Source organism: Natrix helvetica (genome assembly GCF_964273705.1).
Source record: "Natrix helvetica genome assembly, chromosome: 10".
Taxonomy (NCBI): domain Eukaryota; kingdom Metazoa; phylum Chordata; class Lepidosauria; order Squamata; family Natricidae; genus Natrix; species Natrix helvetica.
In genome coordinates this window covers 7853692-7925780 of record NC_138561.1, presented here as the reverse complement: position 1 = coordinate 7925780, position 72089 = coordinate 7853692, and the positions used below count along the sequence as shown (strand labels likewise).

At 42.5% G+C, this 72089-nt stretch overlaps 1 protein-coding gene across 1 annotated transcript; it reads left to right on the top strand.

Moving 5' to 3' along the window:
* The first annotated feature begins 23307 nt into the window (after positions 1 to 23307).
* On the top strand, positions 23308 to 68946 carry GAN (gigaxonin). The gene is made up of 11 exons (XM_081963064.1): positions 23308 to 23580; positions 36423 to 36537; positions 37897 to 38247; positions 39073 to 39290; positions 39691 to 39812; positions 41444 to 41556; positions 41684 to 41833; positions 47457 to 47593; positions 49024 to 49152; positions 54221 to 54330; positions 58073 to 68946. Exons 1-11 carry the CDS (start codon positions 23405 to 23407, stop codon positions 58261 to 58263), a joined length of 1812 nt encoding a protein of 603 aa, XP_081819190.1. The 5' UTR covers positions 23308 to 23404; the 3' UTR covers positions 58264 to 68946.
* The last annotated feature ends 3143 nt before the right edge of the window (positions 68947 to 72089 follow it).

Here is a 72089-nt window from a genome sequence, read left to right as displayed (position 1 = left end):
GTTCTTAATTGCAAATGCGTTGATGGCATCTTGAGATCTTCCACAACCTTAGCGTTATTTTAACATGTCGGAAGATCTCTAGATGCCATCTGCATAGTTAGAACAAATATGGCACCCATGTGAAGTTTCTATTAATGTGAAAACTATTTTAAAATCAGGGAGAAAAAACCCCAAAAGGTGACAAGATGTCGTTTTTTTTTTAATGGCTGTTTTCACGATGGCTCTCAGGAGTTGGAAAATAAGATGCCCTAGTCCTAGCAATGTTAATATACAAAAGCCTGATTTTTAGATGCCTTAGATGTTGCAAAATGAGAACAAATTGTTAGATGAATTATCATTCCTTGCAGGAAGAAAGTTTTGAAAGTTCTTTGTATCTCAGCTTGGAGAAAAGGTGTTTTTTTTCTTGCTCATTGTAAACTACAAAATATTTCAGGTCAGGCCATCTGGCAGTTCTTAGAATATTATCGCAGGATCACAACAGAAGTTTAAAACCCCCAAGGAAATCAAAAATATCATTTCATTTTTCTCATTTTCAGCAAAATGTCCATTAAGAGTTTCCAGGTTTTTTTTTTTAAAAAAAGATCTTATTCTTTTGTCCTTAAGTACCACTTTAAAATGTACTGCTTTATAATGCATTAGTAAAGCCACACTCGGAATATGCCTCCCAGTTTTGCCGTGATATAAAAAAAATATGACTCTAAAAAGAATGCAGAGAAGAAAAACAAAGATGATTAGAGGACCGGAGGTGAAAAAAACAGTTGCTGGAATTGGGTATAGGTAGTCTAATGAAAAGGAAGACTAGGGATGACATGATAGTAGTCTTTCAATATTTGAGGAGCTGCCACAAAGAAGATAGGATCAACCTTTTCTCCAAAGCACCTGAGGGCAGAACAAGAAGCAATGAATGGAAACTAATCAAGGAGAGAAGCAACCTAGAACCCAGGAGAAGTTTTCTGACAGTGTGAACAATTAACCAGTGGAACAGCTTGTGTCCAGAAGTTTTCAGTGCTCCATCACTGGAGATTTTTAAGGAGAGATTGGACAGCTATTTTTCTGAGGGTCTTCTGCCTGAGCAGAAGGAGGTTGGACTGGAAGAACTTCCAAATCCCCTTCCAACTTCGTTATTCTGTTAAGTAGCTAATTGGAACTCCCAGTTCCTAACCACCATTGATAAGATGTCATAGAGCATCTATACAGCAAGGCATATAGAGGGACAACTCCATTTTAATAGCAAAACAACTATGGAATATAACCTGCCTTCACAGATGAAGTACAGGTGACATCACAAGGACTCAACAATAGATGCCGTGGCATTTTTGTGCTGTTGACATGTGGGGAAAGTCCTGAATCTGTTTATAGACCAGGCCACATTCTTAGTTCAGGATGTGCATAATCTTTGCACACCTGTGACTGTTCCTCCTGTTGGTAGTGTGGGCTGGAGGTGTTGCCATCTTTACATTTTATCTTTAGACGCGTGTGTCACTTTCTTTTGTCATGGAGTCCAGTTGCATCAATTTACCACAACTGTGTCCTAATTTCCTTCTGAAACAAAAGAAGAAGAAGAAGAAGAAGAAGAAGAAGAAGAAGAAGAAGAAGAAGAAAGAAAAGGAAATTTGGGTGGTGTTCCTGATGTCTTCTGCTTTATCTCAGCTATAAAAATTATCTGGGTGATGTAAGTTAGACTAGGAAGAGTAAGAATGTCTAAGATTTAGGCAAGAGAAGGTAGGCGGTTATCACAATTATAGCTGACGCAGCATAGCATAGGACTTTTTAAATAATCCTTTGTAATGACTTTCTCAAAAAAGGAAGAGCAGGTGCATAAAATTAAGCACCAACCATTAGCGCCATCTTTGCATAGGAGCCCTTTAGGCATTTTTTAGAAAATGCAAAAAGGTATTTGCTCAGAAGTCGGTCTGTTGTTTAGAAGTGCGCAAACTTGCTTCCGGCGAAAAATACAAAAGTGAAATGGAAACTATAAGGGATATCTTGAGGAGGAGGAGGTGGTGTGCCAGTCTCACCTTGACATCTTATTTGCTGAATAATCAGGATCCCCCAAACTATTTTGAATAAAGGTAAAGGTTTCCCTCGCACATATGTGCTAGTGGTTCCCGACTCTAGGAGGCACTGCTCATCTCCGTTTCAAAGCTGAAGAGCTAGCGCTGTCCGAGGTCATGTGGCCGGCATGACTAAAGCCCCAAGGAGCACGGAACGCTGTTACCTTCCCACCAAAAGTGGTCCCTATTTTTCTACTTGCATTTTTACGTGCTTTCGAACTGCTAGGTTGCAGAAAATCAGGAGACTCGGACTGCGAGATCAAGAAAAGCTTTATTTGGCCACATTTGACGTCTGAGCAAAGTTTTTAGGGAGAAGCGTGTTCTTATAACTTCCTCAAAACAGCTAACACAGAAATGTGCTGAATCATTTCTATTGGCTAAATTCCTTATTTCTAAGCAAAGAAGCAGATTGTAGCGTATTGCCCTTCCATGTCTAGGCTGCAGTTGGCATGCAGGGAGCACTAGTTACACACTGGCTTTTGTGGTTAAGTCCTATGCCTGACTCGCAAGCGAGACCTCCAACTGACTTGGCCGACTTTCAACAGGTGTTGTGGTTTGACATTTGAATTTCCTGAGTTCAAGTTTCCTGCTTTACTTCAAGACACAGCAAATGTATAACAAGATAGAAGGGATAGACAGCCCACCCCCAGGAGATCTTATAGTCTGACCTCGTTTCATGTTATTTCCAAATCTTGCTTTATGTCCTGCCTTAGCTAGGTTGGCAGAAGCTGGGACAAGTAATGGGAGCTCACTCTGTTAACGGCGCTAGGGATTCGAACTGCTGAATGCAGGGGTGGGTTCTGGCAGAGACTACTGCCTGTTTGCTCAGCGCCGCGTGGTACATGCATGTGCAGTACAACTAAAATTGCTGTGCGCATGCCAGGAGAATCAGTTCGGTGGCTTGGCAGGTCTGCATTGCTGCTGGTTCCGGCGATCCAGGCCACCAAACTACTACTGGTTCAGTCCAAACCAGTAGGAACCCACCACTAGTTGAATGAGAGTCCAAATCCCCTCCTATACCACTCACACACTTGATTTTTAATCTGTGTTTCATTGTTCACTTTAATGCTTTTAATGTTTCTACATGTTTTGCTTTTATGCCATTGTAAGTTACCCAGAATCTCTCTGGATAGAGAGACGGTTGACACATAAATTTAATAAATAAACAAACAGGGTTTCCTCTTCCATAAACAACAATAGCTGGGTCAAATTACATTATGATTGAGGGTAACCTATGAAGTGGCGTGTAAGTGTTATTGCCCTATTTAGTTGCTTTCATCTTGTGTCTGAATGATCTGCAACTGACGTTTAGTTAATTAGAATGCTTAGGACTGAGCTCTTAACCAGTCAAATATTGTACTCCAAGATATAATTGCTATCTATTAGTGCAGTGTGTTTGTAAAAAAAAAAAGTAGTAAGCAATGGAGTCAAAATATCACCCCATGTGAAAGATACAAACCGACATGGGTGTATGAAATAATACAAGCATACTTACCTCAATTGTGTTGAGATAAGGGCAAATATAATTTACCAACAGAACATTCTGTGTATTAGAAAAGTGGTCAGTCCAGAGAAATCAAGATTTGTTTCCATAGAAAGCTACCGACCGAGAATAAAAATAGGTGCGCCAATTTTGCAACATGATATAGGCCAGCAAAAGAGATCATGGTACTACCCTAACCAATAACCCTTTGCATCATTGGAATTTAGTAAATCTGTGCTGACATATAATTAAAGCTAAACTCAAGCCATTTATATTATGGCTTATCACAAACCATGAAATTTTTTTTCTTTAGTTCTAAGTTGGATCTCACTTTAATTATCTTCTACGCATTACTTCTAATTCTGCCATTAGGTGCTTTGGACTCTGTCTCCTCTCTCCCCTCCCCTCAAATATTGGAAAATATTGTACCACTCCTAGTCCTTCTGTCCACTAGACTAGGGATACCTAGTACCCACAACCATTCATTGTATGGGTTAGCCTCAGTGGTGGGATTCAAAAATGTTTCCTACCGCTTCTGTGGGCGTGGCTTGGTGGGTGTGGCAGGGGAAGGATACTGTAAAATCCTCATTCCCTCCCCACTCCAGGGGCAAAGATAATGCAAAATTCCCATTCCCTCCCAATCAGCTGGGACTCAGGAGGCAGAGAATAGATGCGGAAGGGACCAAATATCACTATTTACTGGTTCCCCAAACTACTCCAAATTTCCACTACCAGTTCTCCAGAACTGGTCAGAGGTGGGTGCTGAATACCCACCTCTGGTGTGTGTGTAGATGCTCCGGAGCACTGAAAAACCAAAGACCAGTTGGTCAGCGCATGCATTCCTGTTTCTTTGGGCATTTTCAGACCGTTTTTGTCCCGAGAAACAGCCCCCAAATGGCCTGGAAAACGGCCTGAAAAATGGACTGTTTGGGGGCATTTTGGGGTCGTTTTCAAGTTGTTTTCTGGCACTCCGGCACCCACGAAGACCAGTGCCAGAAATCAATAGAGCAGCTGGAGACAGCACACGTGCCCACAGAGAGAGCTCTGCATGCCACCTCTGGCACACATGCCATAGGATCGCCATCACAGGACTAGACATATCTATCACCCACAACCATTCATCGTATGGTTTAGCCTCCACGCCAAGGAAGAAACTTTTTTTAAAATTCCATTTTAGTTTAGTTCAGATGTGTATTCTGTTTTTCCTCCAAAACTCTTAAGAAAGCTGTAAGTTCTTCCATGGTTCTAGAACAATGTTTCCACTTCTAAACTGCACTGAGGGGAAGAGTTAAAATAAAAAGCGTATAATGGCATCCTGTTGTTGAAGTCAAATGCCCCATGAACAGTCCCCAATCAGAAGCGCTTAAAAACCCAACGGTAGTTTGATGAAGGATCTTTTCAAAAGTGAGTTGCTTGTGGCTAGAAGTCAACAACTACAGTCAACAACAGACTTAAGTACAGACTTAATAGGTAATCTTGAGCAAGTGTGTTCACCCAGCCTTTGCACAACACTTTATGTAATCAACACAAATGATCACAGAACTGTGTGCAATCAGCCAAACAACCCATATCTTTATAGGATCTTTTAGAATTGCAGTTGGCGTTATCTGTTTATTATTTTGGGGCTTAACTTCCTAAATCTGATAACCAAAGTAAAACATTAAAAATATTGAAATACTTTTAATGCATGTGTACACATATTTATCAACAGATTTTTTTTAATTGTGTTTCATTAAGTGACCTCACATTCCCCCAAGTCTGTTTTCTTTCTAAACAGAATTGTTAACTCTCATTTCAAACTCAGCAGCGTTTTACATTGGTTCCAATGATATTTTCTTCTGATTTCCAACAAATTTGTTTTCTTTCAACTGCATGTTCAGGAATGTCAAATATCAGTTCAATGGGATTACAGTCTCAAGAATACATAATTCTTGAAGTTGTGAATGCTCCAACACTGGAAGCCTTTAAGAAGATGTTCGATAGTCATTTGTCTGAAACGGTATAGGGTTTCCTGCCAAGGCAGGGGGTTGGACTAGAAGACCTCCAAGGTCCCTTCCAACTCTGCTATTGTATTGTATTGTATAATATTTGGCTGATTTAACAGAAGTGAAATGGATCAGTTGTCTCCATTTTTAATAAACAACCTGTTCAAGTAAAATTCTCACTTAAATACAAGCTTTTTATCCAGCAAAACCTGACAATTAACGGTGGCCAACCAATTTGATTCGACCCAAAATAAACTAAAAAGTTTCTCACATGATATTCCTTAAGGCATGTAAGGCAAAACCTTTCAATGAAACCATTCACTCAAACAGGTATGTTATAGACCAGCGATGGAGAACCTTTTCAGCATTGAGTGCCCAAACCGAAACGCCCATGTTTGGAGCCCTGGAAACTCAGACACCAGCTGGCCAGCGGGTCTGTGGGTTTCCCACATGTGCATGAGCTGGTCTTCAGGTTTCTGTGGCTCCAGCACATGCAAAGATCAGCTGGCCAGTGTGCATGCATGCGCCAGAAATCAGAAAAGTAGCTGGAGTCAGCACGCATGCCCACAGAGAGCGCTCTGCATGCCACCTCTGGCATATGTGCCATAGGTTCACCATCACGGTTATATATCTTGACTTATGACCACAACTGGGCCAGAATTTCCATCATAAGTCAGTGCAGTCATCATGTGCCTGGACTTTATTTTATGACCATTTTATGACGGTGATGAGTTGAGACACTGTGTTAACCTGAATGCAATCAGTTGAATGAGGGGGCTATTACAATCGTTGGAAGTGTGAATTTAGATTATAAGTGAATATTTTTTGGGGGAGGCCACCTTAGCTTTGCACCATAGTTAAATGAAGTCATAAGTCAAGGACTATTTGCATTTTAAGATGTACAGTATAATCCAGTGAAGCCGTTGAAAATACAATATGTGGTAAGACTGGAATGCCAAATTTAAGATCAAAGATACTCGTGGGATAATTTTTTGCAACAGCATGGTAAAGTTCAGAAGGAAAGTTATCAAGTTATGTTCAAAAGGAGTGATGTCAGCTTTGCTCCTTCTTGTCAGGCCTGTCTCAGCTTGGATGTTAGGAAAGAAAGACCCTCGACTCCATTGGTAGTGAAAGAGAGTATAACTTTTACTGAAGCCAAGTGGTTACAGGGTAGCAAAGCCGGATCTGAAAATCCCCGCGTAAACCCCGTGATTTTTCCTTCTCCCAGGCCCTTCCCCCAGTATGTATATTGTTAGGAGATGGTGAATTCCTTTAGAGTGATGTTTCACAACCTTAACAAGGTTGTGTGGACTTTTAACTCCCAGAATTCCCCAGCCAGCATGCCAACGTTAATAAACACTGCTTTAGAGCAGGTCAACTTCCCGTATTTTAAAAAACATTGGATGGGTTAGAATAGCATGCTGTATTCGCAAGTATGATCGTTGCTTATCTCTTACCAATGAATAGACCCACTGAAATTTATTGCATTTCTATTGCAAGTAAATTGGTTTTTTTTAAATAAAAAAATCAGTGCATTTATCTTAAGATTTGATTCACAGGAACTAAACCACAATGTAGGTTGTCCTATATCGGTTGCATCAGAGATGGGTTGCTCACGGTTCGGCCTGGATTGGGCGAACTGGTAATAGTGGCAGCGGGAGTCTCCGCCCACCCTCCCATTGCGCAAGCACGCACAGGAGTGCATCTGAACCGGTAGTAAAAAAATTGGCACCCCACCACTATGTTAAATGGATCTGTTTACAGTGGTTCCAGTTTAGAAGTGTTTGCTAATGTAATCTAAGGGTGACTGATTCATATTAAATGTTTGCTTAGTTTGAATGTTGCTTGCCCCCATGCTTTATAAATGCTGTTTTTACAGCTCATTGTGATATAAAATCCTCTTTTACGACTGCCTGAATTCAGCTAGTATTTTGATATCATCCTATCCTACCCTACAGAGATAAATCCCTCGACAAGGAACTCGATATAATGCAAAGCAATTATAATCAGCGTGTCATAGCTTAATCCTTCCTTTTGATTTTCATTTTGCTTTGTGTTCTGCTTCATCTAGAACGCCATGAATGGTTTTTGACTCAACGCTTGAAGAGAAAGGGTTTTGAAAACTGCTGTCATGTTTATCAATTTAGATTTGCCTCTTCAATTATTTTGATGAATTTGAAAACATCTAATATATATATATCTGTTACAGAGACTCCCAGGGGGTGGGGTGGAATAAAAACCCATCTAGGTTTATCAAAAGCCTTCCTGTTTCTTTTAGATCAGCCTCCTCAACTTGATCATCTCCAGATGTTTGGGAGTAGAAGTCCTTCAACTAGTTTGGTCAGGCTGGTTGGGGTTACAGGAGCTGAATACACCAGATTTGCCTTTGAGATGATCAGCCAACCTAGAATCAACTCAGTCCCTGGTCAACACATGCTGAGTTGTGTTTTAAAAAGGGTGTTTAAATGGTATTATTGGTGAAAAGATATCCATCCTCAAATGCCATGTCCATTAAACATGAAGGTTATCAATGGCAGCATATTGGCTAAGCTTCCTCATTGCCTAAGCTCTACTTCGTTTAGACATTGGTTTGAATTTTAGAAAATTAGATTTGTATAACCCTAATAAAAGTAAAGCAATACAATACAATACAATACAATACAATAGTAGAGTTGGAAGGGACCTTGGAGGTCTTCTAGTCCAACCCCCTGCCTAGGCAGGAAACCCTATACCATTTCAGACAAATGGCTATCCAACATCTTCTTAAAGATTTCCAGTGTTGGGGCATTCACAACTTCTGGAGGCAAGCTGTTCCACTGATGAATTGTTCTCACTGTCAGGAAGTTTCTCCTCAGTCCTAAGTTGCTTCTCTCCTTGATTAGTTTCCACCCATTGCTTCTTGTTCTGCCCTCAGGTGCCTTGGAGAATAGTTTGACTCCCTCTTCTTTGTGGCAACCCTTGAGATATTGGAACACTGCTATCATGTCTCCCCTAGTCCTTCTTTTCATTAAACTAGACATACCCAGTTCCTGCAACCGTTCTTCATGTGTTTTAGTCTCCAGTCCCCTAATCATCTGTTGCTCTTCTCTGCACTCTTTCTAGAGTCTCCACATCTTTTTTACATCGTGGCGACCAGAACTGAATGCAGTATTCCAAGTGTGGCCTTACCAAGGCATTATAAAGTGATATTAACACTTCACAACAAATCATAAACACAGAATATATAACTTTTTTTTTTCAAGTCCACCATCTTTGGCCTTTGAGAAGGGAAATGGTTAATGTACTTCCCAAAGCAGATGGGGCTAATAAAAAAAAAGTAAGCAAGCTCAGGAATAAATATACATTTGATTTAACATTAATTAAGAGGGCATTAATTTTACAGAAGATGCTTTCCCGTGTGTTTAATCATTTCCCTCATTCATCATTAGAATCAGTTTGCTGGGAACTTCTGCAGCATTTCTCAGACTTGGCCACTTTTAAGATGTGTGGTGAATCCTGGAATTTGAAGTCCACACAACTTAAAGTGGCCATGTGTGAGAAATACTGTTCAACAAAGTTAATGCTCAAATATGCTATATAGCAGTGTACTGTGGGAAATTACAATGTCAGCTCAAAACCTAACCTTATTAACATAAACTGATTCAATGCAAGATGCTGTCCTAGGATTATGATTATCCTGAAGAAATTCCCAGCAACAATCTGAGTCACGTCAAAAAGCCTTTCTTTCAGGAACACCCTGTTGCCCCTGGACTTTTATGTCTGACCATCTTGATTCGGATCAGTTTTGGCACATTGTTTCCCATTTCCATTGCCCCCTCCTAAGTTTCAGGGCCAAGGGCTTAAGTTTCAAAAGCCAGGATGTGGCCTGAATTCAAATCAATGAAACCACTCCAGAAGTCGTACCAGACACCAATATCCTGGAAGAAATTGACTGCAGATTACAATCAGGGTGAAGTTGGCAACGCACTGTCACTTGTATGAAAAGGGTGTAGGTGTGTTTGTGAAGCAAGGCCTCTCTAATTTCCCTGTTGGGTTAATCTGCTTAACCCCACATCTGTGCTATTGTAATGACTGAGCCAGGCAGTAACCCACAGCCATTAACCTGCATGAATAAAACAGGAAGGTTTGATTCTCCTCCTGACCCAAATACCAGGCTGCCTTTCTATTAGGAGTAATTTTATGTGTGATGTTTTTCAGCTCTGCGAAAACAACAACACAACCATCAACCTTTGCCACGTGCGATGCCTGTGCTTATAATGGACATTGGCTCTGTTTTGTGGGTAATGATAAATTGGAATTCTTGGCCCTGCTAGCTAAAACTTTGCAAAATGATAACGTCTTGGTAATCCTTCCAAAATTTTCTCCCCATTTTCTTTGATCAGAAATTTGGGGTCACGGCACATGGCAAAGAAGGCATGGAAAAGCAAAGTGTACTGCCAACACTGTCTTGTTGGTGCAGAAAACATACCAGTTATTTCCCACTGTATCCAGCAATGGAATCTGAACAGAGAGACCACTGGGGGGAAAAAAGGGGGTGGGGGGCAAGAAACATTGCTATGAAGTGTGAAAGACTCACAAACTTAGGAGTTCGATCCTATGTAGAGGCAGATATTTCTCCCTCTAGGCACACTAAGAATATATCTGCTGAACAAAACTCCGCATTGGCGACAGGCAGAGCATCTGGCCAGTAAATATGATGATGATGATGATGGTTGCTCCAAAGATACTTTTTCCAAAAGACAACCAGACTTTATTGGGGTTTTTTTCCCTTTGAAAACATTTTGCTTCTCATCTAACATGCTTCTTCTTTTCATCATTTCATTCAATTCTTCAATCTGTAAGTAGCCAGGATCCTTCTTAAAGGCAAGTGATCCTTTATGTATAGAAAAAAATAAGAGCAAACTGAGACTTACATAGTTTGGAAGGTGAATCATGGCAACTGGACTTCTTTTAATAATAATAATAATAATAATAATAATAATAATAATAATAATAATAATAATAATAATAATAATAATAATAATAATAATATATTTATTTCTTAGCCGCACCCTCTCCCGAAGGACTCGGGGCGGCGTACAACGAAACATACGAAATAAATATGTAAACAAAACAAACATATAGCAAAGACATACACTGAAACATACACAAGGAGGAGGTCGATTGATAAAAACAATTAAAATACAGTATATAAAACCCCTAGAAATTAAATATAATTAAAATACCCAGTTAAAAACCCGCCAGGAGCGATATGGTTAGATCAAAGTTGAGCCAGGCCAGCTGCTTGGAATAGGTGGGTTTTCCTTTTGGCTTGAGACGTATGGATGCTCAACCAAAGAGGTCAAGTTGCCAAGACTCAATTTCCAGACAGCTCTACCTAGATGACTGCGAAGTTCTAAGCATACCTATCTGGTAGGAAGAGTAGGGTTTATGACATTAGAAGCATCCCTAGAGTCTAACCCAGCAAAAACATTTTTGTAAAATACTCCTGTTTTGCAAACAGCTTAATGTCCAAAGTGTCTCCTCACAGGTTCCAGTATGACTTATGTGGGATTAAACTGGACAAACCAAGAAAGCTGCTGTTTATACATTCTGTCTAGAAGTAAAAGCCATTGAACTCAATGGGCCATACTTCAGAGGAGGCATCCCCATCTTGAGCTGGGTCGGGGCTAGATTTCCCTGGAGTCTGTTTGTGTCCTTGTGTGTGAACGACGGGTTTGTGTGTGTACCTATGCAAATGGAGGAGGAATTAATTTTGCAAATGGGGTGCTAATTTAGAGAGTCAATTTGAGTCAGTTGTCATTAAAGCAATTAATATTAATTTATGTGTTTCTTGTGGCACTGCCCTTTAGTGGAATGTAGCCTCTGGCCAGTACATCGACACAAACAGAGAGAATGCATTTGTGCAATTTTGCTTGTCACATGCACACCATTTTAGGAAAACAAAACAAAAATCTCCAGTATTGTTTTCAGTGGGAATTAGCCAATGTAGTTAGCAGAAAGGTTAATATATATATATAATTAGTCTAATATTGTAGGGGGGGGGTTGTTTTCAATTCACCTCTCTTTGGGATAAATAGAAATTTGGCAACAAAGATGGATTCTCTATTGCAGTGTTTTTCACATTTGACACATTGAAGCTCAGCTGGCTGGGTGAATCCTGGAAATTGAAGTCAGTAAACAGTAACAGAGTTGGAAGGGACCTTGGAAGTCATCTAGTCCAACCCGCTGCTCACACAGGAGGGATTTGAACCGTCGAACTGCTGACCTTTCTGATCGACAAGCTCACCCACTGTCTTGCCCACTGAGCCACCTAGTTAGTCCACACATCCCATCAAGTTATCAAGTCTGAAAAACAGCACTCTGTTGTGTTTCAAATTGGGGATAAGATTGGAAAAGGTTAAGGAAGATGGGCTTGCTATTCTGTTTTTCCCCGTTGGGACGAGAGCCAGAAGACAGATGGGAAAAGAGAGATGGTGCCATTTCTGTTTTAGCTTCAGCAGCTGGCTTTCAACTTTTCTGTGTTCCAGCCTGCCCTTCCTGGTTTTGTCTGTTACATCATCTCCTCCTGCTTCTGTTGACTTGAATAGGCTGTTGGCGGAAACGGAGTCATTGTTTTGCAAGGCCAAACCAAAATGATATTTCTCCTCCTCTGCACCGTGTCCATGCGCAGATGGCAGCAAAGGCAAGCCAATTACTCCTCTGGAAATAATTGAGTCACTTAATTATTGGTTTTCACGTGATTTCTAGAGTTAAAGAGCATTTCCCTTGGCTACGAAGCCGCTGCAAGGACAGGCAAAGTGCTTTCTTGCTGCACGTTCTCAGCAACCAAAGAGCTTTGACTGTAAAATTATTATTTTTTCACTCCTTCGGATCAGCTGGAAATAGACTATCCTGAAAGTCTGTGTCGGCACAAAGGCACTCAATCTGATGACTGAATGAACCCATTTTTTGGGGTTATGTTACACAACAGTGACCTCTAACCAAACTTCTTAGATTCTAGACTGACTGGTCATTGGATGTATAAAAGATCGTAACAGCTGGAATCTGCCCAATCCGGGGCAATAGAATTTTCCTTGTGTATGATTAGCAGGCTTCACCAATTGGAGCTGACCTTGAGAGCCGTATACCTGTCCTTTTTTCAGAGGTTCAGAATGTGTAAAAACACCTAGAAATAGTCCTTCCTTTTGTGGTGGACTCATTTTTTCTCCCACCTTGTTCATCGTCCCAACTCCCAGTTCTGCTCAGCTAACCTCTTGACCTCCAAGCCAGGGAGAACTTCCCAAGCGACCAATGGAGTTTGGAATAGTCTAAACGTGGGTGGGATTCCAAAAGGCCAATACAAATGGTGTTAAAGGGGTGGGCCAGATGTTTGGGGATTGCACCCAAGGTGCTATTGCTATTAGTACTGTCTTTGCTTTCTTTTGCCACAGTCATTCCTTTTCTGTTTAGAGATTTTTGTATTTAATGATTTTCCCCAGTTCTTTCTCTTGTCTTCCACTTTCTTTGATTGCTGCCACGACCACGAGGCAGACTTTTCTGTCTTTCTTATTGACAATTACATGCACACGCGTGGCTTAGAAAGCATGGCTAAATAGGACGGCATAACACAGGGGCAGGTGGATGGCACCCAGTTCGTTTGAACCGGTTCGAACCGGCTGAAGAACATTACTGGTCTTCAGCCCAAACTCCACAAAGGGTTTTCAGACACTGGCTGAATTCATTCTTAAAACGAACAGCCACAATAGCTGGTTACAAAGCCTCAAATTTGTTTTCTGCACCAGATAGCAACAAGTCACAGATTTTGTAATATTGCCTATCGATCCTACACAAGGCCCAGAGGCATTGCTGGAGACAAAATCAATGTTGGTTACTGGTGCTTTATTTTCAACATGGCACTTCCCCGTGTATTAATTAAAAAAATACTAGAATTTGTGCCAAGGGAGTTACGTACAAAAATACCCTGGGCTCTCTATTCTTCGTCTAGACAATAGTCAACACGTAGAGAACACTGTTTCTCAACCTTGGCAACTTTAAGGTGTGTGAACTTCGATTCCCAGAATTCCCTAAGGCTGGCTGGAGAATTCTGGGAATTGAAGTCCACACATCTTAAAGATTGCCAAGGTTGTGAAACACTGAATCAGGATGATGCGGTCAACATCATTTTTTTTTTTTTACAGAAAAATGGGTCATGCAACAAATAATCAAAAACATCAAGTTCTGTTTAGCAAATTTGGACACATTGGACTGAATTCCAGCCATCTTTCACCATCGCGGTCTCTGTTTTCTTCTTGCTGCGGTTCAAAATAACTTCACAGGGTGAAGCGGGAAGTGGCCAAGACAGCAATGAAATCATTGCAATGAATGTTTTGTCAATATATCCTCGACGTATGACCACAATGATGAGCATTGCCATTGCTAAGCATGACAGTCATTAAGTGAGCCGATTTTAGGATTTTATTTTTTTTACTGTGTGACTTAAGTGAACTTTGTGGTTGTTAAATGAACGTGGCTTCTCCATTGATTTTATTTGTTGGAACCTGGCAGGGAAAAGTTGCAAATAACAATCAGGGTGCTGCAACTGTTATAAATACAGATGCCTGAATTTTGAGCACCTGACTATAGTGACTATGACAGTCATAAGTGCAAGGATCTGTTATCAATCACTTTTTTCAGCAAACATTATAACTTTGAAGGTTCATTCAAGGAATGGTTGTAAGCCAAGGACTATCTATATCAGGGGTTCTCAACCTGTGGGTCGGGACCCCTTTGGGGGTCGAACGATCCTTTCACAAGGGTCGCCTAAGACCATCGGAAAACACATATTTTCGATGGTCTTAGGAACCCAGACACCAATTTGATGGTTGAGGGTCACCACAACATGAGGAACTGTATTAAAGGGTCGCGGCATTGGAAAGGTTGATAACCACTGATCTATATGCTACTAAACCATGGCTGATGTTTGGGTCTTCATCTTTGCTTTTTATGGTATTTCTCTGCCAAAAGAACAATAGGATAATATTATTGGAAAGGATCTTGAAGGAATAGAATAGGAATAGAATAGGAATAGAATAGGAATAGAATAGGAATAGAATAGGAATAGAATAGGAATAGAATAGGAATAGAATAGGAATAGAATAGGAATAGAATAGAATAGAATAGAATAGAATAGAAATATGGAGTGGAGCAGAGCGGAGCAGAATAGAATAGAATAGAATAGAATAGAATAGAATAGAAATATGGAGTGGAGCAGAGCGGAGCAGAATAGAATAGAATAGAATAGAATAGAATAGAATAGAAATATGGAGTGGAGCAGAGCGGAGCAGAATAGAATAGAATAGAATAGAATAGAATAGAATAGAAATATGGAGTGGAGTGGAGTGAAATGGAATGGAATAGAGTAGAGTAGAGTAGAGTAGAGTAGAATAGAATAGAATAGAATAGAATAGAAATATGGAGTGGAGCAGAGTGGAGCAGAATAGAATAGAATAGAAATATGGAGTGGAGTGGAGTGGAATGGAATGGAATGGAATAGAATAGAATAGAACAGAATAGAATAGAAATATGGAGTGGACTGGAGCAGAGTGGAGCAGAATAGAATAGAATAGAATAGAATAGAATAGAATAGAGCTGGAAAGGACCTAAAAAGGTCTTCTAGTTGAACTTCCTGCTCAGGCAAGAGACCTTATACCATTCTGGACAAATGGCTGCTAGTCTCTTCTTAAAAACCTCCAGTGTTGGAGCACTCATAACTTCTGAAGGCAACTTCTGTTCCACTGGTTAATTGTTCTCACTATCGGGATATTTCTCCTTAAATTCTAGGTTGGATCTCTCTTTGATAAGTGAGTCTCCAACCTCCAATCCCCTATTGAATGGTGAGGCAATTTGCAGTGGTGGGATCCTGCCTGTTTAACAAATGGTTCGGTGATCGCATGCTTCGTGCGCGTCACCAGTTTTAACAAAACTTACCTTCCACGTTACTTCTGGGGAGTAACACAACTGAGGCACGACAATCCGCTCTGCCGCGCGAATCAGCTGAGAGGATATAGGTAAGTAAAACATAAGGGTGGGCGGGTGGACAAACCTGATCGTCAGAGCGAACCAGTTCGCTTTCCAGCTGATCTTCGGAGCTACCGGTTCGCCTGAACCATTCCAAAGCAGCTGAATCCCACCCTTGGAGATTTGGCTCTGTTCTCTGAGAACAGAAAGGCTCAAATTTAGTTCAGATCTCTGTTTCTCTTCCACCCCACGTAGTATGGAAATATCCACATACAGTATATTCTACCAGCTAAACACTCTTCTTCCCCACCAAGGCAACTATTCCAGTTTGGGCAGCTCTTTATTAAAGCGAGAAGCTCAAATCCAAGCTAAGTGCTTGAGTATAGCTTTAAGTCAAATCAACCTGTAACGCTGAAGCCTGAAGCAGGGGTGCAGAATGGATTACCAAATCTTGTTTTGTCTTTTCTTTCTTCCCGTCTGTTATTTTCCAGGCTGGCTTTACCATTAGACAGAGAAGCTGATGAAAGGTGGAGAGGGAGAGAACAGGTGGAAAGACAGAACGTCCCTAAACGCCCCATTCTCCCTAAATTCTTGGACTATTCCCATTTTCTTCAATAAAGGCGTGTCAAAAAATAAAGATAGTGGCTATGATAAAGCTCCACCCCAGCGTTTGCTAATTGCTAGTCCAGGTTGCATCATCTGCTTCTTTTCTTCCAAAATACCACAAAATCTAGAGCAATGTTTCCCAATCTTAACTGTTTTAAAATGTGTTGACTTCAACTCCCAGCGCCAACAACGCTGTCTGGGATATTCTGGGATTTGAAGTCCACACATCTTAAAATGGCTACGGTTGGGAAAACACTGCTCTAAACGAACCCCGGACCATTATAAAGAATTAATCCATTCTATTCTTGTTCACAAATGGAACTATTGGGGAAAAAAATGTCAGGCTAAGAAATTGGCAAGGGGACGCAGTGGCTCAGTGGCTAAGACGCTGAGCTTGTCAGTCAGAAAGGTCGGCAGTTGGCAGTTCGAATCCCTAGCACCACCTAACAGAGTGAGCTCCCGTTACTTGTCCCAGCGTCTGCCAACCTAGCAGTTTGAAAGCATGTAAAAATGCCAGTAGAAAAATAGGGACCACCTTTGGTGGGAAGGTAACAGTGCTCCGTGCACCTTTGGTGTTGAGTCATGCCAGCCACATGACCACAGAGATGTCTTCGGACAGCGCTGGCTCTTCAGCTTTGAAACAGAGATAAGCACCGCCCTCTAGAGTCGGGAACGACTAGCACATATGTGCGAGGGGAAGCTTTACCTTTACAAGAAGTAGGGCAACAGGACTTGGAACGGTTCTCATCAGCAAACAAGTTACGGTAGAAAACTGTAAGCCATAGCTGAATTCACCCAGTGGGCTCAGCGTCACACATTCTGGCATAATAGAACAAGTGAGCCTTGTCTGACTCAGCAGTTTATTATAGCAGTGGGATGTGGGAGAAGTTGTCAGCTTATCTTATGAAGCCACAGTTGGACACCTGGAGGAGGATGTGGAGGTGGTATTGGATCAATTGTGAATTCCCCCTTTGATGCTGAAAACAATTTCTAAGCCAAGCATTGAATCAGACATTCCCTCGTAATTCGAGATTCCCGAGAATGTACCTCAAATAAACACTAATAACACAGCGAAGGAAGAATACAGAGTCTTGCTTCTGGGCAGAGAAGCCAAGATAAAGTCACGTGTGACATGATATCATCATGCAAATGGTGTGATGATTGACAGCATTTGCATAATCCATGTCCTCTGCAATTATTCCAGGCCTACCTAATACACTTTCCCCTATTCACTACAGACGCCTCTGTTTTCAGATGGTGTTGATCAACAGACCTTGTACTTTTTGCTTCGCAAATATCACAAGACACTTTGTCACCTCCGAGACTGCATTTGTCCTAATATTATTTTCGGCAAGACTCCAAGTGGCAGATGTTTTGCAAAGAAACCATGGTTAAAATTACTCTTGTTTTGTAAAAGCTTTACCGCTGGCCACAAATTTATGCAGAAGGTATAACATGACGGCCAGTTAAGATAATATGCATAAAACAAAACAAAACAAAGGCCCTAAGACAGGGGTGTCCAAACTTGGGAACTTTAAGACTTGGCTGGCTGGGGAATTCTGGGAGTTGAAGTCCACAAGTCTTAAAGTTCCCAAGTTTGGACACCTCTGCCCTAAGAGGTCAGGGGTTAGGAGAGGGATGCAGAGGGATGAAAAAAGCCATATGTGGCTCCAGAACCGCGAGTTGCCGACCCCTGCCCTAAGCCAAAGCTATAAACACCTACGGGAGAGGAAGTAGGATTGAAAAAATAAATCTAGAAAAAGAAAAGCAACTATCCCATCTCTCAAAATTGTTCGAGATTTAGCCATCTAGAAGCGGTTTATATTCTGAAAATTAGGCTCGTCTCTCCGGCTTTAGGTTAAACTAATGTTTATTTTCCAACAGGGATCCAAACACTTTCAAAGACAGCTGGCTGGAGAACTCTGGGAATTAAAATCCACACATCTCCAAGTTGCCACGTTTGAAAAAAAAAACACGAGTTGAAGGTCAATGGAATTCTATGCAATATATTGTTTTCAGAGAGCTTCTGAGTTTTAGGAATGGCTTTATTGGAAATGCCACCCGGAGTCAATCTAGAGTTGGAAAGCCTGGCATGTGTTTAATAAAATAAATACATGTATGATGTCAGCTTTGTTTGGGCTTGGAAGGTAAACATGCTTGTACCTTTATGAGAAGCCATTGGCAAACCCAGGCCGTAAACAAGATGTGAAGTTGAAAAATCTTCTGGAGAAAAAGGTTCTGGCCAACTATTATCATATTATTGCCAAGAATAGATTGTGCGCTGGTTTGGCTCGAACTAAAGACCACATGGGAAAATGGGGGCTTCTTCCAGGCGGCAAGGATATTTATTGCAAATAGGGCACTATTCCAATAACTGCCCATCTTTTACAGTGTCCCCTGTAGACAAACAAATAAATATCCCTGCCATCAATGTAGCCCAGCTTTTGGGCTAGAACTATATACATGTATGTTTTTATTAAGGTTTTTCATTTCTTAAAATCAACGTTTTCCCCCTTTCTGCATTTCTGACACGAGTGTTGGAAGAAATATCCATCTAGGTTCAGATCCAAGTGGGGAGAAAGACACTGGAAACATGGAGTCTGCTTGGAAAGGTGGTTTTTAATGGTGGACAGGACCACATGTGCAGCAGCTGCCAAAACAGCCAACACAGTTCTAGGCTGCATCAACAGAGGGATAGAATCAAGATCACGTGAAGTGTTAATACCACTTTACAATGCCTTGGTAAGGCCACACTTGGAATACTGCATTCAGTTCTGGTCGCCACGATGTAAAAAAGATGTGGAGACTCTAGAAAGAGTGCAGAGAAGAGCAACAAAGAGGATTAGGGGACTGGAGGCTAAAACATATAAAGAACGGTTGCAGGAACTAGGTATGTCTAGCTTAAGAGAAAGAAGGACTAGGGGAGACATGATAGCAGTGTTCCAATATCTCAGGCGTTGCCACAAAGAAGAGGGAGTCAAGCTATTCTCCAAGGCACCTGAGGACAGAACAAGAAGCAATGGGTGGAAACTAATCAAGGAGAGAAGCAACTTAGAACTGAGGAGAAACTTCCTGACAGTTAGAACAATTAATCAGTGGAACAGAAGTTGCCTCCAGAAGTTGTGAATGTCCCAACACTGGAAGTCTTTAAGAAGATGTTGGATAGCCATTTGTCTGGAACGGTATAGGGTTTCCTGCCTAGGCAGGGGGTTGGACTAGAAGACCTCCAAGATCCCTTCCAACTCTACTATTGTATTATTGTACATGCCTTGAAGATGTTGGGTGAAGAAGAGAAAAGGGAAGTCCCTGGGTTTTATACCCTCTCTGGGCTTTTGAATTTGAACTTGCATTCTGATTGGTCGTCAGACTCCCATGGGGCCATGCAGGGGCAACTCTGTAGGCTGTGTTTGTTCCCAAGCTTGGTTGAGCCTTGCTGGATGATGTAATCTTCCCAGGTGCCTTGTGGTGAGATCAGTTGCTAGATGGGTAGAGGGCTAATCCTATCATGTCCTGAGGGCCACGTCTTAATCCCACCATCCTGGAGCTGAAGAGGGTAGATCTTTGTTATGTAGAATAGACTGGCTCAGGCCTTAATGGTCCGTTGACAAAGGGAGGGTGGATAAATTTCTGCCTTCCTTTTAGGGGGAAATATTCTGCCCTTTTAATATTTCCTAAAATATTTCATTTTCCCAGGAGAGGGGCGGGTGCTAACTTCCTACACGAGATTGCCAAGAAAATCCCACCGTCCATATAAAATACCAAACTCAACTCAGGGATGGCTTTTTCTTTTTATTACACTTTCTTTTCTTTTTCTTCTTTTAAATAGCCAGTCTTCTTTTGCATTTATTTTAGAACAATTGGTTTACTGTTGACAGTTTTATTTTAAGGACATTCTGTCCGCTCACTTCTAAACCGCTTTTCTTCCCCCAGAAGAAGAGAGCCTTATCAAACTAAAATTATAGAGAATAAAATAGAAAGTTGGAAGAATGGGATACCACTAACCCCAACTAGTTTGGAGGAATCCCATTTTAGAGGGATGGTTAGCAGAAGATCCCAACTCCACCCTGTCTATGCATTGGTTCTTTTTATCCGCTTTATTATTAATGTTTTAACGTTAAGGTCCCAATGCTGTAGTGTTTCTAATCTTTTAATTGTTTTATTATGTTATCATAGCATTATAAACCACCCAGGCTTAGTGAAATGGATGCCATACACATTTAATGAATGAACACAACAAAAGCTTTGCTGGAGGAGATTATCAGAAACCGTAGCCAAGTTTGTTTCATTAAAAAAAAAAATCCATGACCAGCCAATACTTTTCTTAGGGGAAACAAAGTGTGTTTGGAAGAGTGGTGCGGTGGCCAACTAGTGAAGCTCTCCCCTCACAATCAGGAGGCTGTGAGTTTGATCCTAGGTAGAGGCTGATATTTCTCCCTCTGGACACAATGAGAATATGTCTGCTGAATATAACTCTGCAATGGTGACAGGAAGGGCATCTGGCCATCTCAGCTCCATTCAGTTGCCCCGATTCCACTCCTCAAGGGATTATGAGATGATGATAATGAGCAAAGTGTGTTTGGGATCTCTCTATAATTTCATCAAATAAGACAAAAGGGAAAGCAATAAAAGATTGGAAGTTCGTGCTATCCGGAGGAGAACAGATTGGCTTAAATAGATTGGAGCTGACTCAGCTAGGTGTCATTCATCTTTGAGGTTTCATCAAGTAGATGACTGAACACACCAAACAAGACTATTGAAAGGATCTGGAAATCTCCAAACCCAACTAATTTGACCCCAATAAAGAATTGCCCAATTCTGGATATTGGATGCTTCTCAAGAACGCAAATCTGGAAACTTTAGTATCTTATAGGCTGATTATTGTCTGCTGAAATAGTCTGATGCAACTATGCTGCCAAAGACTTTTGTGACACTTAGCGATAACAGGTTTCTGGGCCTGGTGCCCGTTTTCTGGAATGCATGGAGCAATGGGGCTCACTTTGATTTTTGTGGAGATATTTGCGAACATCGGTGCTATCCAAGGCTGCCAGTGTTCTAAATATTAGAATAAATCCGAATGAGGAACATCTCCTGAAAACTCGTCAACGGTTTAATTTGGGTTTATGGTTATGCCGCGGATGGCTCAGGGGCTAAGATGCTGAGCTTGTCAATCAGAAGGTCGGCAGTTCAGCGGTTCAAATCCCTAGCGCCGCGTAACAGAGTGAGCTCCTGTTACTTGTCCAAGCTTCTGCCAACCTAGCAGTTTGAAAGCATGTAAAAATGCAAGTAGAGACAAAAGCACGTTTAAACAAATATAGTTAAATGAGAGTGATGGTATATTGATGGTATAAAGATTTTTGATTTAAAATGTACAATCCAATATGAATGAAGTATAAAGAATGATTGTAGTAACGCATGAAATTTATTTGTAACCAATTGACATGCTTTCTGGAAGATGTAATGAAGAATGTTTTTGTGTGTGTTTTTTGTTTAATTAAAACAATAAAAAATGCAAGTAGAAAAATAGGAACCACCTTTGGCAGGAAGGTAACAGCGTTCCGTGTACCTTCGGCATTGAGTCATGCCAGCCACATGACCACAGAGACGTCTTCAGATAGTGCTGGCTCTTTGGCTTTGAAATGGAGATGAGCATCGCCCCGTAGAGTCGGGAACAACTAGCACATATATGCAAGGGAGACCTTTACCTTTATGGTTGTGACATATTATTTTCTTCCCAGCCTGTGGCCAAAGAGCCTTCCCAGAAGTCCTTGTTGTAAGTTAAGTGGTGGTGTGATGCCCATCTTCCTAGGGAAGGAACTCCTTGAGAAGAATAAAAAGGTAAAGATGTCAGACTCTAGGATTAGGTGTTAGATTGGGTAATGGATAGGCACACACAGGCTTAACGGTAACAACAGCTCTTTATTCAATGCAACAAGTGAGAACAATCCAGTGAAGGTTGAGTCTGACAGCAGCCCTTTTATAGGGAGCTGTCAGACCCTTCAACCAATAGGATTAAACCTCTGTTCCCGCTGAAACAGAGGACCTTGGTGGTAACCACTGTAGTTAGAACAAGTATCTAACATTAAGGTTAGGGTTAGGTGTTCATTTCTTAGACAACAGAGTCAATGTTGTCCGAAGACAATTTCCATGGTCATGTAACCATCATGGTTATGTCCCCAAAGACACACAGAACTCTGTTACCTTCCCATCGAAGTGGTACCTATTTATCTACTCGCATTTTGCTTGCTTCCGAACTTGCTAGGTGGGCAGGAATGGAGATGGGATCTTGAATCCAGGCAGCCAGATCTCCAGCTGACAAGATCAGGGTCTCTGCGTCCCCCTTTGAGAAGAATAACCTTCTCCAAAATTCCACAATTGGGCATTTTAGCCTGAAAAAGCCATATTCTTTGGTGTGATTTATCACACCTGTCTTGCACCCAGAACATCACTTTCTGACGGTGAGAACAATCAACCAATGGAACAGAAGTTGCCTTTGGAAGTTGTGGGTGTGCCATCACTGGAGACTTTCAAAAAGAACCATTTATCTGAAATGGTGTAGGGCAGAGGTGTCCAAACTTGGGAACTTTTAAGACTTGTGGACTTCAACTCCCAGAATTCCCCAGCCAGCTGGCTGGGGAATTCTGGGAGTTGAAGTCCACAAGTCTTAAAGTTCCCAAGTTTGGACACCCCTGGTGTAGGGTCTCCTGCTTGAGCAGGGGGTTGGACTAGAAGACCTCCAAGCTCCCTTCCAACTCTATTGTTCTATGTTTGCACACTGTTGATCTTCCCTAAATTGGCCGTCCTCCAAAAGGAAGTAATCCATAACCCCAGAGACCGTATCTTTGGCTGGGAAGCCTGGGAAGTGTAGTCCCACACATCCGATTGGCTGGGCTGGAAACACACCTGCCCTCTTTCTGAACATGTCCAGAAAGCCAGGCCAGCCTCGCGCCTTTCGCTTCCCGGCTGGGAACGACGGGCATTGTAGTCGGGGAAAGCGGCTGGAACCCGCTTTTATTAAAAATAATAATAATAATTGCAGCACGTGCTAGGCGCGGCGGGAGCCCCGCCCCCGCGAGGGGAGGAGAGTAGCGCCCCACCCCCCCCGGGGGAGGGGGCGGTACCACCCTCGCCGGCCCCGCCTCCGCGTGGGCGCGCCCGTCGCGCGGAGATGAGGTCAGGCGTCGCCGAGGCGGCGCGGCAGGATGGCGGTTCCCGGCCGGCAGTGAAGGCGAGTGGAAGGAGGCGAAGCGCAGCGGGTGGAGAGCAGAGGCGAGGCGGCCATGTCGAGCGCGGCGCCGGGCAGCTCCGTCTCCGACCCGCAGCACGCGGCGCGGCTGCTGCGGGCGCTGAGCTCCTTCCGTCAGGAGGGCCGCTTCTGCGACGCCAACCTGGTGCTGGACGGGCAGGAGATCCCCGTGCAGACCAACATCTTGGCCGCCGCCAGCCCCTACGTGCGGTGAGCGGAGCACCGGGCCCGGCGGGGAGGAGAAGCGGAGCCTCTCGGTTGTTCTAGGGGTGGGGGCATGGGGGGGGGGGAGCTGGCCTGTTTTCCCCAGAAGGCGTCTGGTTCTCTGGGTCCCCGGAGGTCTTTGGGCCTTTGGGCTTTTCCCTTTGGATTGTGTATTGGTGTAGCCCTGTGTGCGCTGGTTAGATGGGTGAGATGGTGGCCCTTTGAGGGCTCCAGGCGACGAGATTTCATTTTAATCTATGCCGATTAGGGTACATTCAGAGTGACAAGGAAGTTATTATTCCATTCCTTCTTCTCTTCTCTTCTTCCTTCTCTTCTTCCTTCTCTTCTCTTCTTCCTTCTCTTCCTTCTCTTTTTTCTGTTCATTCTCTTCCTCTGCTTTTCTTTCTCGTTTTCATTCTCTTCTCTTCATTCCCTTCTCTTCCTCTTCTCTTTTTTCTTATTTTTATTTATTACTTATTTTAAGGGGAGGGCGGCAGCTGGAAGGTGCTCTGAACTGCTGCAGAGCCCCTTCCTTCTCAACTTCTGCCTTTCCTAGATGGGTAGATTGCAACTCCCAGAATTGCCCCGTCCATCTTGATGGAAGTCTTTGCAATAATGCACATATATAGTCCCTAACATGTAAAATAAAGCCTTTTGGACATCTGGGCTGAGGTTGAGAAACGAGACTGTTAAGCCTAGCTCTTATTAGTTTGTCTCTTCTATGCACTGCATCGCCTGGCTTTTCTGTCAGGAGTTGGTGGCAGCTTATCTCCCTTGTTTCCTGCCACAACAACCCTATGAGGGAGGTCGGTTGGGTTTAGAGAGGGACTGGCCTACAGTCTGCCTCTGAGTTTCTAATCTTAGAAGACAGATTTCTAGCAATGTAACCAGCATTGTATTCTGGCTGCCACAGAGTGTGATAAAAGGCTGTTGTTGTTGTTTTTGCTTCATTGCTGTGAAATGGCTTATTATTATTATTGCATATATAATAATGCAAGTATATGCAAGTATGTCAACCAGAAGATGTGAGACATTGAACCAAAAATACAGTAAAATCTGAGTAAGAATATTAATAGGGGAGCAGTAGCATTTGTAGAAGCTAAAAGAATGTGTATAAAATGTTAACACCGGCTCATTCTTTCAATATTGTATTAAATCTAGCTGTTTAGGCCATCTATTGCTCTATCTTCTCAGTTGTAATAAAATAAGCTATTTTAGTTAACGATCATAATTCTGTAATGTGCCTAAATTCTTAATATTCTATTACATCAATGCCTTAGAGCCGTGGTTCTCAACCTGTGGGTCGCGACCCCTTTGGGGGTCAAACGACCCTTTCACAGGGGTCGCCTAAGACCATTGGAAAGCACATATTATAAAATACGGAAAACATAAAATAATTTTATGGTTGGGGGTCACCACAACATGAGGAACTGTATTAAAGGGTCATGGCATTAGGAAGGTGGAGACCCACTGCCTTAGAGGATTAAATGGAAGGCAGTTGATTGATTTATAAGGCGTCTATAGCAGCCTATCTTATACGTTAATCCTTGGTGACTCACCACAAAGTCAATAAACAATGACATAAAAACATATCATACCCTTCCCACCATGGCATTGTGACAACCCATTCTCCATTTCCACTGGCTCATCCTCATCGGGGCATCTTGGTGCAGATGTGACCCAGTGTGCTGAGAGGTTAAGAAAGCTAATTTTTTTATGGTTGATCCCAAATTCAGTTCCCAAGGATCTACCATTCAAGATGAATGTAAATCACCCAGCAGCGTAGTTTGGTCCTTACACCCGGCAGAATGGGTGTAAGAACCAAAACCGCCAACTAGGCTGCCTTGAAAGTGGATTAAATAGGCATGCATTAAGTTAGTAGCAAAGATGATACAAGGGACGGTCATGTGTGTAAACCTTCTGTTTCTTCGTGATAGACTCTTGTAAACCCCTACCTAGCTTGTGATAGCCATAAAGAGATGTTGCAAGGATGCTTGGGGGGGAAAATCAATATTGCTTTTATTATTCAGATTACACACACGCACACATTTTCTATAGGAGCTTGTTTTTATTTAAATTTATTTGGGGTTTGCGGGATGAAAGCTTTCAGTTAAATTTGGCACGGTTTTTAAGGGTGCCAGAAGAGTGGCATCATAATACATTACCGGTAAACAGAGGCCAATCAGATACGTTTGAGAAACTCCCTGACTGACTTGTTGGAAACCAGAAGTAGGGTTAAATGGTCTCACTTCATGTCCTCCCACAGATGCTTCCAGTTGGGTCAGTAAAGGCTCCGGTAGTTAGAGAGACTGCCAGGATTTAGTTTTCCGGTTCAGATAATGTTTTATAACTATTAAAAGGGTTGAGAGATGCACAGTGAAGAAGCATTCAACTCCCTCCTAACACAGTTGGCATGGTCTGGATCTCAACGGAAAAGCAATGGCATTTGGGGAGGGGGATCCTGGAGAGGTCCTCTCTTTGTGACTAATCCAGTTATCCTTTTAGGAACATGGTGAACTCTTGGCTTTTTTTTAACAGGCAGTAGGATTGGAAGATCTATGTTCCTTGTGGTGTATGTTTGTATTCCTGTTTTCCCACGGTGGTTTTAAAAAGTGGTTTTTATCTGCTTCTTGTAGTCTTTGTTGAGTCTATTTTAAATTATTATTTTCCTTTGTTTAAAAAAAGCATTTTGAGCGCTTCAGCAATCGAGGTGGCTAACATATTGATTAAATCAAATAAATACTGATTGCTTCAAAGTGCGGCATTAATGTCAAAATCCAGTGATCAGTTTAGAAGTTAGCCGTTATTGGACCTGGAACGGGATGAGCTCGTGGCCTGCTTTAGCAGGCTATTCAAACATGCTTAGTAAGCATTGGCTGAACTGGCAGCCTTCCAACAGGCCTCGGATTCTTCCTTTTTTAAAAACAAGTTCCTGCCTGTGAGTTTGAAAGAGTTGCATAGCTTCTTGACAATTGTTGACAACATTTTTCCATGAGTTGCCTGCTAGGTGATGTCTGGCTTTGCATGTAACCTTCCCTTGTTGAACTGTATGCCCAACAAGCCAAAATTGCTTGAACGATAAGAAATAACTTTGAAAGTAGGGTGGCTGAATCTGGGCTTTCACAGACTTTTGAACCCAGCAAATAAGGCAATCATTTTTGATGCTGGTGTGTCCTTTATTAAAGGTAAAGGTTCCCCTCACACATATGTGCTAGTCGTTCCTGACTCTAGGGGGCGGTGCTCATCTCCGTTTCTAAACCGAAGAGCCAGCGCTGTCTGAAGACGTCTCCGTGGTCATGTGGCCGGCATGACTAAACGCTGAAGGTGCACAGAGCACTGTTACCTTCCCACCCAAGGTGGTTCCTGTTTTTCTACTTGCATTTTTACATGCTTTCAAACTGCTAGGTTGGCAGAAGCTGGGACAAGTAATGGGAGCTCACTCCGTTACGCGTCTTTATATTACGTTACTTTATATAATGTCTTAAACAGTTCGTCTAAACTAGGAAGGTATCTCTGAGCATGTGCGGTGTCTCCAGGGTCTCCCATTTTTGGACTGTAATGCTGCCCTGTCGCTTCTCATTGAAAAATTAAGCCTATTAATGTATCAGTTCTTCAACCGAGGCATTTACTGAACTCGACGAGAAAGCCTGAAGTATGAAGTCATGTCGCGGGAAAGAAATTGTTTGAAATCAGCTTGAAGTTCATTCTGTATCTTAGCTTCTAACATGAAACTGATAATTGCTCACCTGGCCATCTCTCTAGGACTGTTCATCCAGGTACTTGTCCATGCCTGATTAACATCAAGAAAATGTTTGTGTGCCTTCAAACCACGGGATCAGACTAGCTCCAAGAACAACCAGACGGGAAGTCTCTTCCTGCTTAATTTAAAAGTCAGAGCAATTTGTAGCAAAGGTAAAATTAGGTATGAGCCACCCCATTATGGATTCAGGGGTTTTCTTTTTCTGTTCTTTTGATTTCTTTTTTCTTTTTTACTTCTTGCTTGCCTAGTTAGTTACCAATCCCTCACTCATACTATTTCTTCCTTCTTTTCCTTCGTCCTGCCGTTTCCCACTTTTCTACACCCTTCTCCATCACAAGGAAAGGCAGTGCCGTAGATTAAAAAGTGTAAACAAACCTCTGGCTGCTCTCAGATAGATAATAGGAGATTCCTATTACTGATCTCTTTTCTCTGAATGGTCAAAGCCTCTTAAAAACCGGTCTTTTCCTTGTGCTGTGAACAGGAAAAAAATTGCTGACTTCCTCATTAAGACAGGTAGGAAGAAGTTTAGAATATGCCTCTTGCATTGGCATGGATGGGTGGGGTGGTGGGAAAATTACTGACAAATTCAGGTGTATCATTCATGCAGAAAGAGGCGGAGCCTCTGTTGTTTACCAAGACTTTGGTGGGTAATATTGGTAGTTACAGCTATCAGCTCCTTTGTAAAAATCAAAGAGGCATTTTTCATGGCAAAGAAGAGTTATGAAACTGCTGACTGTCAAGTAATTAAAGAGGCCCTTTCTTGGAGGATTTATGGTTTAAATGCTGGAAAGCATGTTAACACGCTCAGAACAGAGAATGTCAGTAAGCAGCTGAGACAGGAATTTCACAATCGATTACATAAAGATTTCTCAGATATGAAGCTGAAGATGTGCCACATATAATTTCAACGGTGTAGTTCTTCCCTTCCTCTATTCTAAATACATTATATAAATACGCATTTTAAATAAAGCAACAGAGCACTCCTATCAAAAAGATGCCTGGGTATTTAAAGGTCCTTGTTATAGGATGCAATTAGTGTTTTCATAATGTTGTGACACCCTTGGAAAGAGAGCAGTGATTAATTACACTATTTTCTTCCATATGAAGATCTCGTTCTCCACTGTGTAGGATAAGTTTCAAATCAAGGTAACTTGGAATAATAATATGTGACTTTTAAGGTAAAGGTAAAGGTTCCCCTCGCACATATGTGCTAGTCGTTCCCCACTCTTGGGTGTGTGTGCTCATTTCCGTTTCAAAGCCAAAGAGCCAGCGCTGTCCGAAGACGTCTCCGTGGTCATGCGGCCGGCATGACTAAACACTGAAGGCGGACAGAACGCTGTTACCTTCCCACCAAAGGTGGTTCCTATTTTTCTACTTGCATTTTTTACATGCTTTCAAACTGCTAGGTTGGCAGAAGCTGGGACAAATAACTGGCGCTCAACCCCATTATGTGGCACTAGGGATTCAAACCGCCGAACTGCAGACCTTTCTGATTGACAAGCTCAGCATCTTAGCCACTGAGCCACTGCATCCCCTGGCCGTGTGATTTTACAAGCACGGTAATAAATATGTTAAATAGCAGTTGTTTGACAGCTGTCATTTCCCTATCTGGCAATGGCAGTATGTAGATTCCTTTTTTTATTTGTTTACGTGTAAGATATGCTGAGATATGTGCACACACACATACACATACTTACACAAACTGCTGTTTTAAGAGCTCTAAAATGGATTGTCAGCCACAGTTACAATTCAAGTGTTTTTTAACATCTGTTTTCATGTAGTCTTACATGTCTTGTTAACTAGCTGAGCTAGTTTATCATTTTAGCATATAATTTAGGCGAGGGGTGCAATTCAGCCAGTTCTATCTGGTTCGGGTGAAGCGGTAGCGGTGGTGGCAGGGGGAGGCTCCGCCCACCAGCCCAGATGTCGTCATGTTCCGTTTTTGACACTCTGCGCCTGCGCTCACATTTGCGAACCAGCAGCAAAGGTAAATTGTTTTCACCCCTGGTTTAGGCCCATTGGAACATTTCTAAATCCTTGGCACAGGTTGTCTTTAATGGATGGAATGTTTCCAATAATATAAATATCCACATACATTTCATCCATAAAGAGTTTGGAGACAGATGCGAACATATATTTCTATCTGTCCTTGAGGATTAACAGTGGATGTAAAACAATTCAGTTCCTTTCTGCATGGAGATGGGAGCGCGAACTGACTCATGCCAGTTTTTTTTTAAATCAGATGAAAGGTAATTAGAGAAAGAGTGAGAACATAGCTCTGTATTATTATTATTAAGACTGAATCATACTTTCTCCTAAGCTGCTATCTAAGCTATCACTGGGCATATATGTGCTTAGTATCCAAATCTTCAGTCTTGGATGAATAGAGTAGAAATGGTATTATAAGCCATTCCACTATTTCTAATTTTCTTCCCTGCAGTTGCTGTTTACCTTAAAAATTAAAGCAAATAATTGCAGAGCTTTTTTTTAAACTTTGAAACCACTGTAGGTTTGTCGATGGTTAGAATTCCATCTAAAGTCCCCTGTAGCCATGCCCAGATTGCGACCCTTTTTTGCTTCCATCCCCAAAAGAAAACTCTTAGGATTCAAAGCTTAAAACTTAAGAATTCAGGAGGTGACTCATTTTTATTCTTTCCCACCCAACAGTACATTGGGAATATAAAAAAAAATGATATCACTGGGCTTAGAACTCTGCATGTCTCTCCTTGTCTATCAGCAAGGGATAGCTCTGCAAAATACAACAAAACTTTGATGGAAAGGGAGAAGCAAAGCAAAGAAAGATCAAGCTTTAAAATGGGGCCAGTTTAAAAAAAAAAAACAAAGAATGCTAGGAATAATCCCACAGTATATTTCTACGGGAGAGAAAATTGGCAGCAACTCTCCTTGGGCGCTGCTCTTTTTTTCTAGTCACCTGAACCAGAATGCAACTGCAGTTAAGAAGTTTGGAGGAATCTTCAGAAGCTCTTCGTGCTATCCTAGTTGGCTTACTTCGTGTCCTGCAACATGGTTATATATTTACTGTATGGAATATTTGAACACCACCCATGCAACAACAACAAAAATCTACCCTAAGTTTATTTAGATACTACGTTATGGACTTATTTGTTGTGTTTATTTTATTATTTTTTAAAATCCCCCTTTGGTTACTTTGTAAGTAACTCAGGGAAGCAAACATACATAATATGCTTTCCGTCCTCCTGTTTTGCCCGCAATATCAAGCCTATGAAGTGGACTGGCCCAAGATCACCCTGGTCATTATTTAAGGTTCAATAGTCAACTTACATAGATTTTGGAAACCAAGGGAAGAATAGCGTTCTACGTCTGGTTCTGAAAATGGTCTCCCAAGTAAAGCACATTCTCAAAAGTTACCATTTATGCATTGGTCCAAAAAGAGAAATAAGTTATCAAGGAAAGCAAATCAAGCACAGACTTATATTAATCTTCTATATCCATCCATCTATCTAATCGTGTGTGTGTGTTTTCCAGCATAACTCTGGAATGCCTTGAGCAATTTCAATCAAACTTGGTACACAGATGACTTACCCTCTGGAGAACAATATTGTGGGGTTAAGACACCCCTAAAACTCCTCAGGGTCTGTTCTGTTAAGATACAGCCTGTTGTGTCTTAAAATGCCTTCTACTGTACTGCTGTAAAATGGCTTCTACTGTGCAGCCCAGTGGAGTTGCCATGGTAACTCCATGCTCCACAGTACTTCATATGGGGGCTCCTGGTAAGGGGGAAATCCAACATTAGAAATTACATTTGGTCCAGACATCCCCCCCCCCAATAAATAAATACAACACCGGGTTATCGGCTAGTTGTATATACAAGAGCCAGTGTTATGTAGTAGTTAAGGTGCCAGACCAAATGCAAAGAGACCCATGTTCTAGTCCTCCCCAAGCCCACAAACTGGCTGGGTGACTTTGAGCTAAATGCTTAACTCTCAGCTGTAGCCTGGAAAGTTGGAAAAACATCTATCTACCAACATCTGTCTCTGGACCAGTAGGATAGATTGTAGGGCATAACTTTCAATAAGGAGGCCTTCACCTAGCAACTGGATCTGTTTGGGCTGTTTACACATATAATATTATAGAAATGCAATATGTCTGATCAGAAATGGGGAGAGCATAGCCAGCTATCTTGTGTTGCTACTTCACCTCCTGTTCAGCTGCTATCAGGGATTTTACATCTCAATTTTTTTGCCCTCCAAATGAACTTTGAAGTTCACACAGAAGTTACTTTCAAACAGATGATTTTCTCGTTTTGAAGAGGACTGGGCCAGTTTTCAGAGCAACATTGACCTACTTGTGCACTTAGGGGAGAATATATGAGTGGGTAGGGGAATAGAGATAGTTCATGAAGTTTAAGTATAAATATTGTAGTAGCTCCTTCTGTAAATGGAAGGATAGAGTCCCTTGGTGTTTTTTTTTTACACATAGTGTTTGTTTTTGTTTTAAGTGGCTCTTGTGTAGAGCACCTGAAAAGAAAACATACAAGCATAACTCTCAAGAAAATTGGCAGTGGGAACAGGGTGTGGTTAAAGCTTATAACTTTTAATTTGTGTGGCCAAAGAGTTAAAGCATGACATGCAGAAAAATAATAAACCCCTGTTTGTTTGTTTGTTTGTTTGTTTGTTTGTTTGTTTTGGGGGGGGACAGGAACTGATCTTAGGGTTGTGTATTTTTTTCATTGTCTCAACTCTGTAACATAAAGCCCCCTAAAGTGCATTTTAATGAAATCGAATTAGAAGACCAAGGGGATAACACTACAGCTATAGAATGAAAACACACCACATTAAAGTCGCCTTACATATTACATAATTAAGCAAGACTTAATTAGGGTGAACCCGGGGAAATCATTCTGGCAGCCCACACACATTTTCATGCAGGATTTAAGCCAGGAAGAAGTAGAATGATTTAGCTGTGTTTTGGCACTGTTGCTGCTGTTTTGGATCAGTAGCTGTAGGTGAGATTTAGGAAGTAATGAAATCTATATGGTTGCTTCCACAGGGCCAAGAGGCTATATGCGCCTCTTGAAACATTGATTCACCCCAGACACATCTCAAGGGAATTATAAAAAGCTGGAAAAATGCATAAGCAGGGAGGAGCATAGGCTCCTAGTTCTCCCTGCAGCCCTTTTCCCATTTGAGGATCTTGGCTTTGATGTTGGTTCCCTTCCAGCAAGGGGGGGGGGGGAGAGGAAACAAATAAGGAAAAAGCATCTTCCTTCTTATCTGCATAATGAGTAACTTAGGGGCAGAGAAACTCTTTCCATTACGTTTTATGTCTTGAATTTAATAAAATGAATGGCAGACTGAAACTTCTCCTGTAAGACCTGAAGTCTGTTTGTGTGTGTGTCTGTGTTTGTGTGGCCACACACACACACACACACACACACACACACACTCCATATCAGCAGTGATCCCTGACTTTGACTACAGGGAAAGGATTGGAATAAGGCCGTGATGGCGAACCGTGCTAGAGGTGGCCTGCAGAGCCCTCTCTGGGCACGTGTCCCATTGGCAGCTGCTTTTCCTGCACGCCAACCAGCTGGTCTTCGCGAGTGCCGGAGTGCTGGAAAACGACTTGAGAACAGCCCCCCAAAATGGCCTGAAAAACCATTTTTTCGCCCGTCTTTGGGGACCCTGAAAATGGCTCCCCAAAACGCCCCAAAAAGCAGCCACGCACGTGCCGGCCATCTGGTCTTTCGATTTTCTGCTGCTTCGGCGCGGACACATTCACGCTTGGGCGCTCGGTGCCGAAAAGGTTCTCCACCACTAAAATAAGGAGTTCGCTAAAAAATATATATTCCCCTTTTTTTTCCTGCTACCTTTAACCAAAGCTTAATGCTGACTCAGAGTCCTGAAAAACATGTCCTGAGCTACATTTGCTGTGAAGTTTCCGTAGATTAAACTCTCTGTGTTTTATGCTTCTCAGTGAATCTGCTATAGATTCATCTACCTGTGCTCACAAGTAGATAAGTAAAAAGTACACAAAGAGATAAATTGTCTAAACAAACCTTTTAGCAGCTTACAGCTCTGTATATATAATCAAATCACCAAATAGTTAACGGGCTGACACACGGATATAATAATGTCAGACGTTGAAAGGGGGCCTTTTCTGATGGTGAGCAAGCCTTTAAATTCCATTAAATTGAGGTCACCGTATACATTTATGAGTCTCCCTCTGCATCCTGCATAACTGATGCTCAGTGGTATTTGGTGCTTTGGAGCTTACTGCATATTTCATGCATGTAAATATATATCTCAAAACAAGTCCTGGAAAAATAACTATGGTAATCTGCATTTTATTTCTAATAACTTCTCACCGAGGATTCACTTTTTAGTTGACAGTTGAGAATTAACATCTCCCATCCTCTCTCTCGGAATAATCCTTTGCCAGTATATATATATTATCTCCTCCTAAGTTTGCTATTTGGAAAAGCCTATGAGTTTCTTACCTGGTGAGTTGAGCAACTCATCAGTAAACTTTCTCACCTACATTTTAAAGCCTGGATCTAAAGAGCCTCTTGATGCGGGTGAAGGAGGAGAATGCAAACGTTGGCTTGAAACTCAACATTAAGAAAACCAAGATCACGGCATCTGGCCCTCTCAATTCCTGGCAATTCCTCACTTCCTGTCCTGGTAGTGACAGATTTTATATTCCTGGGCTCCAAGATCACTGCTGATGGGGACTGCACCCAAGAAATTAGAAAGACTCCTGCTCCTGGGGAGGAAAGCTATGGCAAATCTAGAAGCATACTAAAAAGCAGAGACATCACCCTGCCAACAAAAGTGTGTATAGTCAAGGCTGTGGTTTTCCCAGTTGCAATGCATGGCTGTGAAAGTAGGACCATAAGGAAGGCTGAGGGCCAAAGAATGGGGGCCTTTGAACTCTGGTGATGGAGAAGACTCCTGCGAGCCTTTTGGACTGCAAGACGATCAAACCGGTCAGTCTTAGAGGAGATCAACCCTTACTGCTCTTTAGAAGGCCAGATCCTGAAGAGGAAACTCAAAGACTTTGGCCACCTGATGAGAAGGAAGGACTCACTGGAGAAGAGCCTCATGCTGGGAACGACTGAGGGCAAAAGAAGAAGGGAATGACAGAGAATAGCGTCACTGAAGCAGTCGGCCTGCGCTTAAATGGACTCCAATGGATGGTAGAGGACAGGAAGGCCTGGAGGAACGTTGTCCATGGGGTTGCGATGGGTTGGATACGACTTTGCAACTAATAACAACAAAAAATCTTTTAAAAAAAAAAAGCTCAACAGCAAGTTAAGTCTGTTTCTGTCCTAAACAATAAGAACATTTATTTTTACTGCCATTCTTGCTTCACTTGCTGGCTTTCCCTTATCTATTCTGAAGGAAAGAGTATGTTTCAAATTGGAAGTCCCAAAGGAGGCAACAGGACTTTCTTTTTTCTTTTTCTTTTGAAGAGGTTTCACTTCTCATCCAAAAAGCATCTTCAGCTCTGACCGGATAGTGGGGAATGGAAGGGAATGAAAAATCCTGTCAGAGCTGAAGAAGCTTCTTGGATGAGAAGTGAAACCTCTTCAAAAAAAAAAAAAAAAAAAGCCCACAAGACAGTCCAGTTTGCCTCCTGAAAAAAGCACCTTTGGGACAACCATGACCTGGATGGCTGAGAATCTCTACAGACTTTCTAATTGGAAGTTTCTTGATCCTGTGTGCAAGTTAGAATTTTAAAAGTGGAAAATTACATGCAGGCTGAGCCAGAAAGCTGAACCCAGAAAAGACGAGTCTGTAAAATAAAATACTCATAAGACGCGCTGTGTAAACACATCCTTTGTAATCTTGCACACAAAAGTTGTTCCTGGTTGCGTGTGCGTGCATGTATGTGGCAAAGAGAACAATTCTGCTCCCAACAGGAAAGATTATTTGTACCTGCTCAGTCATTTGGGCTTGAAGCAGGGGTGTCAAACTTGATTTCATTGAGGGCCACATCAGGGTTGTGTTTGACCTGGGGGGGGGCAGTTCGACATCACTTGTGTCGAGGGCACCTGTGGTGACCCGAGCGTCTGTTAGCGAAAATGGCCTCCCGAGTTCCGTTTTCAGTTGCAATGGCCTCCTGGAACCCTCTGCCAGTGAAAACCGAGTCCTTATGAGCTCCATTTTTGCTGGCAGAGGCACTGTGTGCCGGTCCTTTGCTGTTTCCTGGGCAGCCCCGCGGGCCAGATCTAAGCACCCCGCGGGCCGGGTTTGGCCCCCGGGCCTTGGGTTTGACACCCCTGCTTTGAAGGAGAGTTTCCCACATGCTGACATCTTTTGCAAAGCATCCTTTTAATGACGGCCACAGCGAAGTTGTGTCAAGATCTCATTGACAAGACAGAACATACAGCATGGCCTTTTGACCAGTTCTTAACAGAGACATGGCTATGATAATAACCTTGTCTAATTTAAATGGCAGCTAGCAAGATAAGGCCCAGTGTCCGAGGTTTCATATGAATCTAGCTGTCAAATAAAATAATTCAAGTTTTGCTTGCTTGCTTGTATTGTTTCTGTCGTTTGTAATACTTACAATAGCTTCCACTATTCCTGTGATTCTGACAGATTGTGAGTCCCTGAAGTTTAAAGATTGATATGGGGTGTTTCTTTAATTATTTGGCTTAATTGGACATTTCATGCAATAACTGATGAAATATTAAAGCTTGCTTCACATTGAATAATGTTGTCTGAGCCTTGTTTCGCAGTATTAGACTTACTTATATTCGTTGCATGTGGAGAAATGTATCATTACATAATTTGGAATTATTCTGTACAAATGCTCAGATATCCATATGCACCTGACAAATGTAAAATCTACCTGGCATTTAAGAAATGAAATGAAAAAGGATAATTTTATCATTAAGTGGAATACTAAATGCCACAAACCTGTACTGGACATCTAAATAATTATTGTCACGAAGCGTTAATATTTATTAACTAAGAATTTTCTACTTGCATCTTGGAATTTTTGAGAACAATCATAGAAGAGGATATTATGTGCGATTTTTCTGAGACGTTTGCCCTATTCGTGTTGCTTTTTTAAAACTAAAGTCTGTCGTTTACAGAACAAAACTCAACTACAACTCTCCCAAGGATGATGGATCTGTGTATAAAATTGAACTTGAAGGGATATCTGTGGATACCATGAAAGAGATTCTGGACTACATCTTCAGTGGTCAGGTATGGGTTGCTAATCCTAATCCTCCATATATCTACAGGAATATACTGTGTGCATGTATGTGTATCCAGTCGCAATTCTGACCATGTCCGCTCAAAAGTAAGTCTAGAGATGTAAGTTAAATCTCTTAGGAAATCAATCAATCAATCTATCTATCTATCTTATCTATCTATCATCTGTCTGTCTGTCTATCTATCTTATCTATCTATCATCTGTCTGTCTGTCTATCTATCTATCTATCTATCTATCTATCTATCTATCTATCCATCCATCCATTATCTATCTATCTATTATCTATCTATCTATCTATCTATCTATCTATCTATCTATCTATCTATCTATCTATCTATCTATCTATCTATCTATCTATCTATCTATCTATCTATCTATCTATCTGGCTGGCCGGCCAGCCAGCCAGCCAGCCAGCCAGCCAGCCAGCCAGCCAGCCAGCCAGCCATTATCTATCTATCCATCCATCCATCCATCCATCCATCCATCCATCCATCCATCATCTATCTATCTATCTATCTATCTATCTATCTATCTATCATCTATCTATCTATCTATCTATCTATCTATCTATCTATCTATCTATCTATCTATCTTATCTATCTATCATCAAGATGGCTGTGTGTGTGTGTGTACGTTCCAGCATAACTCTGGAACGCCTTGAGTAATTTCAACCAAACTTGGTACACAGGTGATTTATTAATTTACTGTGAATTCTTCTCATTCACATCCAACAAAGTCTTTCAAGGGAGGATTTACAGTCACAGACCTTAGCTGGCTGTCAGGCCGATATCTGCAAAACCTGGCAAGGAGTCTTGGAGCGTCACAAACCAATTAAGCGAACTAACTGTCTCCTGCAAACTCCACTTCCCTTTCGTTCCTCTTTTATTCCCTCTGGGAGGGGCCATTCATCATCCACCTGTGGCCTTACTCCCAAGTCGACCCCTGTTCTTTAGCTGTTCACTTCATCTGGCAACTCTGCGCATGCGCACACTGGGAACAGGCTCCAGCTCTTCGTCTGCCTCACTGATGTCTGACTCTGAAAGCAGCTGAGAACTGGCATTCGGCTCTGCCCCCCTTCTGCCTCCGACATAGAGCCCTTGTCAGAGCCTTCCCCAGACTCCAGGACTGGCCCATGTTCCTCCCCAACCTCCTCACTGTATGAATCTGCTGTCAGCTCTGTTGGCTGCTGGCGGGCCACAACACTATTTTTCTAGCACTCCACTTTTACTTGTTTATTCATCTAAATGTAAACCAGGAAAAATTAACTAGGTGCTAATGTAGGAAGCTATTTGAAGTCTGGCTCAAGCCTTGATCATAACCGGCTGTACTTTCTCTGCCTTGAACCCTAGATTAACCTAAGCGAAGACACTATCCAGGATGTGGTACAAGCTGCTGACCTGTTGCTGCTTACAGACCTGAAAAAGCTCTGTTGTGAGTTTCTGGAGGGTTGTATTGCTGCTGAGAACTGTATTGGCATTCGGGACTTTGCCCTACACTATTGTCTGCTCCACGTACACTACTTGGCCTCGGAGTATCTGGAAACACACTTCCGGGATGTCAGCAGCACAGAAGAATTCCTAGAACTCAATCCTCAAAGGCTAAAAGAAGTGCTGTCTTTGGAGAAGTTAAACGTTGGGGATGAAAAACATATTTTTGAAGCAGTCATTCGGTGGATTTCCCATGATCCTGAATTGAGAAAGGTAACAGAGTTCAAAGTTCACCTTTAAGATGTTTGGATAAAACACAGCAGTATCTGCTCATGTTGGTTTATTTGGATGCTTCTAATGTAGGCTGTTTGGCTCCCTGCCTTGGAACATAGTCATTACCAGTTTAATGTTTGGATTGGATTGGATTTATTCAACATCATATCCTCCATTTTGACAGAATTGGAGCATTTATTGCCACCCATGTGTATTATTCAACTTGTAAATAGATTGTAGTATTTCTTGTCATTGTTTTTTTCTTTTCTTCACTTGTTCTCTGATTTGGACAAGACCGCTGCTTTGGTCTACAATTGCTAAAACCTGGTGCAGAATTTCCTGCCCTTTTGAGATGGTTCTGACCACCATCCATCTCCTGCAAATATAGTCTTTACCCTGCCACTGTTTTCCCCCTCCGAAGTTGCCTCTCTTACTGCGAAAGTCTATTAAACAGGAAATTTTAAGCACAGGTTTGTCTGTAAAACTCATGGAGTTAGGTGTCCCTCAGCCCAACAGTTGGCCAAATTGCTCCTGAGGCACATCTACCACCTGCATGGAGTGACACGGAGAATTATCTCAGACAGAGAGGTCCAGTTCATGGCTAATTTCTGGAGGGAGTCCCTGCGGTCCATTGGGTTGTTCCAGGGCCTTTGCTCAGCCTTTCACCCGGGCACCAATGGGGGTGAAGAGAGACTGAACGCCATGTAGAGCAGTACCTGAGGTGCTGTGAGAACTTATCAGGAGTCCTCTAGAGCAGGACAGGGATGCTTTGCGAGTTGACGTTAGGATCGTTTTGTGATTTCCGTTATCTTTGCCGCTCTCCAGGTTCATATGAAGGATGTTATGTCAGCTGTGTGGGTCGCTGGATTGGACTCTACCTACCTGCGTGAACAAATGATGAATGAGCCATTGGTTCGGGAGATTGTCAAAGAATGCAACAACATTCCACTCACCCCACCCCAGCAAGAAGAGGTGATGCTGGCTTCTTTTAAACCCCGAGGATACTCAGAGTGCATCGTGACGGTCGGGGGTGAAGAAAGAGTGTAAGTCATTCAGGAAAGCGGCTGTGGATCTCATTGGCACGAGAAGGAGTCAAAAAGATGAATAGAATAGAATAGAATAGGATAGGATAGGATAGAATAGAATTCTTTATTGGCCAAGTGTGAATGGACACACAAGGAATTTTTCTTTGGTTGATTTATCACAACTTTCTTCTATTGTCTTTCTCAGTACTGATTCGTTTCTGTGGCATATTGGAGGCCAAATCTTTCTGAAATATTTAAGAGAGAGAGAGAGAGAGAGAGAGAGAGATGATAGATAGATAGATAGATAGATAGATAGATAGATAGATGATAGATAGATAGATCTGAGCACTTTTAAAAGCATTTCCCAATGAATTGTCTTATACCAACAAGTTAATTTCTGCTTTTTCTTTCTGTTCAGGTCCAGGAAGCCCTCAGCCGCAGTGCGATGCATGTGCCCTTTGTACGATCGTCACAGACAATTGTGGATAGAGCTGGCTCCTATGAGTACAGCCAGGATAAACCACAGTGTACTTTCTGCAGGTAGGAAATATAGAGTAGAATTCTTTATTGGCCAAGTGTGATTGGACACACAAGGCATTTTGTCTTTGGTGCCTATGCTCTCAGTGTACATAAAAAGACAAGATACATTTGTCATGAAACATAAGGTACAACACTTAATGATAGTCATAGGGTACAAATAAGCAATCAAATCATACTAGGAAACAATCAATATAAATCGTTAGGATTACAAGCAACAAAGTTACAGTCATAAGTGGGAGGAGATGGGTGATAGGAAGAATGAGAAGATTAATAGTAGTGTACACTTAGTAAATAATTTGACAGTGTTGGAATTATTTGTTTAGCAGAGTGATGGCGTTTGGGAAAAAAACTGTTCTTGTGTCTAGTTATTTTGGTGTGCAATGCTCTATAGCGTCGTTTTGAAGGTAGAGTTAAAATAATTGATGTCCAGGATGCGAGGGGTCTGTAGATATTTTCACGGCCCTCTTTTTGACTCATGCAGTATACAGGTCCTCAATGGAAGGCAGGGTGGCAGCCATTGTTTTTTCTGCAGTTCTAATTATCCGTTGAAGTCCGTGTCTGTCTTGTTGAGTTGCAGAGCCAAACCAGACAGTTATGGAGGTGTAGATGACATACTCAATAATTCCTCTGTAGAATATGCTTCCCTCCTTCCCTTGAATAAAAGAGGATACAAATCTTTTGCATATTTACAAAATCAAATTATATTTTAGGTGCTGTCGATCAGATCCTGGGCAAGTATTAACCTCTGAATTATTATCCATGGAGAGTCTTAGTCATCCAAGGTCCCTTCCATTGTTGGTGTTAGTTGTGAGGTCATGTCCGACCCATCACAACCCGATGGACAACGTTCCTCCAGGCCTTCCTGTCCTCTGCCATCCTCCGAAGTCCATTTAAGCTCACACCGACTGCTTCGGTGACTACATCCAGCCACCTCATTCTCTGTTGTCCCATTTTTCTTTTGCCCTCCATCGTTCCCAGCATGAGGCTCTTCTCCAGTCTTTCCATCTCCTTTGGTGGCCTCTTCAGGATCGGGCCTTCTAAAGAGCAGTCAGGGTTGATCTCCTCTAGGACTGACCGGTTGGATCGCCTTGCAGTCCAAGGGACTCGCAGGAGTCTCCTCCAGCACCAGAGTTCAAAGGCCTCCATTCTTTGGCGCTCAACCTTTCTTATGGTCCAACCTTCCCAGCCATCCATTGCAACGGGGAAAACCATAGCCTTGACTATAGGCACTTTTGTTGGGCAGGGTGATGTCTCTGCTTTTTAGTATGCTCTCTAGATTTGCCATAGCTTTCCTCCCCAGGAGCAAACGTCTTTTAATTTCTTGGCTGCAGCCCCCATCTGCGGTGATCTTGGAACCCAGGAAAATAAAATCTGTCTCTCCTTCCATTTCTTCCCCATCTATTTGCCAGGAATTGAGAGGCCCGGATGCCATGATTTTAGCTTTCTTAAGGTCCCTTCCAACTCTCTTATTAAAACCTGAAGATGTAGTACTTTTAATAGTTTCTGTGATTTAACTCCAACTCTTCTTTCTCTCACCAGTTGTGGATCGTTCTTATAAAATGCATATGCTAAGCTCGATATGCACATTGTGACCTGTGTTTTGAAATATATCTTTATGTCCTGTTTCTCAGAGGGATTCCTGTTTGTCCTGGGAGGTCAAGATGAAAACAAAGCAACGCTAAATTCGGGAGAAAAGTATGATCCGGATGCAAATACGTGGAGCCCTTTGCCACCAATGACTGAGGTAGCTTTCAGTTTGTGTGAATGGTTCTTTAGTCACTTATGCACTCCATAGCTTGCATTGCAACCTATCAGAATTTGCAGAAGTGTCCGATTTAAGAGTTCGTTCTTACATCTCACGTTTCCCATAGGCACGGCACAATTTTGGTCTGGTTGAGATTGATGGGGTGCTGTACGTTTTGGGAGGCGAGGATGGAGAACAGGTGCTCACTTCCATGGAGTCCTACGACATTTACAATAGAACGTGGACAAAGCAACCAGACTTAACCATGATTAGGAAGGTAAGAGGCAAGCTAAAGGAAATAAAAGCAAGTTGGTCACGGAGTGGCTGTGGCTTCCGGCCTCCCGGTTCAACCAGGTGTTTCCATCTCTGGCCATCGGGGGCGTCCAACTAGCCCCCATGGAACAGGTGCGCAATTTGGGCGTCCTCCTGGATGCCCGGCTGTCCATGGATAACCATGTAACAGCCGTGGCAAGGGGGGCGTTCCATCAGGTCCGCCTGATGCGCCAATTGCGCCCCTTATTGGACCGGGATGCCCTACGCACAGTCACCCATGCGCTAGTGACGTCTCGCCTGGATTACTGCAATGCTCTCTACATGGGGCTTCCCTTGAGATGCACTCGGAGACTACAGTTGGTCCAGAACGCGGCCGCGCGGGTGATTATGGGGAGGACTAGGTACTCCCCTGTAACACCTCTCCTGCGCGAGCTGCACTGGCTTCCTGTGGTCTACCGAGTGCGTTTCAAGGTTTTGATTATGATCTTTAAAGCGCTTCATGGCACAGGGCCTAGTTATATGCAGGATCGCATCCTGCCCCACACATCCCTACGACCAATTCGCTCACACAGAGAGGGACTTCTCCGGGTGCCGTCCGCCAAACAGTGCCGGGGGGCGACACCCAGGAGCAGAGCCTTCTCTGTGGTGGGCCCAGCCCTGTGGAATGACCTCCCCCGTGACATCAGGATTACTTCCGATCTCCGCTCCTTCCGTGTACAGCTGAAGACCCACCTCTTTCAATTATCTGGCCTGGCTCAATCGTAATTATTCTTATTCCTCCTAACTGTTTTTAAATTGTATTTTAAACGTTAAATCTTAATTTTATATCGGGTTTTTACAATTGGGGTATTTTAATGCGGGTCTTTTAACTGTCTTATGATGTAAATTGTTTACCTCCTCCGAGTCCGTGTTTGTGTATCTGTATGTATGTTCTGTATGTACGCCTATGTGTTTTATATATTTTCTGTGTTTTACATGCCCCATTGTACGCCGCCCCGAGTCCTACTTGGAAAGGGAGCGGCTAATAAATTCAAACTTATTATTATTATTATTATTATTATTATTATTATTATTATTATTTCTTTCTGAAACTATTGCAGTGTATCTCTTTTTCCCCCCCGCTCCTTTTCTCTATGTGATAGGATTTTTTTAAAATAAAAGTTTCTTACCAATCTATACATATAAAAATGGCTGTGTGTGTATGTGTTTTCCAGCATAACTCTGGAACGCCTTGAGCAATTTCAACCAAACTTGGAACACAGATGACTTACTCTTTGGAAACAAATATTGTGGGGGTAAGACACCCCCTAACACCCCTTTGGTGTGTGTGTGTGTTCTGTTAAGATACAGCCTGTTGTGCCTTCAAATGGCTTCTACTGTACTGCTGTAAAATGGCTTATACTGTACAACACAGAGGAATTGCCATGGTAACGGCTTCACAGTACTCCACACAAGGGGGCTCCCTCTGGTAAAGGGGAAAAACCCAACATTAGAAATTACATTTGGTCCGGACAGTTTCCCCCTATAAATAAATTCCTAGGCAACGCCCGATTATCAGCTAGTTATAGTTACAAAACAATAAGTTCTGCTTTCAAGCATCTATTTTTTTTAAAAAAGATGCACTTGAATTAAGAGGTTTTCAATCTCTTTGGGGCTTATTGCCAAATTTAACTTAAAGAGATGGTGATGTACTAATTGCCATTACACAGATTGAAAACAAAACGAAGCAATTGTTTCTGCAAGAATTACAGTATCTACTAAACTAGAGACAAGAAGGGGGATAAAGGTAAGCAAGGAAAGAAAGGAAGGAAGGAAGAAAGAAAGAAGAAAGAAAGAAAGAAGAAAGGAAGGAAGAAGAAAGAAAGAGAAAGAAAGAAAAAGAAAGAAAGAAAGAAGGAAGGAAGAAAGAGAAAGAAAGAAAGAAGAAGAAAGAAAGAAAGAAAAATTAAGTACCGATTGAGGAACTTATAACTCGGTTATAAAGTTTCCCAGAGTTGTGAGTTTTCTAGGTGTCCAGATTTTTAAAATATAAATATCATCATCATCATCATCATCATCATCATCATCATCATCATCATCATCATCAACTATATACAAATAGACATATACGTGATAGTATCAATCATTATTGAAACGTATACAGTCTTCCATTATGATATCAATCATATAACCATCAAAACATTTATTAATGTTTTTCTTTCAGATTCTCAATTCTTGAAAGGGCAGTTCTCATTCACTTGTCTCAGAAATGTCCCAGATCTTTCCCTGACTTGATACTGTAGAATTGGGCATACTGGCATCATGTAATGGACTCAGAATAACTAGTAACTTTTCTTAGCAATGCTTTCAGCTAGCTAGCTGGTTGTGTGTCTGTGAGTCAAGTCAGTGTTGATTCTTGGCAACTGCCTGGACTGGTCCCTGCAGTTTTCTTGGCCAGGTTGCAAGAGTGGTTTGTTGATATAGCTGCTGCAGCTGCCAATAAGCTTCACACCACGTATTAATATTGTAAAAGGATGTTTCAGTTGTTGGTTGAAAAAAGTGAAGTGGAGATGGGGGCCAGATCTTCTGGTCTTCAGCAGATGGACTTTCTGAGCAAATCATGCCAAATAATATCAATGTTTGTTCCATCGATGGACCCAGTGGCTCAGTGGCTAAGATACTGAGCTGCTTGATCAGAAAGTTCGGCGGTTCGAATCCCTAGCGCCGCATAATGGAGTGAGCTCCCGTGACTTGTCCCAGCTTCTGCCAACCTAGCAGTTCGAAAGCATGTAAAAATGCTAGTAGAAAAAGGTAGAGACCACCTTTGGTGGGAAAGTAACAGTGTTCCGTGCACCTTCGGCGTTTAGTCATGGCGGCCACATGACCATGGAGATGTCTTCGGACAGCGCTGCCTCTTCGGCTTTGAAACAGAGATGAGCATCGCCCCCGAGAGTCGGGAACAACTAGCACATACGTGCGAGGGGAACATTTAGCTTGTCCAATTCAAATCTGGTCCTACCATCTAAATAGCCGTGTGAGGTTTTATAACGTCTTTTGAAAAACTAGTAGGAGCTTCAAAAGGAAGACCTTGTTCCAGCCAGTTTAACAAAAAACAAATAAGAGGAAGAAGTTCATTTTGTTCACGTAGTATTGTTTTTCAGCCTCAAAACAGGATCCATGCGCTTCTCAGAAGTACTTTTAAAAAGTCAATGAAGACAGCCATCCAAGTCAACTTGTCTGGAAGTTGAATCATGGCAACTGGGCTTCTTTTTCCTTTTGGTTTGAAACATTTTGCTGCTTATCCGAGTCGCTGCTTCAGTCAAGAGTGAACCGAGGAAGTACACTTGTATAAGCAGCAGAAACATTTCAAATCAAAACGAAAAAGAAAAAAAAACCTCCCAGTTGCTCAACTTCCGAACTGCTTTTAAAAAGCCACTAAAAGGACAGCGATGGGCTCCACAGATTGTTACCATCTCTTCAAATATGCAGCCCTGGTCTCGATCGCCCTGTATGACTCTTTAATAAAACTATGTGGGGGGAGGAAAAAAAAGGGAAATAATAGGAAAGGGCCCTTTTTAATTGTCTAGTTGTTTCAAGATACAGTGTTTGAACAGTTTAGGGAAATTCTACCTTTAGGAGGAGGCACCTGCTTATTTCTTTTATCAAGGCAACACCTGTCTGTTGCTTTCATGTATCTAAAGCAGAAATACTACTTCTACCTCTCCTGCAGGTTTGACAATTGGTTTATGGCACCTATTTTTCCCCCTGCATTCTGCCAACGTGGCTTCAAGGAGGCCTCAGAGTCAGATACAATCAATCCAAAGATTGAGACTATTCCAAATATTAAAAGGTTTTTATACAAGGAATAAAATTCTGGTTGTAATTTAGCATGGTTGCGTTCTTTATGTTGATCACAACAGAATTTTTTTTGCAATTCCCTTTCCTCTTCCTCCTCCTCCCCCTCTTCCTCCTCCACCAATTCCTCCCCCTCCTCTCCTCCTCTTCCATCACCATCTCCTCCTCCACCATCACCACCACCTCCTCCCTCTCCTGCCCCCACCTCCTCCTCTCCCACCACTACCTCCCCCCTTCTCCTCCCCTCCTCCTTCTCCACCTTCACCACCTTCTTTTCATCGTATGAGAAGGTAAAATCTTTTGGGAATCTAGTATAATGCAAGATGCAAGTGTTAAGGGACACATTGCCTTTAGAAAATAAAAACAAAGATGCACTAGAGCTGATAGAACTGATTTAACCTCTTTCCAGGGAATAAAAAAAGATAAATAGATAAAAGTTGAATCTCAGAAGGGCCATCCTGTTGGAGTTACAGGTACCTTCCTGTGTTTCAAATAGCAATCCAGATTTTAAAGCACTCAATCTTTTTTTCCCCCAAGTTTTTTTTTTTTTTAGAAATATATCAATGTGTGAACAGTGTGGCACCTGAGCGTCTTACATTTTAGTACAAATAAAATAATATTCTTCATATTTACTACAATTGACAATCTTATATAGTTTTGGTAATAGTACACATTTTTGTTGAGTTATAACATTATTTGATTATTCAGTATTTCAATATGTTATGATTTATGCCAATCCCCATATTCTAAATGTCACTCCTTTTGCTACAAATAAAATATTGATAATCATAATTGTTGTATTTCACAGATTTATATAGTTCTAATAGTAATACACATATTTATGTATTTAAAGCACTCGATCTTGTGAACTCTTCTGCTTTTGTTCTGAGTCGTATCAGGAATGGGATCTTTTTTAAACCATCTGTTGATCAATGCGCGAGGGGACTTCCCCTTTCTCTTTTAGGAGTTTATTTATTTATTTATTTATTATTAGCGTTTATACACCGCCCCCTCTCCCGAAAGGGACTCGGGGCGGTGTACAGTCCGTATCAAAATACAACAAATTAAAACATAATAATAACTACATAAATACGTATAAGAGAGGAGGATAAAATATGCCAAACTGTACAGCTAAATAAATAAATCGAAATGTACAAAATTTAAAATCCCAATGTCATATAAGATTAAATTTAAAAGAATATCCCTCTAAAAACCAGTAAAAATGTGTATGCCAGGAGGTAGACGTTATAAATTATGCCAGACCAGCCAGTCGGAACAGGTGTGTCTTCAGTTTCTGTCGGAAGGAGCGGAGGTCAGTAGTGGTTCTAATGTCGGGGGGGAGGTCATTCCAGAGGGTTGGGCCCATCACAGAGAAGGCCCTGCTCCTTGGTGTCGCCCGTTGGCATTGCCTCGTGGACGGCACCAGGAGAAGGCCCTCCCTGTGAGAGCGAATTGGCCGCAGGGATGTATGTGGGAGGATGCGATCCCGCAGGTAACTAGGCCCTATGCCATGGAGCGCTTTAAAGATGGTAATCAGAACCTTGAAACGCACCCGAAAGACTACAGGCAGCCAGTGCAGCTCGCGCAGGAGAGGTGTTACGTGGGAGTACCTAGTACTCCCCATGACTACCCGCGCGGCTGCGTTCTGGACTAGCTGCAGTCTTCGGGCGCGTCCCAAGGGACGTTTGTCGTTTGTATTACTGTTGTGTTGCTGCCTTTCGTCAGGACAGTGTGGTGAACTGACTCCCCGCCCTGCTCTGTGTAACGGACCTTGCGCATTTTTTATTTTTAAGATCGGTTGCTACGCAGCTATGAAGAAGAAGATCTACGCAATGGGCGGCGGTTCCTATGGAAAGCTCTTTGAGTCTGTGGAATGTTACGACCCGAGGACCCAGCAGTGGACGGCCATCTGCCCACTGAAAGAGAGGAGGTGAGTCAGTTATTAAGATTTATTTAGATGAGCCGCGGTGGCGCAGTGGTCAGAGTGCAGTACTGCAGGCTACTTCTGCTGACTGCCAGCTGCCTGCAACTTGGCAGTTGAAATCTCACCAGGCTCAAGGTTGACTCAGCCCTCCATCCTTCCGAGGTGGGTAAAGTGAGGACCCAGATTGTTGGGGGCAAGAGGCTGACTCTGTAAACCACTTAGAGCGGGCTATAAAGCACTGGGAAGTGATATATAAGTCTTATTGCTATTGCAGTCTAACTCTGCCCACTGCTAGGAGTTTGATCCCGACCAGCTCAAGGTTGACTCAGCCCTCCATCCTTTCGAGGTGGGTAAAATGAGGACCCAGATTGTTGTGGGGGCAAGAGGCTGACTCTGTAAACGGCTCAGAGAGGGCTGTAAAAGCACTGTGAAGCGGTATATAAATCTTAAGTGCTAATACTGGGCCAAAAGTCATCCCTGCTTGCTTTGTGCCGAAGAAAGGACTAGAACTCACAGTTCCCCGTTTTCTAGCGTGGTCCCCACTGCACCAATTTGAGACTCACTCTAATTACAGAATGATTTTCCTTACCTGCTCTGTGTTGGAGAACAGAATGAATTTGTTTGCTATTTGCATACACTCAAATATAAGTCCCTGTTTTGTGTGAAGTAGGATGGGCAAGCACCTTTTTTACTGTGCTTGAGGGCTGCCGATGAGCATGTGTTTTGCCTCTAATGGAAATTGACTTCCATTGCCATTGTGACAGTTTTTAATTTAACCCTGGCCAGAAACTTTATTACGGACATAAAGAAGAATGGGTAGCCAGTTTAATGAGATTCCTTAGACCAGGGATGTCCAAACTTTAAGACTTGTGGACTTCAACTCCCAGAATTCCCCAGCCAGACACCCTTGCCTTAGATTAAAGTCCTTTGTGAGATGGTCAGCCATAAAAATGTAGCAAATAAAGTAAGACAAATGCGGAGCTGTCATCCTCATAAGCAAAGGATTCTCATCCTTTAGACTGCGCCTGAGTTGTGCAGGGGAATAAGAGGGAGGAATAGTACGGCTGCAGCTTATGCTACCCAAGCCTGGATGAGGTTGGATGAAAATTGCTGAGACAACATGAGAAGGGGTTAGTAACATGCTCGCTGTTCTGACCGTCTGGCACACACTGGGAACAGGCTCCAGCTGTTCGTCTGCCTCAGTGATGTCTGACTCTGAAGGCAGCTGATAACTGGCATACGGCCCTGGCCCTATCTCTGCCTCCGACGCAGAGCCCTCATCAGAGCCTTCCCCAGACTCCAGGACTGGCCCAGGTTCCTCCCCAACCCTCCGCCCTGTCTGAATCTGCCACCAGCTCCGCTGGCTGCTGGAGGGCCACAACATGTGCTGAGTTCATGCCCATGCTTACGTGTCTCATCTTCCCCTGCTTTTTCAGGTTTGGGGCCGTGGCGTGTGGCGTGGCTTCAGAGCTCTATGTCTTTGGTGGCGTGAGGAGCCGTGATGACAATCAAACCAGTGAGATGGTGACGTGCAAATCGGAATTCTACCACGATGAATTCAAAAGGTAAACTCTTTGCTCTAGAACGGAGTCTCGTCCCCTCTGTAAACGGCCAGCTGTTGCCTTGTTTGGCCCTTGGCAACTTCACTTGAAGAGCATTTATAAGAGCCGCACTTGGGGAATTTTCAGTTGCTCTCCCTCTAGCCAATAAAGTTGCCTTTGATTGATTATCTCTGCAGATAATCCTTCTCAGTCTTGTCACTTGGTGTATCTTCACTTGGCTTGAAAGCTGGACTTTTGGCAGGGGAAGCAAATCATTGCTGAAGCTATTTCCCTTCAAAGGAAATGCATCTTGCGGCATTCGTACACTTGAGTGCAGCCTATCATCGTAGAAAGAAAGTGGGTAGGAGTATTCAGATAGACCAGCCAGCTTGACTTTTGGTCTTTTGGTCTGACTCGACAATGATTTATACATTGCATGGTTTCCAATGCTTACTTTTATAGGGTTGGGCAAAACATTCAGTAGCTTCCCAGAACAGCAATCAATCAAATCTTTATTTGGTTGTAGACCAGTATGTAGAGTACAGAAATCAGAGTTAATTAAAATGGAATGTAAAAGAAAAGTAACTTGGAGATAAATAGAGAGATGGAGATGGGTAGATAGGTAGGTAGGTATGTAGGTAGGCATGCATGCATGCAGGCAGGCAGGCAGGCAGGCAGGCAGACAGATAAGTCTGTCTGTCTGTGTCTGTCTGTCTATTATTTATCTTAAGACTATCTGTTAGAATCTATCTATCTATCATCTATTCTTAGATAGTTTAGAATATATCTACCTACCGTACCTAGTATCTATCTAAGAATAGATAGAAGATATAGATGATAGATAGATAGATGATAGATAGGTAGATAGATAGATAGACGATAGATAGATAGATAGATAGATAGATAGATAGATAGATAGATAGATAGATAGATAGATAGATAGATAGACGATAGATGATAGATAGATAGATAGATAGATAGATAGATGATAGATAGATGATAGATAGATAGATAGATAGATAGATAGATAGATAGATAGATGATAGATAGATAGATAGATAGATGATAGATAGATGGATCTATCTGTCTATAACTATCATATATTCTTAGAAAGTTTAGAATATATCTACCTATCTACCTAGTATCTATCTAAGAATAGATAGAAGGTAGATAATATAGATAGATAGATAGATAGATGATAGATAGATAGATAGATAGATAGATAGATAGATAGATAGATAGACGATAGACGATAGATAGATAGATAGATAGATGATAGATAGATGATAGATGATAGATAGATAGATAGATAGATAGATAGATAGATAGATGATAGATAGATGGATCTATCTGTCTATAACTATCATATATTCTTAGAAAGTTTAGAATATATCTACCTATCTACCTAGTATCTATCTAAGAATAGATAGAAGGTAGATAATATAGATAGATAGATAGATAGATAGATAGATAGATAGATAGATAGATAGATAGATGATACGCTAAACTATCTAAGAGGGATTAAAATTAATCCTAACAGCATAAAGGGCAGAATGCTGAGGAATATGTGGCTGTAGACGGAGCATGAAAGCCGCTGCAACCTTTGGAAGCTCATCGCCGCTTTGAAAGGTATCCCTAATTGTCTGGAGGACGGAAGGTCCGTGGTCATTACAGTACAGGTAGTCCTCGACTTACAACAGTTCATGTAGCAACCCTTCGAAGTTAACAGTGACGCTTGAAAAAAGTGACTCCTGACCCCCTTTTCCCACTCAACAACCATTGCAGCAACTCCATGGTCAGATGAGCAACCGACTCACGGTTATGACAGTTGCAGTGTCCCGGGGTCACCTTTTGCGACCTCCTGATGGGCAAAGCCAAGGGGGAAGCCAGTCACTTAACAACCGTGCTACTAACTTAACGTAGCAGTGATTCACTTAACAACCCCGGCAAGAAAGGTTGCAAAACGGGGCACAACCCAACTTCATAAATGCCCCACGTAACAACAGAGATTTTGGGCTCGGTTGTGCTCGTAACTCAAGACTACCTGCCTCTGCAATGCAATATGTCTTATACTGCTGTTAACCGGAAGAGGGTGCTATTGTACTATAAAGAAAGGCTGTGAAGGATTTCAGGAAACGGCTACTAGAAGGAATCTACTTCTATTGGTTACCGTGGATTGTTCAGTCAACTACTTGTGTTGTGACTCTTGTGCTTCATTGTACAGTAGTTGAATTCCAAACTTTTTGGGGGAGGGGGGGATGTGTAACTCTTTAAGCTCTGCACCAGGACTATACTCGTGGTGGGTTCCGGATCCAATAGCAACTGCTCTGCTGCGCATGGGGCCGGGTGTCCTCGGGCATATGCATTGCGCGCGCAGGCGTACACCACCGCCCTGCTTCACCCAGCTGCTTGGCGGAGGTTGCCCAGGTGCCACACACTGTGAGCAATTGGCCAGTCGCGTTATAAACAGCTATGGTGGGCGGGTGGGCCAAACGAGCCACCGTACTGGGCCGTACCGCCCAGAACCCACCACTGGACTATACGTTTTCCTCCTTCACAACACGTGGTCTCAAATTGAACTATTGAAGTACTGATCTTTGCTGCCTGAAATTGGGGGGAGAGCAGGGAATCAAACCCCTTGCAATTCCCACCCTTCAGTTCAGGGCTACAAATATCCAGGTCCAGACCGACAGAGGCGACAGACACAGTGCCGCAAGACAGTTTCCCGTAAAATACATAGCAGCAACAAATAACAATTCGCAATCCTCTGATACCGATCCAAATTCTGGGTCTGAGGTATGGTAAGGCCCATCCTGTCTCATGCTTGGGCTGGCCTTTAGGTGAGCATTCAAAAGAATTGTGGTCAGGCTCTGTACGTACAGGTAGGCCTCAACTTACAACCATTTGTTTAGCGACCGTTCAGAATTAAAATTTGGGAGATCAAAATTTGGACGCTTGGCAACTGGCATGTGTTTATGACGGTTGCATTGCCCTGGGGTCATGTGACCACCCTGTGAGCCACCATAGCACAGTGGTTAGAGTGCAGTACTGCAGGCTACTTCTGCCGACTGCCAGCTGCCTGCGATTTGGCAGTTGAAATCTCACCAGGCTCAAGGCTGACTCAACCTTCCATCCTTCTGAAGTGAGTAAAATGAGGACCCAGATTGTTGGGGGCAAATAGGCTGACTCTGTAAACCGCTTAGAGAGGGCTGTAAAAGCACTGTAAAGCGGTATATAAGTCTAAGTGCTATTGCTATTTTCCTTCCTTCCTCCCTTCCTTTCCTTCCTCTGCACAATGATTAGAATGCAGTATTGCAGGCTAACTCTACCCACTGCCAATAGTTCGAATCTCAGCAGGCTCAAGGTTGACTCAACCTTCTATCCTTCCGAGGTGGGTAAAATGAGGACCCAGATTGTTGGGGGCAAATAGGCTGACTCTGTAAACCGCTTAGATAGGGCTGTAAAAGCACTGTAAAGCGGTATATAATTCTAAGTGCTATTGCTATTGGTGATAAATACATTAGTCAAGAATCGTAAGATACAACACTTAGTGATGTTATCTTAGTTAAACACTTGGCGATTAATAAACGCATGATTCACTTAACCACCGTGCCCAAAAGGGGTCATAAAATGGAGCAAAAACTCACTTAACTGCTTCGCTTAGCAAGGTTAATTTTGGACTCGGACGTGATCATAAGCCTGTAGCTGTAAGAAAATAATAACAACGAAGAAAGTCATGAAAACAAATAGCAAAGCATTCTTGTATTAAACTGCCTTCGTGCTGCTCCCTAGCCCTGTTTATTGTACCTGATGGCGATTCTTTTGAGATTCAAGCTAGACATATTTTCCAGGGATGCTTCCTGAAATCACTTCGATCGGGAGGTACAGGAAGTTGAGTGGCAAACCCTCTGTGTACAGAATTCTGCCACTGATTCGCCCAGCCTATGAATGTTGGCAGCTATCAAATAAAACCTTAAGTGCAGCATTGACCCAAACAGGAAGCGTCTACTCTATTTCTGGTGCTTTCAGCTGTAAATTCTATAAAAGCCACCTCCACCTGTTTCTGCAACGTGAAATGACTTGCTTGCCACCCAGGGGTTTGGAGGATATTGAATTTTGAGAATATTTGAGAACACTTAAGAACATTTTGACAACTTGTCCACGGGATAAGTCACTTCGGTGGGAAGCATAGCATCAGTTTTAAAACCCTTCGAAGGATTTTAGGGTGCTGTGTGAGCCATTTGCGAATTTCTTTTTAGAATAGAATAGAATAGGAATAGACTAGCATAGCAAGGAATAGAATAGCATAGCATAGCATAGAATAGGAATAGAATAGGAATAGGAATAGAGATAGAATAGCAAAGCATAGCATAGCATGGAATAGTCATAGCATAGCATAGCATAGAATAGGAATAGAATAGGAATAGAATAGGAATAGGAATAGGAATAGGAATAGCAAAGCATAGCATAGCATGGAATAGAATAGCATAGCATAGAATAGGAATAGAATAGGAATAGGAATAGAGATAGAATAGCAAAGCATAGCATAGCGTGGAATAGTCATAGCATAGCATAGGATAGCATAGAATTCTTTATTGGCCAAGGGTGATTGGACACACAAGGAATTTGTCTTTGGTGCAGATGCTCTCAGTGTACATAAAAAGACAAGGTACATTCGTCAAGATAAGCTACAGCACTTAATGATAGAGTACAAATAAGCAATCAGGAATCAATATCAATATAAATCGTAAGGATACAAGCAACAAAGTTATACTCCTGCAGTTATTAGTGGGAGAAGATGGGTGATAGGAATGATGAGAAGACTAATAGTAATGCAGCCTTAGTGAATAGTTTGACAGTGGTGAGGGAATTATTTGTTTAGCAGAGTGATGGTGTTTGGGGAAAAAACTATGTCTAGTTGTCTTGGTGTGTAGTGCTCTATCGCGTCATTTTGAGGGTAGGAGTTGAAACAATTTATGTCCAGGATGCGGGGGGTCTGTAAATTTTTTCACGGCCCTCTTTACATCTTTCTTTAAACCCTACTAATGAATGAACATATTTTCACCTCTTAAAACGTTGCCTCTCTATCCAGGTGGATCTATCTGAGTGATCAGAATTTATGCATCCCAGCCAGTTCCTCGTTTGTGTACGGAGCTGTGCCCATTGGGGCCAGCATATATGTGATCGGGGATCTGGATACAGGTTAGTGGCTAAACCGGTAACGTCATTGTTGTTTTTTTTCTAATCAAACATCGCATTGCTACAAGAGAGGCTTGTCAAACTTTTCAAGGGTCATCTTGTGTTTTTTTTTTTTTTTATTTACCATGTTTACAAACTGCCCATCTCCCTCCTATAGCAACTGCAAATTACACATAAAAACAGTATACATACGACAGGGGTGTCCAAACTTGGCAACTTTAAGACTTGTGGACTTCAACTCCCAGAATTCCCCAGCCAGCAGAGCTGGCTGGGGAATTCTAGCAGTTGAAGTCCACAAGTTTTAAAGTTGCCAAGTTTGGACACCCCTGACATACGATGATACCAGGCAGATTAGAACAGGTATAACATGTTTAAAATTCAGAACTAAAAAGTGGGAGAGGGTTTCCAGGAGCTTTGGCACCTTGAGTTTAGTAACTGCAGGATATGTGAGAAACAATTATTTTCGTGTTTCAAAACGTAAGCTTCTCTTCTGCAATCCAGCTGCAAACGTATCCTGGGTATCCACAAGAATGTCATTACTCCTCCAACTACTCTGTTTACGTGTCTTTTAGAAAGCTACATTCACCCCCTTTACAACCCAGTTGATATATTTTTATTTGACACTTTACTGTAAGCCACAAATTCATTCACCTGTTTTTGGCTTAGTGCAGCCTGGTAACACGCCAGTTACGGTTTATATGATATGACAGTCAGGCCACTATAGTTCATTCAGCCATCTCAGCCATCTCAGCCATCCCTGTCTTCTATAACACACACACACACACACACAAACACACACACACACACACAGAGAGCATTGTATGTAAATTTGTTGTTATTAGTTGCGAAGTCGTGTCCGACCCATCGCGACCCCATGGGACAACATTCCTCCAGGACTTCCTGTCCTCTACCATCTTCTGGAGTCCATTTAAGCTCAAGCCTACTGCTTCGGTGACTCCATCCAGCCACCTCCTTCTCTGTCGTCCCCTTCTTCTTTTGCCCTCAATCTTTCCCAGCATTAGGCTCTTCTCTACGGAGTCCTTCCTTCTCATTAAGTGGCCAAAGTAGTTGAGTTTCCTCTTCTACTTTGTCCTTCTATGGAGCAGTCAGGGTTGATCTCCTCTAGGACTGATCGGTTTGGTCACCTTGCAATCCAAGGGACTCTAATGGCAGAAAGTGTGTCAATTTACCTTATGGTAAAGTTAAAGCAGAGAAGGGCATGAAGACATGTTTAAAATATTTCCATCTTAATGTTTGATCCCAACTGCCCTTTCTGGTAAAACATCAGAACTGCTTAATTTGGGCAATACGATTGGGTTATCAAAAAGCTAAACCCAACCACTAAAAGAATTCTTTGTGGAGATGGAAGCCATGAGAGTCTTAGAAACCAAGCAAATTCTTTCCTTGAGTATCGTTGGGGAAGGAGACAACCAGTGGAAACTCTTCATTTGTATCAATTATAGAAGCCGGACATGCCACTGGACTGCCATTAAAAAAAAAAAGTTCATTATAATTGATGATCCATAACGATTTGCATTCTCAGAGCAGACATTTCTGCCAGTGGGTGAAGGGTTTCTGGCGTTCTTCATCAGGTTGGCACAGATTGCTAACAGTCACTTAAAAACTTTTCCCGGAGTCCATGCGGCTTCTACTGAATTATGCAGCGTGAGTTTCTCTTTATCTTCATAAACAGGATCATTAGGCATTATGTCATCAAACAGCGCCTTGTAGTCTTCCATTACTGACTATGCAACTGGCGTCTTCCCAAAGAAACTATATTCCGATGCCTCTCAAACCAGCCACTTCCCAAGAGACAAAGCAATTTTCATGGGCGCTGCTCTGGAGAGTCCAAGCATGGGTTAAATACAGCCAATCTGCCCAGGATTGAATTGAAACTTTAAGCCATGCCTCTGGTGCCAACTAATCTTCAGGTTTTCTTCAATTCAGCTAAGCCCAGTGGAGGCACTTCCAGTTTCTCTTCATTCCTAATTGATTGCTTGGACTCTCTATTTTTCTATTTACTACAAAAAGCTTCTATTCTACTTTCTGATTATTGGAGCAGGCTCGGCGAGTCTCCCTTTAATTTAATTCCCTGGTTCTCACCAATTTCAGCCTCTCCGGTGTCCTGGGTTTGCTCGGGTGCCGCGAGGCTGCGGGCAGCTGTGGGGGAAGGTGCATGGGTCGGAGTGCCGACGCCAGCGCGATCGCAGCGATCCCGCTGCGATTGTAGCCCCGCTGAGACGTCCGTTGCTGCTGACCGTGCTTCTGAGTGAGCCAGCTGTTGGCACGGAGCCTCAGAGCACTCCGGTGTATGTGGGTGGCCATTTTAGGTGGTCGAATGTGGTGGCGGCCATTTTGAGAGCATCGCACATGTCGGTGGCCATTTTGAGAGGGTAAAAGTTCCAGCCGCCATTTTGTTGACCTACTTTTCCCGCGAAAAGCAGCTACAGCCGCCTGATTGCCTGTCTCTTGCAGGTCGCCGCTAGAAGCCTTCCTGCCCGGACTTCTGGCAGGTTTGCCTACTCACAGCTGCACAATTACAGCAGAGGGTGGCAGCGGAGGTTGGTGGCCCACGTGGCCGCGCCCCACATGAATTGACCTGCGTGAGTGCTGGGAGCTTGGAGCTCTCACCATTCTCCTTCAGAATCAAAGGACTGCTGAGCTTTGCTTGCCCTTGCCTTCCGCGCCTCTGCACCAGAGCGCTAAGGCTGTTTGTCTGAGGTGGTGAGTGGGGGAAAGTTTCCTTTCAGGCTTTACATCCCCACATCTAATCATGGCAGACGGGGCCCTTAAAGAGCAGCAGGTTGGTCCTTCCACCAGCAGGCCTGTACCAGATAGTCTGACATATCTAGTATCTTAACAGTCCATTTGGTCCTTAACTGCTCTTCTTTTTAAATGTCATACTCCTCATCATTACTTATTTCTGGCGCATCAGTATTATGGCAAATGAAATGTTTGGGTTTTTTTGTTTGTTTTAATCTTACAAATGAATAAATAGAATACTTTATTGGCCAAGTGTGATTGGACACACAAGGAATTTGTCTCTGGTGCATAAGCTCTCTGTGTACATACAGACCACAAAGTAATAGGCCACAGATCATAGTTACAATCATTAATCATAAGATGCCAAAACAAGTGATAAGGTGGCTAGATTCTGCGTAGCAGCACTGGGAATTCATCAGAAACACGCATCTAATCCATCATAGTTCTTTTATACAACAAATGTGGTAAACCCTTTGCACTCCTTATTCCTTCCCCCATTTAGTATTAAACTGACAACGGGACACACAGTTTTATGGATTGTAATTTTAGTATAGTTAGACCAGGTATAATTGACAGACTGGATTTTATCATAGATTTTAGTTGTTATTTATTATTTTATGCTAGCATTTTTAATTGTATATTTACTGAATTTTTGTTGTTGTTGTTGTTCTGGTCTATGATTGTAATAAAAGGAACTGAAGTGATAAATCATAGATACCAGTAGGAGAAGGTATTAGGAAAGGTGAGAACAAGGATTAGAAAGGACAATAGCAATACAGCCTACTTACACCAGTAACTATCTTTAGGCCAAAGACAGCACTGAGGGAATTAGTTGTTCATCTTTATCCACATCTATGGCTTCCTTTTCTAAAAGATGGCAAATGCTTCTTTAACTGCATGCCTCGCTGTTGAGTTTAGTTTGGCTTTATCGTTTTCAAAGCTGCTCTTCCGACTTCCCAAAATTAACCCTGCTGTCCGATAGGTACCAGTTACGATTACGTGCGGGAATTCCGAAGAAGCACTGGAACATGGCACCCGACGAAACCTCTCTTCCCATCCTACCTTCGCCACACCGGATGCGCCGCTTTGCGCATCGCCAACTGCAAACTCTTCCGCCTCCAACTCCAGCAGGGGCTGCTCCTCTCCCTCCGCGCCCGCGTCCCTTCTCCTTGACCGTCCTCCCAACGCAGCGGCCGGGAAGAGGCGCGCCCGGGAACGCCCGTTGTACTGATAACCGCTTTATATAAAACGGAGAAGCCAACGTCCTGCAAGCAGACGTTTAAACCGTATACTCGGCTTTGGTATGATAACCGTTCTAACTTTTATTTCGTTGCTCGAAACGCTTAAGCCGCAGCCTGTCTCTGGAGCGGCTCACGGTAGAAAAATGGAAGAGGTCCCGTTACTTACACGTGCTCCGCCCCGTGGCCGAGGCCATCCCTGGCCATCCAACGAAGAACAGTAGTGTAAAAAGAAAACCTGTGGATGTGTTTTCACTGAGGGGGGAATGGTTACGAGTTACAATGTTGGGCTGATCTAGGGAAGCCCAGCTGGCAGGAGATCTACTGAATGAAAATCTCTCTCTCTCTCTTTCTGTGATGCCAAAAGAGACTTTTTTTTTAAAGATCCACTGGGAGGAGGAGAAAACGGGCAGGTGGACTTTTATTTTCACCATTTTCTTTGCAATTCTTTGCCCCGGAAGGACAGAATGACACATAAAGCCATCTTTCACACTTTTTTAATTCCTAGGAATTGTTTTTTTTAGCGCAACGGACTTATAATCTCGAAAACCAAGCCCAGCGTTGTGTTGTTTAAAAAGGGAACTAAATATGATTATTATACTGTAGGTCTTTATTATTTGTGATTCTCCTTGAAGCGGTTGTGGACTTCAGGAGCGGATCTCAGTTAATGAGGTGGGTAAGGATGAATTTCAGAAGTGCCATACTTTATTATGAACGGCGCAGGTAGCCCATATTTAGGGTGGGAGTGGTGGTGGGGGGAGGCGGAAGAGCGATAATACAAGGAGGTGTGATACAAGATAACTTAATAATTTAAGATAAATACAAGATAAGCCTGATGAATAAACAATGCTGCAACGTTCCAGGAGTAAAAATATATATTCCTAAATGGTTGTATTAGGGATGAAAGGTGCAGAAGATAACTATTTTTTTTTAAAGTCTTGTAAAGTGGGAGAGGGGGCGGTGAAATTATTAATACATTTCAGACACTGTCTGGAGAATCATATGGGGATCCAACGTTGGTGGCGTAAAAATTACCTCTTTCTCAGAAACGTGTGCTGAATATTGTTAATACTACTACAGTGAAGGTTTTATTTTTATTTGCCGTTTTATAAGTTTATTTTTTTGATCATAAATATTAATATTTAATTAGACTACAGATAATTTGCTAGTCACACTACTGTTTACCTTTCTACTTAAGCGTTATTTTGTTATCTTGTTAATGAAGCTCTATAAAAAAGCAAAAAAAAAACCCGGGGGGTGGGTGGGTGTCACACCGTTGAAATATTCCATGTTCTTGCACTGCAGATTCTGGAAATGCCACTGTTCCAGCCATGGCGTTGTTTTCCGTTGTACGTGTGTGCCCAGCAACGCAAATCATTTGGGCCAGATGTTTACAGTAAGGCGAATCCAGTGGAATTTAGGGTGGATGTTCTCAGAGCACATCTCAGGGCTGCCAGATGTTTCTGAAATGCAGCTCCCATCATCCTTTGTGCCCTCGAAGGTTGGGGGTTTCAGCACTTGTGGTTCCATAATGTGGAAGTCCCCATTCCTCCCCACTCTGGAGGAGGAATGTAGACCTCCAGATTGTGGGCCTTTCTCTTAGAAAGTCCATATTTTGACAGGAGGGCTGTCATCGGTACACAACACTAAGACTGTAACAACTGGGGTTAAAAGTCGAATCCTAAGCACATTTTAAAGTTTTGTTTCTGTTGCGAGAAAAGATCTGCTGCGCATCCCTTCGTAGGTCTACTAACAGGCCTACCACAATCCAATTGTGGAGGGCTTGTTTTCACATCAGAAGCGCATGCTTTTACCATGTTCTCCGTGCGCTAGCTGGATCTTCCTTCAAAAAGTCAACACATTAGATAAAAGATACACATTTAGCTCACCGTGGCCGCGAATATTGTTCCCCAAATTTTGCTTTTTTTCCCCCGACGTCAGAAGTATCTTGGAAGGTTTGAGAAGCTGCTCCTTGGAGCACTCCTCCACCTTCTTCTACAGCAGAGGAGTCCAGTTTTGGCAACTTTAAGGCTCGTGCGGGAAATTCTGGGAGTTGAAGTCCACGAGTCTTAAAGTTGCCAAGGTTGGACTCCCCTGTCCTCAAGTCGCTCTGTCTTAGTGGAATAAGGGTACTTTTTGTCGTAGTTAGCTATTTCCCCTCCTTACAATCCCCAGCCACTTTACCTGGCAATTTAAGGCAAAGGACATTCTTCAAGGCTTCCCTGGCTCTCTTGATCTAAACAATGGAAGTAAACAATACCCCAGTCGAGGAACTTGCCAGATAAATCAACAGTAAACAGCCCAACCAAAGAACCTCTGAGATCGCCCTCAGCAACACTTGACCGGGTAAGCCACCAGAATATACCTTGAGAGGGACCACCACTCCCTACTAGCATTGATGTCGTTACTTAGTTGGGCCATGAACAAGACAGCCAAGCTCAAAGAGCACCAAGGACCACTCCTTCCCACCCTGAGCTACACAAATATTCTCTCTTATCTCTTGATCTTCTAATATCCAAAACATAGAGAATCATCCAGTTGGGATCTTCATTCATTGTCTTTCCTTAGGATTCCCTCCAGTATGATTCCATTCCGATGGGAGCAAAATAAGAACAATGGATTGGAAAGCATAAAAGGGACAAGAAAAGGAGAAGCATTTGTGTCACCTGCTCAGTTTGCAGAAATAAGCTAAATGTTGGTGCTCACCCATACAGTATTCACTTTCTCCTTTTTTATTGGCAGTTTCTCTTTTTTTGGATGGGAAATGCTGTGTTTTCAAATCTGCCATTTTTAAGTTTAATAATTTTGAATTGTCTCCCATCCATTGGAAGCCCTCAGCAAGAGGAGATGGAGAAGCTAGCTTTATATTATTATTCCTTTGACTCAAACCTCTCTTCTCTTTTCCCATGCAAACTTTATCCTAATTCTTGCAAGGGATTGTTGCCCAGGTGTACCTATAAAACAAGATTCCGTACCGAATGACATTAGGAAGGATCTTTTCTTGCTTTCCTTGGGAATTCAAAGATCTTGGGAGTTAATTTCCTTTCAAAATATTAAATGCAATTCCCTCGCTAACCAAACAGGTACAGTAAGGAGATCTGCCATTACAGGGTGTTTTCATTTCTTTTTCTCTTAGAAGCCAGCTTTCGAGTTTTTGCATGGGAGGTAATTTACACTGCTTAAGCTGCAGAAAAATAACTTAATAATAGCACTGCATTAAGGATTACAGAGGGCTGGTTGGGAAAAAGTTAAAATACGACTGATAGTCGTATAAATGATAAATGGCATCCCAAAACAAATTCAATTGGTGCCTTTCTAGGAGCTAAAACTCTTTCCATAGAGAAAATCCTGTCGGACAAATATATTTGGTTAGCCTGATTCATTTGCTGGCCTTGGCTAACATTGCCATTCATCGCGAAAAGTGGTGCCATGATTCGGCGGGACTCCCATCAGTCTGTAGGGTTCTTTTGCTGACTTGTGATCTTGCAGCCAAATTAGATATCAGTCAATCTGCGTCTTGCTGCTGCCTCACCTTTTGCCTAGCAGATTTCTCATGATGATTTAAAAGGAAGAGATCTCCCCCTCCCCTCTCCTCCCCAAATCAGTTCTGCATCTCCATTTCTGCTGGGGGAGAAGTAATTAAAGAAAAGCAGGCAGGAAAGTTTTCTCCTCAATACAAGTTTATAAATGGTTTGCTGTGTTTAGTTTTACTCTTTGAAAGTCCTGTGGTTTTTTCTTTTTTGTCTGTGTGTACAGACACACACACACACACAATTACTTTTGCAAGTACTGTAGTGCTAGGCTACCACTAGTAGCTTGGAGAGCAGCTGTTTATATTTTATTTCAGGGTGCATTGCCATTCGTATATTTTGGCCACACCAGTAGCAACCGCTCGCCCACTTTTGGCAAACTGCTTTTCAAAGTTTTGAAAGGTTAATGAGGCATTTTGAACCTGGCTCTCAATGTCCGGTTCACGATAGTCAAACATTAATTTCGTTTTTTTAAAAAACGAGCCTCCGTGATGGTGGGAAGCACCTCCCTATCCTGATTGTGTTTGCGCTCCGAACGATTAAAACCGCATCGCTAGATGCAGAGGCGAAGATTTGTTCATTTAATGCATCTTCCTCTCTTCCACAGTTACCTCAGTAGTTTTCAAAATCACAGTGCTGGTGTTTTTTCACGCATTGCGGGAACAAAAACTTGCAGCGAGGGCCATTTTTTAAAATTTATTTGTGGTTCTTTTTCAACACCCGGTGCTGCTAAACTCATCGAAGTGCAGGGATTTTGCAACCCGAAAGGTTCTACTGCAAAGCTGTTTGAACGATAGCTGCGCACGTTCTTCTCGTTTGCCTTAATTCCGAGTCTAGAATTGCCTTGGGACGACCACACGCCCTGGGCAGTCCTGTCCCTTTGGTTGTTAACAGTGCCGTCCTTGGAAACGAAGAATGAGTTTAAACTGTCCCTTTTTATTTTCAACAGGGCTCTTAAGGGCAAAGTCAAACGGCATAAGGCTTAGGAAAGATGGCGTCCACGCCTGCTCTCAGAATTGCCTCTGCCCAGGGCAGGACAACCACACTTGCCATGAGTGATCGTTGCAATCATTGCAAGTAATTCTTGGTTCTTAGGAACTGGGCGTAGTTCCTGTTACAAATGGTGGCAGAGAACGGCAGCCCAGAATGACCAACTGCCAATATGCATTGCTTGTTGTATTATTCTTATTTTATTCGATTAATAGATGGTTCAGTCTCAGTCTGAGATACCGGATGTGTCCAAGGACACCAGAGTCGTAGATCAGACGCGGTTGCTACTATATGTTATAACCCGCGTGTATCTTTTACTAGCTTCCCTTTCTCCGTTTTTCACCACACTTTCAAAGGTTTACGGCTAAAACTGCATTTTTCCGATGTTTCTGCGGCACTCTTTGTATAGGCTTGCAACACTATCCTTAGCTGTGGAAGGATAGCTTTCAAGGCACATCTGTTGACCTCCTTTAGTTTGTCCTGTCATTCTGCTTCAAAATCTGAATGTATTTGAATTCTGTTCTCATTTAAGGTCAGGAACATATGTACTGTATTCTGAATGTGAAACGGACAGAGCCAACTTCATGCTGCGGTCTTTTGTTGTTGCCGAAGGATGCATTTTAGTAGCCATCATTCACTGTTTATTTCTAATGCCCCACCTGGATTTGGGTTCTTCATAATTTCAGCTCCTTGAAACAGTCTGTGACCGTGATGGCATCCATGCCCAACGATCAGCTTGCCGGCGTGCGTCCGCAGGCCGGTTTTCGCCACCGCCATGCACACGAAGGGATGTGGCTTCGGGCGCCACTTGGGAGCACGCATGCCATAGCTTCGCCATCAAGGATCTATGAGCTACCAAGTTCTGCTACTATGGAATAAGTTTGAAATTTGTTTGAGGTTAGGTGGATTGTTTTTTTTGTTCTAAGTCTAGTCACTTACTGTATGATAAAGAAAATAAGTATTGAACAGCTAGAATTAACTAAACCACCCAAGTGCCTAATATGACTTGAATAAAAAAGGGGGTTCCCCAAGTGAACGGAGATTTTAAAAAGTCTTCATTGAGCTGAATATAATCAGATTAATTAAACGTATTAGAAATTATTTTTAATCCTTAACATGTCCATATTTATCATTGCCACCTGCTGCCTATTAGGTCGGAGGGGATTGCCTACTAACTAATCAAATGCAGTAAAAAGTTTGTAAAGAAAGTAGGAAAACAAGACATTTGACATTTGGCTCTTATTTTAATTTGTCCCTGGTCAGCTGGATGCTAATCCTGTCCTGCAGTCTTTAACATATAAAACCTTCTTAGAGAAAGAAAATCATTCCATTACAGGATCAGTAGATTTGAAACTGATAGATTATAAATGTAAAACATAGCTTCTATTTTTATGTTCTCACTAAAGGTTCACCGCCCACTCTTGAGAAAATGTTTTGCTTTTAAATATTTACAAGCTATAAAGTACAATAGGTATCGGTCTACCACTTGCAATATTACTAATGTTGCTGTAACTGTGCTGGAAGCCTGAGGACATAGATTGAACCGTAGTTGAAAACAATATCAATGGGCCGTAAATTTCTTTTCCTTGAATTTGAATAGTTAACTCTGGCAAAAAAAAAAAAAAAAGGTTTAAAAAAAAATAGCATGCAGATTAAAGAGGAATAATCAGCATAAATGCAAAGCTAAACTTTGCGTTGAGTATAATTACTTTGTCTTTTGTTCTGCTTGATGCCAGGTGCCCTGACCATGGTTGTTAAGTGATTCATGTCGTCGTTGAACAAATCTGGCTTCCCCCCCCCCCCTTGACTTTGCTTGTCGGAAGGCCCCCTCTGCCCCCTAGGAAGGGTGTAAAATGGAGACATGGGGGCATCCTCCACAGTCCACACACACCCAGGACACGCTGGTTGCCAAGTGCCCCAAATTTTGATCACGTGACGGTGAGGGCCAGCCATAAGCCACACTTTTCAGCACCCTCCTAACTTCGAATGGTCATTAAGTGAATACGTTGAGTACTACCTGTATTTATCCTTTAGATCTGGGCTCCCAGTTGGCCTGCTGTCAGAAAGGCCATCAAAAGTGGTTGCCTTTTGTCTGTTGAGCGACCTCTCATTCCCTCCCTCTTCCCTTCCTTTTCATCAGCACGTTTTCAGATTCCTAATTGCTCAATTCTGAGTTCTACCCCGGTGTGTGTGTGTGTGTGTGTGTGTGTGTGTAGTCGTAGGCTTCATGGCAACTTCAAATCAATAGCCCCACCCCTCACCCTATTTCCCCCCCCGCCCCCCGCCCCCATTTTTATCAGAATCCGCTACAGGCAAAAACGATTGCAAGAATATTTCTTCTGCAACAAAGAAGTGAGTCAGTTGATGGATGCCTTTTTGCAGCTTCCTGGGCGAACTCGTGTTTGCCTCCACAACTATGCAACCATGGACAGACAGGGTGCAGTTTGGGGAAAGGTCTACGTAAGGGAGAGGCCAGAATCCCTGGACCTTCTCTTGACCCCTTGCGCTAATTGACCAACTCTCTATGCATAGACGAAAGCAGCCAGTGGTGCTTCCATCCTTCCGTTTATTTCTTGCTGTCTGTTGTCAAACTCCAGCATCTGATCAAAACACCCAGTCTTCAAAGGGACTTAATTTTTATTTATTTAGGCCAGAAGTCTCCAAACTTGGCAACTTTTAAGACTTCAATTCCCAGAACTCCTCAGCCAGCCTTGAATTCTGGGAGCTGAAGTCCACAAGTCTTAAGAGTTGCCAAGTTTGAAGAGCCATTATGAGCTAAAAGGTTTAAAGGCAGGGGAGAGGCAGCTTCTAGCTACTTTTCTCTGCGTGCAAAAAGTTCTGGTCTTGCTTGCACCATAACATTTTTGGGTCAGTTTTCCACGCTGTTGGTCATGTTAACTGTTTTTTTCCCACGAAGCAACAGTGAAATTCATTTAATTCTTTCTTAAATAAAAAAGAAGACATCTGGAGTAATGTGTACGCACCTGTGATTTGTCCAAATAAATGGAAGGATGCTGTTTTCAAACAAGGTTAAAAGCTATACTGCTTTTAACAGGGCTCAAACACATCTGATTTTAATTGTGTTCACAGCCATCTTTAGGAAGGCGCCGGATAAACTTGTGCTTTTTTTTTAAATTAAACATTTAATTTAATTTAATGAATTCAGGGCTAGATTTTAAGCATTGTATCGACTTGTTGAGGTATAATGAGACGTTTCTTATACTTCCAACATAGCCACAGTATTTTATTAATAGAATCACACTTTTATTTAAAGAAGCATACAATTTTTATACTTTTCTCCAAGGGGCCTTTCTAAAGGAAGCACAGAACATCGATTAGCGTGGTGTAAGCAGTGAAATCGCAGAGGGTTTTGTACTTTATATGGGTGTTTTTCAAAAAAACAATAATGCTCTTTGGCTAGACTCATGCAGGTATAATGGGCAAAAAAGAGAGGAAAAAAACAACTATTTTCCAACACTGTACGCTTTGTCTAGATCTCTGTCTGTTGGGGTCAAGCCCTTTACTCATCTGTTCTGGAGAGTTAATAGCATCAGACTTCTCTCCAAAGCGAACAGCTAACGTGAGATGCTTTTCCCATTGGGAAAGAGAGATTCATAGCCTAGCCATCTAAAAAAGAAAACAATCGTTAACCATTCGATCTCTGACTCAACTTCACGGGAAAATACACTTCCCACCCATTGGAAGTTTTACAGTTGAACTGCTGAATTCCAGAAGACTTATTTCTCTCGTTCGTGAAGTAGCAGCAGCAGCAGTAGTAGTATATGTTGTTCTAATTGTTACCTTAAGGGTTAACATGAAATATCCAGAGTCATTAATAACATGGGAATCAGAAACTGAAATAGTACACTAAGTGTTAAAAAGAAAATCCCATGTGCACTGTACATATCTGTTGATTTGTGCCCAGTTTCAATGAGCTTGTGAATTCCACTAGGTCTATTGAAATTGGAATCCAGATAATCAGAAGATTAGCATGGAAATCAGATCGAAACGTGACTTTAAAACACACCATGCAAATTTACCTAAAATTGCTTACGCAGCGCCATGAGTTCACAATACTAAGGCCTGTAGATTGCCAATAATAAAATACCTTTATATTCACAGTTTTCTGTAAAACATATGGGACATGCTAAGTGGTACTAACTAGACCTCCAAAATTGCTTTTGCATTATAAACTCGGTCAACCGGATTTGTTCAGATGTCATATTTTAACCTTAAGAGAGCTCAACATGTACTGTTTTGTCATTGTGGAGGAGGGGATTAATTTTTATCCACTTGTGTTATATGGTGGGGTGGAAGCGGGCAGCCTCCAAAATCAAATAAATGAAATAAACCGATCCGTCTCCATCCTTTTAAGCCCATTTATAACATCAAACAGATGTTGTCCAAGCAACCATGCCAGCAGGAAATTGCCTTACTCGAAGCGAATCCTGAAGTGGAAAGTATAACCTGTCCATTTTGACTTTCCTAAGATTCAGGTTGAAGCTTCCCCCAAATTTTTCAGTCTTTCATTTTTAAATTAAAGGTACCCAAGATTCTACCTAGTGCTGGACTTGGGAAACATCTGTACACAAAAACCATGTGGGGGGAAAAAAACATTTCATCAAACCTGTTGGTAGAAAGCTGCAATGTTGTTTCCTTTTTCTATTTATTGTTTATCCTTTGCACTTTAAGTGTCTCTTGAAACAGAGGTCTCTCTCTCTCGTCCCCCCTTTATGGCATTTGAACAAATTCGATATTTGATGTGCAGTAGACTTGTTTTTCTGTGTTCTAGCTTTAAGGGACCCCAGATCTCTTCCTAGTCTGCATAGATTTTGATTGTAGGAACAGTTAAGGAGCTTGTTTGATTGCCCTGCATGCTAAGTTCTGTGGTTGTATTTGAAGAAAAAAAAGAAGTGCAATTTGAATAGCACTTTGTGATGGAGGAGTGAAAACTGGGCTTTGCAATAAAACAAATGATATTAATATGTGTTAAGTTGTTGTCTTCAGTGCTCTTTGTGTTTTTTCCCCAAGTGTTTAATAGTGGTTGTTAATTTAAAAGGGGGGGGGGGAAACTCTTGAGAAATCCCGTTGAGCTTTTATTTATTTATTCATTGGGCAAGCAATGGCCAAAGCTATGGACATGTAGACAGCGATAAATCTTCAGGGCTGTCAATTGCATGATTGACAGCACAGAGGAAATGGCCTGATACTATCTTTCCACTTCGCAGAGTAAAGATAGACTCTCTTCAGCCACGCATATATGCTTTCATTTCATTTCATTTTTAAAAAACGAAGTTGCAAAACAAATGGATAAGCGAACTGGTCCAAGAATTTGGAGTGGGAGTGAGAAATTCCATACTGTAACCACATTGAAATCTCCCCATTGTGAGAATTGCTAAAGAGAAGAAGTTTCGGTTTTAGATACCTACCACTGGCATCTCTACTCTTCCTATCCTCTCCAGTGTAATCTCACTCCAGAGATTGGAGTCTGTCTTCACTAGTAGAAGAGCGTAGAATATCTCTGTCCAAATTGGAGCCTTCAACTGTCAGACCACTTTACGTGACTTTATAATGCTTTCGGATAATTTCACATGCCTTAAGCCTTGCCTGTCTGCTAACGTTGCATACAGGCAGTTTAAAATCTCCTCTCATTTTCTCTCTCTCTCTCTCTCTCTCTCTCTCTCTCTCTCTCTCTCTCTCTCTCTCATTGGTGTCCCTTTGAAGTTTACATGTTCAGTATAATGTTGGGTACATAAAAGGGTGTTTGTGTTTGTTTTAATTTAAAGCACATGGATTGTGCTCTACTACGGGCTTTATAGCCACCGTGCACACTCTGTGCAAAATACTGTATTAAGGATAACTGAAAGGTCTGTTACCGTTGTTTTTCTTTTAATGTAGTTTGAATTGACCGGGTTTTATAAAACATAAGGCAAAGTCTTGTATTTTGGTCTGAAATGTGTGCTGTCATTTTACTTTGCTGTATGTATTGGAGGTTTCTTGAAAACTTGAACTCTTTTATAGAAGGATGCAGACCAAAACTGAACTGTCTTCAAGATGGTTAATGAACTAACCAAATAAACACTTTACGGTTGCATACATATTCTGTCTCTGGCATGAAAGCTTTCCTTTATATTTATTTGCTAACAAAAGGGTGACATGGAAACTTAAGAGGGAATGGAGATAAATGGGATGTTTACAACAGCCTGACCGATTGTGACCACAAGCAACAGGAGTAATCGAGTGTACAGACAATCGCCATCTCTGTTGTTAAAGGTCAGTTCGGTTTTCTCCAAGTGGTGGTTTAGAGCAGCGGTCACCAAGTGGTGGCCCACAAGAACATTTTGGTGGCCCACAGAAAAATCTTGGCATTTTTGGCATTTTTTATATTGGACTAAACCAGGGATCCTCAAACTACAGCCCCTGGGCCGGTTACAGCCCACCAAAGCAATTACTCCCGCTCGCTGACGGGATGGGGTCCTTCAGGCACTTAGCTTGGCTGCCTGTTTAGTAGCTCCAGCCCTTCCTCCCTCCCTCCCTCCCTCCCTGGGAATCCGGGCACCTCAGTGAGCAGGGGGCGTAACTTCAGCCAGTCTCCTCAAAAGACAGAGTTTTCAGGGGGGCGATTTAGCACCCGGGCTGGCTACAAGAGAAACATTCATTCTTGGCCATATTTGATATTCCTAGCTGCAATGGACAGCAAAGCTAGGGTTGACCCTGGGTGCTTCTCTCCGCTAACAGGCGGCCAAGCTACGTGCCTGAAGGACCCCATCCCGTCACTAATTCATATCAGATTTAAAATTATGAATTTAGTGGTTCCTGAGGTCCGAAAGATTGGTGACCCCTGTGTCAGGGGAAAAATTTCACCCTGAGCTAATGAGGTCTAGAATCGACGACTTTTCAAAACAGCATATCTTCAAGAAGCGAAAATGAAAAAACCCGAGAACATGTTCTAATTAAAAAACAAGCTTTAATACAAAAATAACAAAATAGAAATAAAACAAATCTATCTAATTGTTACATTCTGGCAAAAGCAATTCTCGTCCACCTTTGGCAGACGAACAGAAGATCAAAAGGGAAGAAGTCTCTGGAATGTGTGATGTATTATAAATGTGTTAAGCATGCGTAATAAATCATTGCTGATAAAGGCCTATGACCTGCGCAGTAACTCTTTCAGCTCGGCTAGCAAACCAATTAACGCAGTGACACCCTGGTTTAGAGCTCCGAAAGTAACCTCCTACTCAATCTTCTCCTGAAGGCCGAATCCACTGGATCCTGGTTGATACCACTTGTGGTGCCAACAAAGGAGAATGTATCTATAGCTGAGGGTTGAAATGAGGGGTCCTTGGTGCTCTCTCAGCTTGGTGGTTTTCTTGCAGACATTTCATTACCCAATGCAATATCCACTAGCACTGAGGATGTTACCGAGTTTGGGCAATGAAACATCTGCAAAGCTCAAAGAGCAGCAAGGACCCCATAATCATCCTCCTCCTCCTCCGTCCTGCAAATTCCACTGCATTCTAGAACTGATGATGTTACCTAGTTAGGTAATGAAACATCTGCAAGACAACAAGCAAGCTCAGAGAGCACCAAGGACCCCAGAATCCTAATCCTAATCCTGCTCTTCCTCCCTCTCCCTGCAAATCCCACTGCCTTCTAGCACGGATGATGTTTCTTCGTTTGGGTAATGAAACATCTGCAAGGAAACAACCAAGCTCAGGGAGATAATTAAGGATTTCGACTGAAAGATTTCACAGCAGGTGGCATCTCTTGACTCTGGTTGATTGCCAAAAAAGCTAAACACTTGTATAACATTGTGAAGAAAACGACACACTCTCATCATTTGAGAATACCAGCTGATCTTTACTCTTCACTGAAAGCCAGGGCCCTTCACACGCTACCCCGTAAGCCCGCGATGGCGAACCTATGGCACGAGTGCCGGAAGTGGCATGCAGAGCCATCTCTCCCGGCATGTGAGCTATCGCCCTTCCTGGGTTCCAGAGGGCCTGCCAGCTGGTCTTCACGCACACAGAAGACTCCTGAAAACTGGAAGAGGAGCTGTCCGGGACGGGTTACGCGTGCTGGCGGGCTGCTCTTCCCGATTTCTGGCACGCACATGCGCGCGCCAGCCACCTAGTCTTCCGTTTTGTGGCGCGCATGCACATGCGAAGACCAGCTGGCTGGTGCGTATGCACATGCTGTTAACTGGAAGATCATCTTCCTGCGCACACATGTACGCCTGGCAGCTGCTCTTCCAGTTCCCAATGCATGCACACACACATACACAGAGGCTCCTGTTTTGGCATTCAGTGCTGAAAAGGTTTGCCAACACTGCTCTTAAGCTGTCAACGTTTATTTGCTTCTGAGTTAACTGTCTTGTTGAACTCAAGTCACTATAGCTATGCCACAGGGGCCACATATGCCCCTCCCTGTTAAGCAAAATATGCTAAATGTAGCGTGCAAACTCAATCCCGATTGGTGGTACTGAATGAAACTTCCGTGGAGCAAAGGCGGGCCCGGCTGTGATATATAATACTTAAACCCTATACAGGTAAGACCTTGATTTACAACCCTTCATTCAGCGATCCTCCGAAGTTACAACAGCCCTGAAAAAAAAATGTCTTACGACTGTTCTCACCTTTACAACCATTGGAACTTCCCTATGGTCACGTGACCAGCATTTGGACACTCAGTTGCTGGCCTGCATTTATGACGATTGCAGTGTCCGGAGGTCACGCAATCCCTTTTTGTGACCTTCTGACAAGCAAGGTCAATGGGGAAGCCAGATTCACTTAAGAACTGCAGTGATTCACATAACCCTGGCAAGAAAGATCGCTGTTGTTAGTTTCGAAGTCACGTCTGACCCATTGCGACCCCTGGACAATGTTCCTCCAGGCCCTCCTGTCCTCTACCATCCTCTGGAGTCCATTTAAGCTCACACCGACTGCTTCAGTGACTCCATCCATCCACCTCCTTCTCTGTCGTCCCCTTCTTCTTTTGCCCTCAGTCTTTCCCAGCATGAGGCTCTTCTCCAGTGAGTCCTTCCTCCTCATTAGGTGGCAAAGTATTTGAGTTTCCTTTTTAGGATCTGGCCTTCTAAAGAGCAGTCAGGGTTGATCTCTAGGACTGAAGGATCGTAAAATGAGGCAAAGCTCGCTTTACGACTGTCTTGCTTTGCAACAGAAGTTTTGGACTCCATTGTGGTCGTACGTCAAGGACTAGCCACATATTAATTGTATTTAAA

Bases quoted from the DNA above. Each gene is read 5' to 3' on its own strand.
- GAN (XM_081963064.1), top strand. From the start codon at position 23,405: ATGTCGAGCGCGGCGCCGGGCAGCTCCGTCTCCGACCCGCAGCACGCG. The intron at 23,581-36,422 runs GTGAGCGGAGCA...TGTCGTTTACAG, and splicing joins GCCGCCAGCCCCTACGTGCG to AACAAAACTCAACTACAACT. The intron at 38,248-39,072 runs GTAACAGAGTTC...GCCGCTCTCCAG, and splicing joins ATGATCCTGAATTGAGAAAG to GTTCATATGAAGGATGTTAT.